Source organism: Psittacula echo (assembly GCF_963264785.1).
Source record: "Psittacula echo genome assembly, chromosome: 23".
In the NCBI taxonomy this organism is placed as follows: Eukaryota; Metazoa; Chordata; class Aves; order Psittaciformes; family Psittacidae; genus Psittacula; species Psittacula echo.
In genome coordinates, this window is record NC_137748.1 from 2,186,324 (window position 1) to 2,257,086 (window position 70,763).

Here is a 70,763-nt window from a genome sequence, read left to right on the forward strand (position 1 = left end):
ATGCGGATGGCACCGTTGCAAAGCTGACTTTCTGCAGAAGAGGCACAGCTTAAGTTTTTTGCCCTCACTCTTCGGCTGTGGGAGCAGAGGCCAACCGTTCGTGCTCTACTCCCTGGGAGGCTGGGCAGCCGAGCACGGGTGCCAAAGAGGTTCCATTGTAATGGACTTTGAGTTGGGAAATCGAGGAGCGACATCAATGCGGATGGCACCGTTACAAAGCTGCCTTTCTGCAGAAGAGGCACAGCTCAAGTTTTTTGCCCTGGCTCTTCGGCTGTGGCAGCAGAGGCCAACCGTTCGTGCTCTACTCCCTGGGATGCTGGGCAGCCGAGCACGGGTGCCAAAGAGGTTCCATTGTAATGGACTTTGAGTTGGGAAATGGAGGAGCGACAGCAATGCGGAAGGCACCGTTGCCAAGCTGACTTTCTGCAGAAGAGGCACAGCTCAAGTTTTTTGCCCTGGCTCTTCGGCTGTGGCAGCAGAGGCCAATCGTTCGTGCTCTACTCCCTGGGATGCTGGGCAGCCGAGCACGGGTGCCAAAGAGGTTCCATTGTAATGGACTTTGAGTTGGGAAATGGAGGAGCGACAGCCATGCGGATGGCACCGTTGCAAAGCTGACTTTCTGCAGAAGAGGCACAGCTCAAGTTTTTTGCCCTGGCTCTTCGGCTGTGGGAGCAGAGGCCAACCGTTCCTGCTCTACTCCCTGGGATGCTGGGCAGCCGAGCACGGGTGCCAAAGAGGTTCCATTGTAATGGACTTTGAGTTGGGAAATGGAGGAGCGACAGCAATGCGGATGGCACCGTTGCCAAGCTGACTTTCTGCAGAAGAGGCACAGCTCAAGTTTTTTGCCCTGGCTCTTCGGCTGTGGGAGCAGAGGCCAACCGTTCGTGCTCTACTCCCTGGGATGCTGGGCAGCCGAGCACGGGTGCCAAAGAGGTTCCATTGTAATGGACTTTGAGTTGGGAAATGGAGGAGCGACAGCAATGCGGATGGCACCGTTGCCAAGCTGCCTTTCTGCAGAAGAGGCACAGCTCAAGTTTTTTGCCCTGGCTCTTCGGCTGTGGGAGCAGAGGCCAACCGTTCGTGCTCTACTCCCTGGGATGCTGGGCAGCCGAGCACGGGTGCCAAAGAGGTTCCATTGTAATGGACTTTGAGTTGGGAAATGGAGGAGCGACAGCAATGCGGATGGCACCGTTGCCAAGCTGACTTTCTGCAGAAGAGGCACAGTTCAAGTTTTTTGCCCTGGCTCTTCGGCTGTGGGAGCAGAGGCCAACCATTCATGCTCTACTCCCTGGGATGCTGGGCAGCCGGGAAGGAGTGCGCTATAGGTTCCATTGTAATGGACTTTGAGTTGGGAAATGGAGGAGCGACCGCAATGCTGATGGCACCGTTGCAAAGCTGACTCTCTGCAGAAGAGGCACAGATCAAGTTTTTTGCCCTGGCTCTTCGGCTGTGGGAGCAGAGGCCAACCGTTCGTGCTCTACTCCCTGGGATGCTGGGCAGCCGAGCACGGCTGCCAAAGAGGTTCCATTGTAATGGACTTTGAGTTGGGAAATGGAGGAGTGACAGCAATGCGGATGGCACCGTTGCAAAGCTGACTTTCTGCAGAAGAGGCACAGCTCAAGTTTTTTGCCCTCACTCTTCGGCTGTGGCAGCAGAGGCCAACCGTTCGTGCTCTACTCCCTGGGATGCTGGGCAGCCGAGCACGGGTGCCAAAGAGGTTCCATTGTAATGGACTTTGAGTTGGGAAATGGAGGAGCGACAGCAATGCGGATGGCACCGTTGCAAAGCTGACTTTCTGCAGAAGAGGCACAGTTCAAGTTTTTTGCCCTGGCTCTTCGGCTGTGGGAGCAGAGGCCAACCATTCATGCTCTACTCCCTGGGATGCTGGGCAGCCGGGAAGGAGTACCAAAGAGGTTCCATTGTAATGGACTTTGAGTTGGGAAATGGAGGAGCGACCGCAATTCTGATGGCACCGTTGCAAAGCTGACTCTCTGCAGAAGAGGCACAGCTCAAGTTTTTTGCCCTGGCTCTTCGGCTGTGGGAGCAGAGGCCAACCGTTCGTGCTCTACTCCCTGGGATGCTGGGCAGCCGAGCACGGGTGCCAAAGAGGTTCCATTGTAATGGACTTTGAGTTGGGAAATGGAGGAGTGACAGCAATGCGGATGGCACCGTTGCAAAGCTGACTTTCTGCAGAAGAGGCACAGCTCAAGTTTTTTGCCCTGGCTCTTTGGCTGTGGGAGCAGAGGCCAACCATTCGTGCTCTACTCCCTGAGATGCTGGGCAGCCGAGCAGCACTGCCAAAGATGTTCCATTGTAATGGACTTTGAGTTGGGAAATCGAGGAGTGACAGCAATGCGGATGGCACCGTTGCAAAGCTGACTTTCTGCAGAAGAGGCACAGCTCAAGTTTTTTGCCCTCACTCTTCGGCTGTGGGAGCAGAGGCCAACCGTTCGTGCTCTACTCCCTGGGAGGCTGGGCAGCCGAGCACGGGTGCCAAAGAGGTTCCATTGTAATGGACTTTGAGTTGGGAAATCGAGGAGCGACATCAATGCGGATGGCACCGTTACAAAGCTGCCTTTCTGCAGAAGAGGCACAGCTCAAGTTTTTTGCCCTGGCTCTTCGGCTGTGGCAGCAGAGGCCAACCGTTCGTGCTCTACTCCCTGGGATGCTGGGCAGCCGAGCACGGGTGCCAAAGAGGTTCCATTGTAATGGACTTTGAGTTGGGAAATGGAGGAGCGACAGCAATGCGGAAGGCACCGTTGCCAAGCTGACTTTCTGCAGAAGAGGCACAGCTCAAGTTTTTTGCCCTGGCTCTTCGGCTGTGGCAGCAGAGGCCAATCGTTCGTGCTCTACTCCCTGGGATGCTGGGCAGCCGAGCACGGGTGCCAAAGAGGTTCCATTGTAATGGACTTTGAGTTGGGAAATGGAGGAGCGACAGCCATGCGGATGGCACCGTTGCCAAGCTGACTTTCTGCAGAAGAGGCACAGCTCAAGTTTTTTGCCCTGGCTCTTCGGCTGTGGGAGCAGAGGCCAACCGTTCGTGCTCTACTCCCTGGGATGCTGGGCAGCCGAGCACGGGTGCCAAAGAGGTTCCATTGTAATGGACTTTGAGTTGGGAAATGGAGGAGCGACCGCAATGCGGATGGCACCGTTGCCAAGCTGACTTTCTGCAGAAGAGGCACAGCTCAAGTTTTTTGCCCTCGCTCTTCGGCTGTGGGAGCAGAGGCCAACCGTTCGTGCTCTACTCCCTGGGATGCTGGGCAGCCGAGCACGGGTGCCAAAGAGGTTCCATTGTAATGGACTTGGAGTTGGGAAATGGAGGAGCGACAGCAATGCGGATGGCACCGTTGCAAAGCTGACGTTCTGCAGAAGAGGCACAGCTCAAGTTTTTTGCCCTGGCTCTTCGGCTGTGGGAGCAGAGGCCAACCGTTCGTGCTCTACTCCCTGGGATGCTGGGCAGCCGAGCACAGGTGCCAAAGAGGTTCCATTGTAATGGACTTTGAGTTGGGAAATGGAGGAGCGACAGCAATGCGGATGGCACCGTTGCCAAGCTGACGTTCTGCAGAAGAGGCACAGCTCAAGTTTTTTGCCCTGGCTCTTCGGCTGTGGGAGCAGAGGCCAACCGTTCGTGCTCTACTCCCTGGGATGCTGGGCAGCCGAGCACGGGTGCCAAAGAGGTTCCATTTTAATGGACTTTGAGTTGGGAAATGGAGGAGCGACAGCAATGCGGATGGCACCGTTACAAAGCTGACTTTCTGCAGAAGAGGCACAGCTCAAGTTTTTTGCCCTGGGTCTTCGGCTGTGGGAGCAGAGGCCAACCATTCATGCTCTACTCCCTGGGATGCTGGGCAGCCGGGAAGGAGTACCAAAGAGGTTCCATTGTAATGGACTTTGAGTTGGGAAATGGAGGAGCGACCGCAATGCTGATGGCACCGTTGCAAAGCTGACTCTCTGCAGAAGAGGCACAGCTCAAGTTTTTTGCCCTGGCTCTTCGGCTGTGGGAGCAGAGGCCAACCGTTCGTGCTCTACTCCCTGGGATGCTGGGCAGCCGAGCACGGGTGCAAAGAGTTTCCATTGTAATGGACTTTGAGTTGGGAAATGGAGGAGTGACAGCAATGCGGATGGCACCGTTGCAAAGCTGACTTTCTGCAGAAGAGGCACAGCTCAACTTTTTTGCCCTGGCTCTTTGGCTGTGGGAGCAGAGGCCAACCATTCGTGCTGTACTCCCTGGGATGCTGGGCAGCCGAGCAGCACTGCCAAAGAGGTTCCATTGTAATGGACTTTGAGTTCGGAAATCGAGGAGCGACAGCCATGCGGATGGCACCGTTGCAAAGCTGACTTTCTGCAGAAGAGGCACAGCTCAAGTTTTTTGCCCTCACTCTTCGGCTGTGGGAGCAGAGGCCAACCGTTCGTGCTCTACTCCCTGGGAGGCTGGGCAGCCGAGCACGGGTGCCAAAGAGGTTCCATTGTAATGGACTTTGAGTTGGGAAATCGAGGAGCGACATCAATGCGGATGGCACCGTTACAAAACTGCCTTTCTGCAGAAGAGGCACAGCTCAAGTTTTTTGCCCTGGCTCTTCGGCTGTGGGAGCAGAGGCCAACCGTTCGTGCTCTACTCCCTGGGATGCTGGGCAGCCGAGCACGGGTGCCAAAGAGGTTCCATTGTAATGGACTTTGAGTTGGGAAATGGAGGAGCGACAGCAATGCGGATGGCACCGTTGCAAAGCTGCCTTTCTGCAGAAGAGGCACAGCTCAACTTTTTTGCCCTGGCTCTTCGGCTGTGGGAGCAGAGGCCAACCGTTCATGCTCTACTCCCTGGGATGCTGGGCAGCCGAACACGGGTGGCCAAAGAGGTTCCATTTTAATGGACTTTGAGTTGGGAAATGGAGGAGCGACAGCAATGCTGATGGCACCGTTGCCAAGCTGCCTTTCTGCAGAAGAGGCACAGCTCAAGTTTTTTGCCCTGGCTCTTTGGCTGTGGGAGCAGAGGCCAACCATTCGTGCTCTACTCCCTGGGATGCTGGGCAGCCGAGCACGGGTGCCAAAGAGGTTCCATTGTAATGGACTTTGAGTTGGGAAATGGAGGACCGACAGCAATGCGGATGGCACCGTTGCAAAGCTGACTTTCTGCAGAAGAGGCACAGCTCAAGTTTTTTGCCCTGGCTCTTCGTCTGTGGGAGCAGAGGCCAACCGTTCGTGCTGTACTCCCTGGGATGCTGGGCAGCCGAGCACGGGTGGCCAAGAGGTTCCATTTTAATGGACTTTGACGTGGGAAATGGAGGAGCGACAGCAATGCTGATGGCACCGTTGCCAAGCTGCCTTTCTGCAGAAGAGGCACAGCTCAAGTTTTTTGCCCTCGCTCATCGGCTGTGGGAGCAGAGGCCAACCATTCGTGCTCTACTCCCTGGGATGCTGGGCAGCCGGGAAGGAGTGAAAAATAGGTTCCATTGTAATGGATTTTGAGTTGGGAAATCGAGGTGCGACCGCAATGCTGATGGCACCGTTGCAAAGCTGACTTTCTGCAGAAGAGGCACAGCTCAAGTTTTTTGCCCTGGCTCTTCGGCTGTGGGAGCAGAGACCAACCGTTCGTGCTCTACTCCCTGGGATGCTGGGCAGCCGAGCACGGGTGCCAAAGAGGTTCCATTGTAATGGACTTTGAGTTGGGAATTTGAGGAGTGACAGCAATGCGGATGGCACCGTTGCAAAGCTGACTTTCTGCAGAAGAGGCACAGCTCAAGTTTTTTGCCCTGGCTCTTCGGCTGTGGGAGCAGAGACCAACCGTTCGTGCTCTACTCCCTGGGATGCTGGGCAGCCGAGCACGGGTGCCAAAGTGGTTCCATTGTAATGGACTTTGAGTTGGGAAATGGAGGAGCGACAGCAATGCGGATGGCACCGTTGCCAAGCTGACTTTCTGCAGAAGAGGCACAGCTCAGGTTTTTTGCCCTGGCTCTTCGGCTGTGGGAGCAGAGGCCAACCGTTCGTGCTCTACTCCCTGGGAGGCTGGGCAGCCGAGCACGGGTGCCAAAGAGGTTCCATTGTAATGGACTTTGAGTTGGGAAATGGAGGAGCGACAGCAATGCGGATGGCACCGTTGCAAAGCTGACTTTCTGCAGAAGAGGCACAGCTCAAGTTTTTTGCCCTGGCTCTTCGGCTGTGGGAGCAGAGACCAACCGTTCGTGCTCTACTCCCTGGGATGCTGGGCAGCCGAGCACGGGTGCCAAAGAGGTTCCATTGTAATGGACTTTGAGTTGGGAAATGGAGGAGCAACAGCAATGCGGATGGCACCGTTGCAAAGCTGACTTTGTGCAGAAGAGGCACAGCTCAACTTTTTTGCCTTGGCTCTTCGGCTGTGGGAGCAGAGGCCAACCATTCGTGCTCTACTCCCTGGGATGCTGGGCAGCCGAGCACGGGTGCCAAAGAGGTTCCATAGTAATGGACTTTGAGTTCGGAAATCGAGGAGCGACAGCCATGCGGATGGCACAGTTGGAAAGCTGACTTTCTGCAGAAGAGGCACAGCTCAAGTTTTTTGCCCTCACTCTTCGGCTGTGGGAGCAGAGGCCAACCGTTCGTGCTCTACTCCCTGGGATGCTGGGCAGCCGAGCACGGGTGCCAAAGACGTTCCATTGTAATGGACTTTGAGTTGGGAAATCGAGGAGCGACATCAATGCGGATGGCACCGTTACAAAGCTGCCTTTCTGCAGAAGAGGCACAGCTCAAGTTTTTTGCCCTCACTCTTCGGCTGTGGGAGCAGAGGCCAAACGTTCGTGCTCTACTCCCTGGGAGGCTGGGCAGCCGAGCACGGGTGCCAAAGAGGTTCCATTGTAATGGACTTTGAGTTGGGAAATCGAGGAGCGACATCAATGCGGATGGCACCGTTACAAAGCTGCCTTTCTGCAGAAGAGGCACAGCTCAAGTTTTTTGCCCTGGCTCTTTAGCTGTGGGAGCAGAGGCCAACCGTTCGTGCTCTACTCCCTGGGATGCTGGGCAGCCGGGAAGTAGTGCCAAATAGGTTCCATTGTAATGGATTTTGAGTTGGGAAATGGAGGAGCGACCGCAATGCTGATGGCATCGTTGCCAAGCTGACTTTCTGCAGAAGAGGCACAGCTCAAGTTTTTTGCCCTGGCTCTTCGGCTGTGGCAGCAGAGGCCAACCGTTCGTGCTCTACTCCCTGGGATGCTGGGCAGCCGAGCACGGGTGCCAAAGAGGTTCCATTTTAATGGACTTTGAGTTGGGAAATGGAGGAGCGACAGCAATGCGGATGGCACCGTTGCAAAGCTGACTTTCTGCAGAAGAGGCACAGCTCAAGTTTTTTGCCCTGGCTCTTCGGCTGTGGGAGCAGAGGCCAACCATTCATGCTCTACTCCCTGGGATGCTGGGCAGCCGGGAAGGAGTGCCAAAGAGGTTCCATTGTAATGGACTTTGAGTTGGGAAATGGAGGAGCGACCGCAATGCTGATGGCACCGTTGCAAAGCTGACTTTCTGCAGAAGAGGCACAGCTCAAGTTTTTTGCCCTGGCTCTTCGGCTGTGGGAGCAGAGGCCAACCGTTCGTGCTCTACTCCCTGGGATGCTGGGCAGCCGAGCACAGGTGCCAAAGAGGTTCCATTGTAATGGACTTTGAGTTGGGAAATGGAGGAGCGACAGCAATGCGGATGGCACCGTTGCCAAGCTGACTTTCTGCAGAAGAGGCACAGCTCAAGTTTTTTGCCCTGGCTCTTCGGCTGTGGGAGCAGAGGCCAACCGTTCGTGCTCTACTCCCTGGGATGCTGGGCAGCCGAGCAGCGGTGCCAAAGAGGTTCCATTGTAATGGACTTTGAGTTGGGAAATGGAGGAGCGACAGCCATGCGGATGGCACTGTTGCAAAGCTGACTTTCTGCAGAAGAGGCACAGCTCAAGTTTTTTGCCCTGGCTCTTCGGCTGTGGGAGCAGAGGCCAACCATTCATGCTCTACTCCCTGGGATGCTGGGCAGCCGGGAAGGAGTGCCAAAGAGGTTCCATTGTAATGGATTTTGAGTTGGGAAATCGAGGTGCGACCGCAATGCTGATGGCACCGTTGCAAAGCTGACTTTCTGCAGAAGAGGCACAGCTCAAGTTTTTTGCCCTGGCTCTTCGGCTGTGGGAGCAGAGGCCAAGCGTTCGTGCTCTACTCCCTGGGATGCTGGGCAGCCGAGCACGGGTGCCAAAGAGGTTCCATTTTAATGGACTTTGAGTTGGGAAATGGAGGAGTGACAGCCATGCGGATGGCACCGTTGCAAAGCTGCCTTTCTGCAGAAGAGGCACAGCTCAAGTTTTTTGCCCTGGCTCTTCGGCTGTGGGAGCAGAGGCCAAGCATTTGTGCTCTACTCCCTGGGATGCTGGGCAGCCGAGCACGGGTGCCAAAGAGGTTCCATTGTAATGGACTTTGAGTTGGGAAATGGAGGAGCGACAGCAATGCAGATGGCACCGTTGCCAAGCTGATTTTCTGCAGAAGAGGCACAGCTCAAGTTTTTTGCCCTGGCTCTTCGGCTGTGGGATCAGAGGCCAACCATTCATGCTCTACTCCCTGGGATGCTGGGCAGCCGGGAAGGAGTGCCAAATAGGTTCCATTGTAATGGATTTTGAGTTGGGAAATGGAGGAGCGACAGCAATGCTGATGGCAGCGTTGCAAAGCTGACTTTCTGCAGAAGAGGCACAGCTCAAGTTTTTTGCCCTGGCTCTTCGGCTGTGGGAGCAGAGACCAACCGTTCGTGCTCTACTCCCTGGGATGCTGGGCAGCCGAGCACGGGTGCCAAAGAGGTTCCATTGTAATGGACTTTGAGTTGGGAAATGGAGGAGCGACAGCAATGCGGATGGCACCGTTGCCAAGCTGACTTTCTGCAGAAGAGGCACAGCTCAAGTTTTTTGCCCTGGCTCTTCGGCTGTGGGAGCAGAGGCCAACCGTTCGTGCTCTACTCCCTGGGATACTGGGCAGCCGAGCACGGGTGCCAAAGTGGTTCCATTGTAATGGACTTTGATTTGGGAAATGGAGGAGCGACAGCAATGCAGATGGTACCGTTGCAAAGCTGACTTTCTGCAGAAGAGGCACAGCTCAAGTTTTTTGCCCTGGCTCTTCGGCTGTGGGAGCAGAGCCCAACCGTTCGTGCTCTACTCCCTGGGATGCTGGGCAGCCGAGCACGGGTGCCAAAGATGTTCCATTGTAATGGACTTAGAGTTGGGAAATCGAGGAGTGACAGCAATGCTGATGGCACCGTTGCCAAGCTGACTTTCTGCAGAAGAGGCACAGCTCAAGTTTTTTGCCCTCGCTCTTCGGCTGTGGGAGCAGAGGCCAACCGTTCGTGCTCTACTCCCTGGGATGCTGGGCAGCCGAGCACGAGTGCCAAAGAGGTTCCATTTTAATGGACTTTGAGTTGGGAAATGGAGGAGCGACAGCAATGCGGATGGCACCGTTGCCAAGCTGACTTTCTGCAGAAGAGGCACAGCTCAAGTTTTTTGCCCTGGCTCTTCGGCTGTGGGAGCAGAGGCCAACCGTTCGTGCTCTACTCCCTGGGATGCTGGGCAGCCGAGCACGGGTGCCAAAGATGATCCATTGTAATGGACTTTGAGTTGGGAAATGGAGGAGCGACAGCAATGCGGATGGCACCGTTGCAAAGCTGCCTTTCTGCAGAAGAGGCACAGCTCAAGTTTTTTGCCCTGGCTCTTCGGCTGTGGGAGCAGAGGCCAACCGTTCGTGCTCTACTCCCTGGGATGCTGGGCAGCCGAGCACGGGTGCCAAAGAGGTTCCATTGTAATGGACTTTGAGTTGGGAAATGGAGGAGCGACTGCAATGCGGATGGCACCGTTGCAAAGCTGACTTTCTGCAGAAGAGGCACAGCTCAAGTTTTTTGCCCTGGCTCTTCGGCTGTGGGAGCAGAGGCCAACCATTCGTGCTCTACTCCCTGGGATGCTGGGCAGCCGAGCACGGGTGCCAAAGAGGTTCCATAGTAATGGACTTTGAGTTCGGAAATCGAGGAGCGACAGCCATGCGGATGGCACAGTTGGAAAGCTGACTTTCTGCAGAAGAGGCACAGATCAAGTTTTTTGCCCTCACTCTTCGGCTGTGGGAACAGAGGCCAACCGTTCGTGCTCTACTCCCTGGGATGCTGGGCAGCCGAGCACGGGTGCCAAAGAGGTTCCATTGTAATGGACTTTGAGTTGGGAAATCGAGGAGCGACATCAATGCGGATGGCACCGTTTCAAAGCTGCCTTTCTGCAGAAGAGGTACAGCTCAAGTTTTTTGCCCTCACTCTTCGGCTGTGGGAGGAGAGGCCAAACGTTCGTGCTCTACTCCCTGGGAGGCTGGGCAGCCGAGCACGGGTGCCAAAGAGGTTCCATTGTAATGGACTTTGAGTTGGGAAATCGAGGAGCGACATCAATGCGGATGGCACCGTTACAAAGCTGCCTTTCTGTAGAAGAGGCACAGCTCAAGTTTTTTGCCCTGGCTCTTTAGCTGTGGGAGCAGAGGCCAACCATTCGTGCTCTACTCCCTGGGATGCTGGGCAGCCGGGAAGTAGTGCCAAATAGGTTCCATTGTAATGGATTTTGAGTTGGGAAATGGAGGAGCGACCGCAATGCTGATGGCATCGTTGCCAAGCTGACTTTCTGCAGAAGAGGCACAGCTCAAGTTTTTTGCCCTGGCTCTTCGGCTGTGGCAGCAGAGGCCAACCGTTCGTGCTCTACTCCCTGGGATGCTGGGCAGCCGAGCACGGGTGCCAAAGAGGTTCCATTTTAATGGACTTTGAGTTGGGAAATGGAGGAGCGACAGCAATGCGGATGGCACCGTTGCAAAGCTGACTTTCTGCAGAAGAGGCACAGCTCAAGTTTTTTGCCCTGGCTCTTCGGCTGTGGGAGCAGAGGCCAACCATTCATGCTCTACTCCCTGGGATGCTGGGCAGCCGGGAAGGAGTGCCAAAGAGGTTCCATTGTAATGGACTTTGAGTTGGGAAATGGAGGAGCGACCGCAATGCGGATGGCACCGTTGCAAAGCTGACTTTCTGCAGAAGAGGCACAGCTCAAGTTTTTTGCCCTGGCTCTTTAGCTGTGGGAGCAGAGGCCAACCGTTCGTGCTCTACTCCCTGGGATGCTGGGCAGCCGAGCACGGGTGCCAAAGAGGTTCCATTGTAATGGACTTTGAGTTGGGAAATCGAGGAGCGACATCAATGCGGATGGCACCGTTACAAAGCTGCCTTTCTGCAGAAGAGGCACAGCTCAAGTTTTTTGCCCTCACTCTTCGGCTGTGGGAGCAGAGGCCAAACGTTCGTGCTCTACTCCCTGGGATGCTGGGCAGCCGAGCACGGGTGCCAAAGAGGTTCCATTGTAATGGACTTTGAGTTGGGAAATGGAGGAGCGACATCAATGCGGATGGCACCGTTGCAAAGCTGCCTTTCTGCAGAAGAGGCACAGCTCAAGTTTTTTGCCCTGGCTCTTTAGCTGTGGGAGCAGAGGCCAACCGTTCGTGCTCTACTCCCTGGGATGCTGGGCAGCCGGGAAGTAGTGCCAAATAGGTTCCATTGTAATGGACTTTGAGTTGGGAAATGGAGGAGCGACCGCAATGCGGATGGCACCGTTGCAAAGCTGACTTTCTGCAGAAGAGGCACAGCTCAAGTTTTTTGCCCTGGCTCTTCGGCTGTGGGAGCAGAGGCCAACCGTTCGTGCTCTACTCCCTGGGATGCTGGGCAGCCGAGCACAGGTGCCAAAGAGGTTCCATTGTAATGGACTTTGAGTTGGGAAATCGAGGAGCGACAGCAATGCGGATGGCACCGTTGCCAAGCTGACTTTCTGCAGAAGAGGCACAGCTCAAGTTTTTTGCCCTGGCTCTTCGGCTGTGGGAGCAGAGGCCAACCATTCGTGCTCTACTCCCTGGGATGCTGGGCAGCCGAGCACGGGTGCCAAAGAGGTTCCATAGTAATGGACTTTGAGTTCGGAAATCGAGGAGCGACAGCCATGCGGATGGCACAGTTGGAAAGCTGACTTTCTGCAGAAGAGGCACAGCTCAAGTTTTTTGCCCTCACTCTTCGGCTGTGGGAACAGAGGCCAACCGTTCGTGCTCTACTCCCTGGGATGCTGGGCAGCCGAGCACGGGTGCCAAAGAGGTTCCATTGTAATGGACTTTGAGTTGGGAAATGGAGGAGCGACAGCAATGCGGATGGCACTGTTGCAAAGCTGACTTTCTGCAGAAGAGGCACAGCTCAAGTTTTTTGCCCTGGCTCTTCGGCTGTGGCAGCAGAGGCCAACCATTCATGCTCTACTCCCTGGGATGCTGGGCAGCCGGGAAGGAGTGCCAAAGAGGTTCCATTGTAATGGATTTTGAGTTGGGAAATCGAGGTGCGACCGCAATGCTGATGGCACCGTTGCCAAGCTGACTTTCTGCAGAAGAGGCACAGCTCAAGTTTTTTGCCCTGGCTCTTCGGCTGTGGGAGCAGAGGCCAACCGTTCGTGCTCTACTCCCTGGGATGCTGGGCAGCCGAGCACGGGTGCCAAAGAGGTTCCATTGTAATGGACTTTGAGTTGGGAAATGGAGGAGCGACAGCCATGCGGATGGCACCGTTGCAAAGCTGCCTTTCTGCAGAAGAGGCACAGCTCAAGTTTTTTGCCCTGGCTCTTCGGCTGTGGGAGCAGAGGCCAAGCATTTGTGCTCTACTCCCTGGGATGCTGGGCAGCCGAGCACGGGTGCCAAAGAGGTTCCATTGTAATGGACTTTGAGTTGGGAAATGGAGGAGCGACAGCAATGCAGATGGCACCGTTGCCAAGCTGATTTTCTGCAGAAGAGGCACAGCTCAAGTTTTTTGCCCTGGCTCTTCGGCTGTGGGAGCAGAGGCCAACCATTCATGCTCTACTCCCTGGGATGCTGGGCAGCCGGGAAGGAGTGCCAAATAGGTTCCATTGTAATGGATTTTGAGTTGGGAAATGGAGGAGCGACAGCAATGCTGATGGCACCGTTGCAAAGCTGACTTTCTGCAGAAGAGGCACAGCTCAAGTTTTTTGCCCTGGCTCTTCGGCTGTGGGAGCAGAGACCAACCGTTCGTGCTCTACTCCCTGGGATGCTGGGCAGCCGAGCACGGGTGCCAAAGTGGTTCCATTGTAATGGACTTTGATTTGGGAAATGGAGGAGCGACAGCAATGCAGATGGTACCGTTGCAAAGCTGACTTTCTGCAGAAGAGGCACAGCTCAAGTTTTTTGCCCTGGCTCTTCGGCTGTGGGAGCAGAGCCCAACCGTTCGTGCTCTACTCCCTGGGATGCTGGGCAGCCGAGCACGGGTGCCAAAGATGTTCCATTGTAATGGACTTTGAGTTGGGAAATCGAGGAGTGACAGCAATGTGGATGGCACCGTTGCAAAGCTGACTTTCTGCAGAAGAGGCACAGCTCAAGTTTTTTGCCCTCGCTCTTCGGCTGTGGGAGCAGAGGCCAACCGTTCGTGCTCTACTCCCTGGGATGCTGGGCAGCCGAGCACGAGTGCCAAAGAGGTTCCATTTTAATGGACTTTGAGTTGGGAAATGGAGGAGCGACAGCAATGCGGATGGCACCGTTGCCAAGCTGACTTTCTGCAGAAGAGGCACAGCTCAAGTTTTTTGCCCTTGCTCTTCGGCTGTGGGAGCAGAGGCCAACCGTTCGTGCTCTACTCCCTGGGATGCTGGGCAGCCGAGCACGGGTGCCAAAGATGATCCATTGTAATGGACTTTGAGTTGGGAAATGGAGGAGCGACAGCAATGCGGATGGCACCGTTGCAAAGCTGCCTTTCTGCAGAAGAGGCACAGCTCAAGTTTTTTGCCCTGGCTCTTCGGCTGTGGGAGCAGAGGCCAACCGTTCGTGCTCTACTCCCTGGGATGCTGGGCAGCCGAGCACGGGTGCCAAAGAGGTTCCATTGTAATGGACTTTGAGTTGGGAAATGGAGGAGCGACTGCAATGCGGATGGCACCGTTGCAAAGCTGACTTTCTGCAGAAGAGGCACAGCTCAAGTTTTTTGCCCTGGCTCTTCGGCTGTGGGAGCAGAGGCCAACCGTTCGTGCTCTACTCCCTGGGATGCTGGGCAGCCGAGCACGGGTGCCAAAGAGGTTCCATAGTAATGGACTTTGAGTTCGGAAATGGAGGAGCGACAGCAATGCGGATGGCACCGTTGCAAAGCTGACTTTCTGCAGAAGAGGCACAGCTCAAGTTTTTTGCCCTGGCTCTTCGGCTGTGGCAGCAGAGGCCAACCGTTCGTGCTCTACTCCCTGGGATGCTGGGCAGCCGAGCACGGGTGCCAAAGAGGTTCCATTGTAATGGACTTTGAGTTGGGAAATGGAGGAGCGACAGCAATGCTGATGGCACCGTTGCAAAGCTGACTTTGTGCAGAAGAGGCACAGCTCAAGTTTTTTGCCCTGGCTCTTCGGCTGTGGGAGCAGAGGCCAACCGTTCGTGCTCTACTCCCTGGGATGCTGGGCAGCCGAGCACGGGTGCCAAAGAGGTTCCATTGTAATGGACTTTGAGTTGGGAAATGGAGGAGCGACAGCCATGCGGATGGCACTGTTGCAAAGCTGCCTTTCTGCAAAAGAGGCACAGCTCAAGTTTTTTGCCCTGGCTCTTCGGCTGTGGGAGCAGAGGCCAAGCATTTGTGCTCTACTCCCTGGGATGCTGGGCAGCCGAGCACGGGTGCCAAAGAGGTTCCATTGTAATGGACTTTGAGTTGGGAAATGGAGGAGCGACAGCAATGCGGATGGCACCGTTGCCAAGCTGATTTTCTGCAGAAGAGGCACAGCTCAAGTTTTTTGCCCTGGCTCTTCGGCTGTGGGAGCAGAGGCCAAACATTCATGCTCTACTCCCTGGGATGCTGGGCAGCCGGGAAGGAGTGCCAAAGAGGTTCCATTGTAATGGATTTTGAGTTGGGAAATCGAGGTGCGACCGCAATGCTGATGGCACCGTTGCAAAGCTGACTTTCTGCAGAAGAGGCACAGCTCAAGTTTTTTGCCCTGGCTCTTCGGCTGTGGGAGCAGAGACCAACCGTTCGTGCTCTACTCCCTGGGATGCTGGGCAGCCGAGCACGGGTGCCAAAGAGGTTCCATTGTAATGGACTTTGAGTTGGGAAATGGAGGAGCGACAGCAATGCGGATGGCACCGTTGCAAAGCTGACTTTCTGCAGAAGAGGCACAGCTCAAGTTTTTTGCCCTGGCTCTTCGGCTGTGGGAGCAGAGCCCAGCCGTTCGTGCTCTACTCCCTGGGATGCTGGGCAGCCGAGCACGGGTGCCAAAGAGGTTCCATTGTAATGGACTTAGAGTTGGGAAATCGAGGAGTGACAGCAATGTGGATGGCACCGTTGCCAAGCTGACTTTCTGCAGAAGAGGCACAGCTCAAGTTTTTTGCCCTGGCTCTTCGGCTGTGGGAGCAGAGCCCAGCCGTTCGTGCTCTACTCCCTGGGATGCTGGGCAGCCGAGCACGGGTGCCAAAGAGGTTCCATTGTAATGGACTTAGAGTTGGGAAATCGAGGAGTGACAGCAATGTGGATGGCACCGTTGCCAAGCTGACTTTCTGCAGAAGAGGCACAGCTCAAGTTTTTTGCCCTGGCTCTTCGGCTGTGGGAGCAGAGGCCAACCGTTCGTGCTCTACTCCCTGGGATGCTGGGCAGCCGAGCACGGGTGCCAAAGAGGTTCCATTGTAATGGACTTTGAGTTGGGAAATGGAGGAGCGACAGCAATGCGGATGGCACCGTTGCCAAGCTGACTTTCTGCAGAAGAGGCACAGCTCAAGTTTTTTGCCCTGGCTCTTCGGCTGTGGGAGCAGAGGCCAACCGTTCGTGCTCTACTCCCTGGGATGCTGGGCAGCCGAGCACGGGTGCCAAAGATGTTCCATTGTAATGGACTTAGAGTTGGGAAATCGAGGAGTGACAGCAATGCGGATGGCACCGTTGCAAAGCTGACTTTCTGCAGAAGAGGCACAGCTCAAGTTTTTTGCCCTGGCTCTTCGGCTGTGGCAGCAGAGGCCAACCGTTCGTGCTCTACTCCCTGGGATGCTGGGCAGCCGAGCACAGGTGCCAAAGAGGTTCCATTGTAATGGACTTTGAGTTGGGAAATGGAGGAGCGACTGCAATGCGGATGGCACCGTTGCAAAGCTGCCTTTCTGCAGAAGAGGCACAGCTCAAGTTTTTTGCCCTGGCTCTTCGGCTGTGGCAGCAGAGGCCAACCGTTCGTGCTCTACTCCCTGGGATGCTGGACAGCTGAGCACGGGTGCCAAAGAGGTTCCATTGTAATGGACTTTGAGTTGGGAAATGGAGGAGCGACTGCAATGCGGATGGCACCGTTGCAAAGCTGCCTTTCTGCAGAAGAGGCACAGCTCAAGTTTTTTGCCCTGGCTCTTCGGCTGTGGCAGCAGAGGCCAACCGTTCCTGCTCTACTCCCTGGGATGCTGGGCAGCCGAGCACGGGTGCCAAAGTGGTTCCATTGTAATGGACTTTGAGTTGGGAAATGGAGGAGCGACAGCAATGCGGATGGCACCGTTGCAAAGCTGACTTTCTGCAGAAGAGGCACAGCTCAAGTTTTTTGCCCTGGCTCTTCGGCTGTGGCAGCAGAGGCCAACCGTTCGTGCTCTACTCCCTGGGATGCTGGGCAGCCGAGCACGGGTGCCAAAGAGGTTCCATTGTAATGGACTTTGAGTTGGGAAATGGAGGAGCGACAGCAATGCGGATGGCACCGTTGCAAAGCTGACTTTCTGCAGAAGAGGCACAGCTCAAGTTTTTTGCCCTGGCTCTTCGGCTGTGGGAGCAGAGGCCAACCGTTCGTGCTCTACTCCCTGGGATGCTGGGCAGCCGAGCACGGGTGCCAAAGAGGTTCCATTGTAATGGACTTTGAGTTGGGAAATGGAGGAGCGACAGCAATGCGGATGGCACCGTTGCAAAGCTGACTTTCTGCAGAAGAGGCACAGCTCAAGTTTTTTGCCCTGGCTCTTCGGCTGTGGGAGCAGAGGCCAACCATTGGTGCTCTACTGCCTGTGTGGTGTGCAGCCGAGAAGTTGTTCCAAAGAGGTTCCATTGTAATGGACTTAGAGTTGGGAAATCGAGGAGTGACAGCAATGTGGATGGCACCGTTGCCAAGCTGACTTTCTGCAGAAGAGGCACAGCTCAAGTTTTTTGCCCTGGCTCTTCGGCTGTGGGAGCAGAGGCCAACCGTTCGTGCTCTACTCCCTGGGATGCTGGGCAGCCGAGCACGGGTGCCAAAGAGGTTCCATTGTAATGGACTTTGAGTTGGGAAATGGAGGAGCGACAGCAATGCGGATGGCACCGTTGCCAAGCTGACTTTCTGCAGAAGAGGCACAGCTCAAGTTTTTTGCCCTGGCTCTTCGGCTGTGGGAGCAGAGGCCAACCGTTCGTGCTCTACTCCCTGGGATGCTGGGCAGCCGAGCACGGGTGCCAAAGATGATCCATTGTAATGGACTTTGAGTTGGGAAATGGAGGAGCGACAGCAATGCGGATGGCACCGTTGCAAAGCTGACTTTCTGCAGAAGAGGCACAGCTCAAGTTTTTTGCCCTGGCTCTTCGGCTGTGGCAGCAGAGGCCAACCGTTCGTGCTCTACTCCCTGGGATGCTGGGCAGCCGAGCACGGGTGCCAAAGAGGTTCCATTGTAATGGACTTTGAGTTGGGAAATGGAGGAGCGACTGCAATGCGGATGGCACCGTTGCAAAGCTGCCTTTCTGCAGAAGAGGCACAGCTCAAGTTTTTTGCCCTGGCTCTTCGGCTGTGGCAGCAGAGGCCAACCGTTCGTGCTCTACTCCCTGGGATGCTGGACAGCTGAGCACGGGTGCCAAAGAGGTTCCATTGTAATGGACTTTGAGTTGGGAAATGGAGGAGCGACTGCAATGCGGATGGCACCGTTGCAAAGCTGACTTTCTGCAGAAGAGGCACAGCTCAAGTTTTTTGCGCTCGCTCTTCGGCTGTGGGAGCAGAGGCCAACCGTTCCTGCTCTACTCCCTGGGATGCTGGGCAGCCGAGCACGGGTGCCAAAGTGGTTCCATTGTAATGGACTTTGAGTTGGGAAATGGAGGAGCGACAGCAATGCGGATGGCACCGTTGCAAAGCTGACTTTCTGCAGAAGAGGCACAGCTCAAGTTTTTTGCCCTGGCTCTTCGGCTGTGGCAGCAGAGGCCAACCGTTCGTGCTCTACTCCCTGGGATGCTGGGCAGCCGAGCACGGGTGCCAAAGAGGTTCCATTGTAATGGACTTTGAGTTGGGAAATGGAGGAGCGACAGCAATGCGGATGGCACCGTTGCAAAGCTGACTTTCTGCAGAAGAGGCACAGCTCAAGTTTTTTGCCCTGGCTCTTCGGCTGTGGCAGCAGAGGCCAACCGTTCGTGCTCTACTCCCTGGGATGCTGGGCAGCCGAGCACGGGTGCCAAAGAGGTTCCATTGTAATGGACTTTGAGTTGGGAAATGGAGGAGCGACAGCAATGCGGATGGCACCGTTGCAAAGCTGACTTTCTGCAGAAGAGGCACAGCTCAAGTTTTTTGCCCTGGCTCTTCGGCTGTGGGAGCAGAGGCCAACCATTGGTGCTCTACTGCCTGTGTGGTGTGCAGCCGAGAAGTTGTTCCAAAGAGGTTCCATTGTAATGGACTTTGAGTTGGGAAATGGAGGAGCGACAGCAAAGCGGATGGCACCGTTGCCAAGCTGATTTTCTGCAGAAGAGGCACAGCTCAAGTCTTTTGCCCTGGCTCTTCGGCTGTGGGAGCAGAGGCCAACCGTTCGTGCTCTACTCCCTGGGATGCTGGGCAGCCGAGCACGGGTGCCAAAGAGGTTCCATTGTAATGGACTTTGAGTTGGGAAATGGAGGAGCGACAGCAATGCGGATGGCACCGTTGCAAAGCTGACTTTCTGCAGAAGAGGCACAGCTCAAGTCTTTTGCCATGGCTCTTCGGCTGTGGGAGCAGAGGCCAACCGTTCGTGCTCTACTCCCTGGGATGCTGGGCAGCCGAGCACGGGTGCCAAAGAGGTTCCATTGTAATGGACTTTGAGTTGGGAAATGGAGGAGCGACAGCAATGCGGATGGCACCGTTGCAAAGCTGACTTTCTGCAGAAGAGGCACAGCTCAAGTTTTTTGCCCTGGCTCTTCAGCTGTGGGAGCAGAGGCCAACCGTTCGTGCTCTACTCCCTGGTATGATGGGCAGCCGAGCACGGGTGCCAAAGAGGTTCCATTGTAATGGACTTTGAGTTGGGAAATGGAGGAGCGACAGCAATGCAGATGGCACCGTTGCAAAGCTGACTTTCTGCAGAAGAGGCACAGCTCAAGTTTTTTGCCCTGGCTCTTCGGCTGTGGGAGCAGAGGCCAACCGTTCGTGCTCTACTCCCTGGGATGCTGGGCAGCCGAGCACGAGTGCCAAAGAGGTTCCATTGTAATGGACTTCGAGTTGGGAAATGGAGGAGCGACAGCAATGCGGATGGCACCGTTGCAAAGCTGCCTTTCTGCAGAAGAGGCACAGCTCAAGTTTTTTGCCCTGGCTCTTCGGCTGTGGGAACAGAGGCCAACCGTTCGTGCTCTACTCCCTGGGATGCTGGGCAGCCGAGCACGGGTGCCAAAGAGGTTCCATTGTAATGGACTTTGAGTTGGGAAATGGAGGAGCGACTGCAATGCGGATGGCACCGTTGCAAAGCTGACTTTCTGCAGAAGAGGCACAGCTCAACTTTTTTGCCCTGGCTCTTCGGCTGTGGGAACAGAGGCCAACCGTTCGTGCTCTACTCCCTGGGATGCTGGGCAGCCGAGCACGGGTGCCAAAGAGGTTCCATTGTAATGGACTTTGAGTTGGGAAATGGAGGAGCGACAGCAATGCGGATGGCACCGTTGCCAAGCTGACTTTCTGCAGAAGAGGCACAGCTCAAGTTTTTTGCCCTGGCTCTTCGGCTGTGGGAGCAGAGGCCAACCGTTCGTGCTCTACTCCCTGGGATGCTGGGCAGCCGAGCAGCGGTGCCAAAGAGGTTCCATTGTAATGGATTTTGAGTTGGGTAATCGAGGAGCGAGAGCCATGCGGATGGCACCGTTGCAAAGCTGACTTTCTGCAGAAGAGGCACAGCTCAAGTTTTTTGCCATGGCTCTTTGGCTGTTGGATTAGAGGCCAAACATTCGTGCTCTTCTCACAGGTATGCTGGAAATTCGCGTGCGTGCCCCGCAAAATTTTAACTTAAATGAAATTTGATATGTATAAGCGAGGAGCGACAACAATGCAGGTGACACCGTTGCAAAGCTGACTGTCTGCTGAATAGTCACAGCTCAAATTTTTTTCCTTGCTCCTTGGCTTTGGCACCAGAGGCGAAACATTTGTGCTCTACTCACTCGGATGATGGTCAGCCGAGAGTAGAAGGTGCAGATGTTTGGAATCAAATGATTTTTCATTTGGGAAACTGAGACCTCTTCCAGCATCTATTACCTCACCAGCACTCCTGGAGCTGCAAGCATAGGATAAGAGGCCCTCCTTGTTTCAGCATGGGTGGATCATCTGCTCTCCTGAAGGCTTGGTTTCATCCCAAGCAAAGCTGAAGCCATTCTGGAAGCCAAGAGATGCATTCGGAGACAACCCTTTGGGACCAAGCCACAAGCCCTGACACCTGGGTAGGTCAGGATGGGGTATGTCCCACTGAGGTTATTTCCTTTGGGGCAGAGGAGGCTGCTGATAAGGGTCCTGAGCCCCTTATCACACTGATGTCTCCTGAAGCAGGTCTCAGATCTGGAAGACTGAAGCTAGATGCAGAGGTGTCTTGCAGAATGGTGCTCAGCAGGCAAAGCCCATACAACACAGTGCAAACCCATGCCTCAGTTTCTCCAGGAGGCTCAGCAGGAGACTTGAGCAGCCTAAAAGCAGAAGTTTCCCAAGGAAGCTTTTTGCCTGGCAGGGAAGCTCAGCCATGGTTTCCGCAGGTGCTCTGCTGGTGCTGTGATGGGAGCAGGCTCTTGGGGACTGCAAGGTGCCAAACCATTTCCAAAGAAACCTGGAAAACCTGTACAACCCTTGGTGCACATCCCTATGGGAGCATCTCTGAGCTGGGAGGTGACTCTTGGCCATGCGACCGACCCATCACCGCTCCTTGCAGATGCCCATATCTGCATCACAGTGTGATGCACACACTTCTGATGCCTTCAGCTCCGCTCCCCAGGGAGCAGCCAAAGAAGCCTTTTCTCCAGGGCTGAGCAGATAGGTCTCTGATGGGACCTGTCAGAGCCGTGCTTGTACTTCTGATCTATAGATCTCCTCCAAACGGGAGACATCCAGCCCTTTGAAAATGTCATTAGAGTGGCCGGGAGCTTCCTGTCTCCTGCTGCCAGGAGAGGAGAAAAGCCATTTAACTGTACCTGCAGCGACAAACATCAGCAGGAGGGAGCAGCATGAGAGACGGCATTGGAATTATGGGATGCTGTAGTTATCTGCAGGTTTGGAAGTGCTGGAATGGCAACACATCACAAACAAGAGGCATCTTGCAGAAAGCTACCAATGAGCCCATTGGCCTGTAAGCCACCCCAAGATTTCCTCTCCCTTCCCACCTCCTACCCCTTCCAGGAACGTTGCCAGCCTAGGAAGGTATAGACAGGGTTAAACATACAGGAATGGTCCAAAGCTGTGGGCAGAAATGATGTGTCTGAGCCAGGATGGAGGAAAGAGAATGATGGCCCAGCTTGGCTTTAAAGCTATAAACCCTCCATCTGATGGACAGTGCATTGTGCTTGTGGCAGTGGAGCAGGTCCTGGCTCTGGCAGTGGGGATGTTTGCCCAGGACAGCCTGGCTGGGAGGTGGGATGAAAGCTCACATCCTCCATAAAGAATCAGATCATGAGTTTTCCTCTCCCTCCATTCAGTCTCTGGATGGCAGGTTTGCTCCTTTGGTGGCTCTTGGTTTGCTGGGGATATAGCACAGGGCAGTCAGGACCCCCAAGCTTTGACCCTGGATGATAGGACTGAAGTTGGAGAGCAGCTCCATGGTGGGTTTCATGTGTTAATCAAATAGAGGAGCTAAATCAGATTCCAGCTGTGTGTGCTGGAGAGGCTCTTGTGAGCCTGCCCCAGTCCCAGCCTGGGATACAAGGTCCCACTTTGCCTCTCCCAACCCCATTAACATCAAGGGTTAACGCAGGTTATCTGAAGCACCTACAACCTCATCAAGAGCACAGGCTCTGTAGGTCATTAATTTTGGAATTACTTGATAACTTTAAATACAATCAAGTAACCAGCAGGAACCTGTAATTATTATTTATGTGCATGGTGCTTACCAAATTACAGCGCTCTCCAAGGCTCTGTGTGATGAACAAATTAATTCTGCAGCGGAAGAGCTTGACCAGAAAGATGTTTGTGTCTGAATTTCCTTCTTAAACATTGCTGGATGAAGTGAAAGTCGAGTTTAATTGGCCCTCCCTCCTGCTGGGAAGCACATTACAGCTTTATTCTGCCTTCCCTCAGCTGGCGAGAGGGAGCATCACAAGCAACAGAGGAGTTTCTCTAGCCGTGATGGTACTTGAATGGGAGACCCACACAGGGTGCTCCTCACTCCCCTTTAGATGAGATGGTGTTGGTACCCTCATCCTATCAAGCTGTGGGCATGTGGACTTGGGGTAGAGAGGAGACAAAAAGCCACTAGCTGCCCCCAGTGCCTCTGGCCAGTAGGATGCTGATCCCACTGCAGTGTGGAGATGCTTCCATGGGAAGCGGAAGCTTCCCATGCTGGGGTTGTGTTTTCCAAACGATAAACGTGCCCCAAAAGCCCTTGTGAGAGGAATCAAAGTAATTTTAATCAAACCAGGCTGCGAATACACACACTTCTCCAGGTACACAAAGCAAAGTCATGTCAGTCAGAAAAGACCACCAACAGAAGGAAAAACCAGGGAAGTGAACACAGATGCTTCTGGTTGAAATTCTTTCTTTGGTTTTGCAATTTCCATCTTCTTTTCCACCCAAAACGACCCCGCTTTAGGAAAATCCAAATTGGAAGTGAAGCACATTGCTTTTTTGGTAACATCACTTGTATAGATGATGAAAACAGGCTCCCTGGGGCAATTCCCCTCCTCTGTAGCCAGCAGATCTTTATTAATCAAACTGGCCCATAGTGGGAACACACAAATCTACACCTTGTAGAGCATCAGCTGTGGGAGCTCCCAGTTTTCCCATTGAATAACTCTGGAGGTCTTTTTCTCACCCATATATTGAATAAGGGGCAGTTTATGGGACTGTTGGTGATGGATGAGCTGGTACAAGGATGAAAACCTGCCCCATGTGCAGCGGATGGTCCTCATTGTGGTCACTGTGTCATAGCTGTTGCAGCTCTCGGCATGTTACCAGAGGCAATGGTTCTGGTTTTGCCTGCACCATTGACATGCAAGGAGGAAATCCCAATGGGAGGGAAATGGGAGGAATTTGCTATGAACTATTGAGCTTCTGAAGTGCTTGAAGAGAGAATCGGAGGTTTTTGCCTATGCCTTCTATAAAAAAAGGAAGATTTTATTCCTTTCTGGTGGTGCCTCCTGAGGAAATCTCAGACCATGACAATTCCCAAATGCTCAACTCTCCCTAGGGCAGGAAACACTTATATCTGTTCTTTATAGCAGGGAAACTGAGGCACAGGAACATGAAGGGATTTGTACCAGACCCAGTGGCAACATCCCTGGGATGCAGAGAGCAGACTTGATCCATAACCCCTCTGGCACCTTCTTCCTGCCCGACATCCCCAGACCTCACGTGGCTCCACCTCGCATGGACCTCTCTGCTCAGCTGCTTTGGGTGATCACATGAAACAGGACATCAGGGACTTGGCAGCAGCACGGGAGACGCGGTGATGTCCCCAGCACGGGGAGGGAGGCTGCTGCTCCTCCAAGGCACTTAACCCTGCACAGGAATGATTTGGCCCCATTCCCTGTGTGAGAGCAAGGAGCAGCTTTGGCACTGAGCATGGGTGAGAGCAGGGCAGGGAGGAGGGGAGCAAAGCCATGTCCCTACTGTAGCTGCCTTTGGGGAGCTCAGGCACCTTTTCGCTGCTGTTCTTCCTCATTTTTCCACCCTCCAGACAGGGACACAGGGTCAGGGGCTTTGCAAAGACCTACAGATCCATTTAGGCTAGGCTGGGCCAAAGGATAACCTAAACCTCATGCCTCCCTTCAGACTTAGCCGCCTCCATGTGGTTGTTCAGAGCCCCTAGCATCCATCCCTGCACCCTGCATTATTCCCTCCCCTCTCCCACCCCGCTGCTCTGCCTCAGATCCTTGGTGTTGAGATGAGAAATGACCTGGTCAGACCAAACAGCAGTTACAGGACATCCTGGGGATGTAGCAATGAGCTGGAGAAGGGCTCAAATAACCCCAGTAGTACAAAACCACAGCCACATAAAGCAATCCATCCACGGCTCTCCATCCATCCCATGTCAGCCCGGAGGGCTTTGAACTCTCCACAGAGGGTTATGCCCCTTCCCAACAGCCTCCCACTGGAAGGCTGACCCAGCTTCCCAAGGGGTCAGCCCCATAAGCTGTCCCAGCAGGGTCCTGGTGTCCTGTCACCTCAAAGCTGTGACAATGATGGGACACGGGGCAGTGCACCCAGGGTGGCTGCTGCAACCTCTCCAGGCTTCTCTGGCTCCTTCTGCCACCCAGCAGGTCACACCACTGCCAGGGAGGTGACAAAGCAGCCTCTCAGCTGTCCTATTCTACAGGTCTGACCCAGTGAATAGGGCAGGAGCCTCTAGGGTTTCCCATAGAAAGTTAATGCACCCTCTGCTGCAGCGGGTGCAGCAGGACCCAGCTCCTGTGCTGTGCCATGTCAGGGTCCCTCGCAGCGTGGACACCAGCTCCCCATCCTGTCCGGAACCTCGCTCCAGGCTCAGACAGCCGTGGACTGCTTGATGCTGTGGAAGCTGACGCGGGTTGGGGAGGTGGGGATGGACATGGCCCGAGCCACACGGGCACGGATGGAGTGCTTGTCCTGCCACCGGTGCCATCGCTTCCGTACAGCCGATCGGACCTGCGGGTACAAGACACAGGAGGGGACAGTCAATCACTGCACAGCTCTCAGAAGTTGCACAAGGGCACCTGCCAACCTCAGTCTTTCAACTGAAGTCTGATGAGGAATGGCTGAAGGACCTGAGGGGGTTCAGTTTGGAGAAGAGAAGGCTCAGGGGGGACCTATAACTACTTAAAAGGAGGATGGAGCCAGGAGGGTCTGGGCTCTGCTCCCAAGGAACAAAGGATGGGACAAGAGGAAACGGCCTCAAGCTGAACCAGGGCAGGTTTAGATGGAGCTGAGGAACAATTCCTTCCCCAAACGGTGCTCAGGCATTGGAACCAGCTGCCCAGGGCAGGGCTGCAGTCACTGTCCCTTCAAGTGTTCACACACCATGGAGACGAGGCCTCAGTGCCATGGGTTAGTGGTGGCCTTGGCAGTGCTTGGGAACGGTTGCTCTGGATGAGCTGAAAGGTCTTTTCCAACCCAGCTGATTCCATGATTCTACTAAAAAATGCTACCGAAACCTGGCTCCTAGAGGCAGGGAGGGCCATGGGAGTCCCTGTCACCTCCCAGGGCACACAGCCTTGTTTGATGTGATGCTGGTGAAAAGCAGCCCTTGCAGCTGCGAAGGGAGATGAACCTGAACAAAGGTGCCTCTGAGCTCAAAACTGAAACAAGAGAGAGAAATGAATCTGAGCAGGGGCTCTGCAGCTTCTTACGTGCTGCATTGGATGCTGCAAGGGGCTGGGAGAGATGCGAGCAGCAGTCACCTGATAGCCCTGGTCCTGTCCCTTCTTCTCCTGCATCAATTATACATGGTTTGGTAACAAAGCAAGCTTGTCTGGAGCAAACTCTCCTGAACCAGCAAGCTTACAAGAGCATTTGGGAGGAGGCAGAGGAGAAAGCTCAGGATCAGCCTCAGGATCAACCTCTACCCTCACCTCCTGCTTTCTGCTGTCTGTGTTTTGGGTCAGAGCCTGGGAAGTGCTGCTGTCCATGTGCCAGGTACCCATGTGTGCCTGCTTGCAAGGAGCAGCGTGGACCCCCCTGAACACCCCCAGCCCCTGGTGCTCACCTCGCTGTTCAGGAAGCAGTAGAAGACAGAGACGAAGAAGCCCTGGAAGGAGACAAGCAACAGAGTCACTGTGGAGCTGTGGCCAGTGGGCACCCCCAGGCTCAGGAGCTTTGGAGCAGCCCTGGGGTTTGCGGGTGTCTGGTTCTGGGAGGAGCGGGGTGAGGCATCAGCAAGGATGGGCTCCTCCACATCCCTTGGTAGGGGACGGGGATGGAAGCTTGTGCTGAGGACCATACCTGGAAGGACTCCAGAAAGGAGTTGAAGTAGATGAAGACAATCCTGGAGATCTCGTCCTCCCCCGGGTTGACAAAGAAGAGCATGTAGGTGATCCCCAGCAAGGGCAGCAGCACCAGCGTGGCCTTGACTGCTTTCCTGGGGGGAAAACATGGACCTGAGCTGCTGCAATGCAGCCCTAGGAATAAAGACTCTCAGCACCAGCATGGCTGGGACTGGTCTGGCTGGGTCTGGAGAGGATGGAGCAGCATTGAGCTGTTTTCTAATGTGATCCCCAAGTGACTTAGGCTGGTTTGAGCACTGGGCACCTTCTGTGGTTGCTCCATCCAGAAAAAGGCAGTGCAGAGTGGAGGCCTGACCTTGAGCTGGCATGAAATGGCTGCTTGGCTGCTCTGAGGCTCGATTAAAAAGGAATTAAAGAGGGTAAAATAATTCACACACTTCAACATGGGTTTATGAGAAACGGAGCTAATTAATTTGATATCTTTTCTTGATGAGATTACAAGTGTGGTTTCTGAAAAGCCATGGTGCTGATACAGGAGAGCGTGGGATGGATCAGGGCTTGGCATCTCATCCACTTGGATTAGGGAACAAGAAAATGCTGAGTCAAGCTTTTGCTTAAAGATTCTGTGAATGGATAGATTCCAACATTAGCTGAATGCAGGAAAGTCATCCCTGGTAGGGGTGGGCAGGGACAAGGCCTGGGGCCCGTGTTGCATCGCTGATCTGGAGGAAAGCCACAGGGCATGAGCATCTTCAGGATGGCAAAGTATGGGACAGCACAAGCACCGGTGTAGCTTCTCCAAGGCAGCAGCCATGGTAGCAGGGGATCTATCACTTTTAACCAGAAGCCATCATCTAAGGTGAGCACAAGTCCCCCAAGGGCTGTCCCTTGCCTCACTCAAGCAGGTCTGCACACTCGATAACTGACTTGAAAACCCAGAAGTCTCTCAAGACTCCAAGGCCAACCAGCCTCTTTCAATAACCTTTATCTTTGTTGAATCATTCATCCCAGCTCAGCACCCCGTGATGAGGAAAGCTGGCTTTTCCCTAGTGACTGCATCTGAATTTTTCCATTCTCAGCTGAAAAAGCCACCTTCCACCAGACACCTGCTTCTCTTGACCCAGCACACAGTGAGATTCCCTGATTGCTGCCCCCAAAATGAAATGAAATGGAGAGAAGCACTGATGAAGACCAAAGTGTCTTCTCCAGGTTTGGGTACTCCGGAGAGCTGCTCTGACCAGGCATCTCCCAAATATTCCAGAGCAGGGAAGGGTTAAATATTACTGCCTGGTGCTGCCAAGTGTGCTGCCTTCTCCTCACTGCTTCGTGAGGAGGTGTTCGGGCTGACATCGATTCATTGCTTCTTCCTCCATCTTTGCTTTGCTGTCAAGCAGAGATTTAATTCTCACCTTTGCGCCAGGATTTGCAGCTCTGAACCCGGTGACCTGATGGGGTCCCACCAGAACAGGGTTTTGCACAGAACCTCCACTCCCAACAGCTCCAGATACAGCCATCCATGTTCTCCATCACTGGCCAGGGTTTCTGAACAACCCCAGATACAATGGCCACGTGCCTCCAAAAAGCATTTGAGGAGCTCTTAGATGTCTCTGCGTGCTCCCATTCCCTTGATATTTGATGAGGCTGTTCCTGTCCCTCCCAGTCATGCTAATGCATGGGTCTGTTTTCTGCAGGGTCACTAATGCTTTTACCTGTACTGGATGGTCTCTGACGTGGTTGAAGCTCGGAGCTTTGTCATGAGGATTCGGACGATGTTGAAGAGAAAGATGAAGTTGATCTGGAAGGAAAAGGGCTCCTGGTTAGTGTCTGCTCTCCCAGGGTTCCCTCCCAATTCCTCAGCAGAGGCTGTGCCAGGGGAAATGGGAATGTTTCCTGTTGAATCTCATCTATGGCCTTCCGCGCACTGGAACAAGACCTTGGATGTTTTTAGAACACCTTAGCGCTAGGGTTTAGGGGTTTGATGAAGGCCAAGGGCACACCAGGAGGCTGAAGAGGAAGGATAAGTGTTAGAGAAAGGGCTGAAGGTGAAAACATGTGGAGGAGGAATATCTGCAGCTGAAGGGGTTTTGGGAGAGTGGCTGCTGTCACAGCAAGCTTGGATGCTCTCCTGGCTGCCGACCTGATAAATGAGGGCATGGGAACGTGGCATCGGGAGCTGAGCTCAATTGCCACCAATTAGAAGTGGCCTGGCTACCTGATGGGCTGGGAAATGAGGAGCAGGCTCAATTATTCACTGAGGCTGCTTGGTGCTGCTGATTAACACTCCCTTGGGGTTTCTCAGCATTGGGCAAGGAGAGAGGAAAAATCATGAGGCTTGCCTCCTGCAAGCGCATGTTGGATGCCTGGCACTGCTGCTTGTGACTTGCCACCAGTGCTCTTCTTTGTCCCTTCCCAAAGGGGCAAAGCCCCAGCAGATGATGCTCCATCTGAGCGCTGGTTCAAGCACCGCTGCTCAGCCAAGGGCCAGGAGAAAAGTGATGTGGATCAAGGAATGAAGTGCCCAGGCTTCTGCAAATGCCTGGTAAAGCACCCACCTGCACCCAAATAGTGCCAGGGCAGGGATGCTGCCAGGAGGGACTTAGTGATGCATGTGGAGGTCTGCTGATAGGAGCACCCTTATCAGGGTGATGTCTCCCTTTCAAACCCACCCCAAGCGAGCAGGATTCATGCATGCTATTTCTTATTGTGGGTTAGGTGCTCAAATTTGCTTAAGATGCAGTTTGGGTGAGGAGAGCTGGGCTTGTAGGTCCAGCTGCAGGAGGACCCTACTCAGGAACAGCCTTATCCCATGTACAGATGGGAAGGACCCTTTATTTAGCAAGCAAGGCCACTTTGCTCTTACCAGAAGCACCAGAATCATGGGGCCTTGATAAATGTAGTCCGTATAAACTCCTGCTCTCTTCCCAAACCAGCACCTGCAAGGCAAGGACAAGCAGTGCTGGGGACAAGCCAGCAGCGTGAGTGACCTGGATTTGCACAATCTCTGTGAGTCACTATAGGGTGAATGCACAATGTGAACTGCTGTAGACACTGTGGAATAGGTTCCCCCCCAAAGGTAGGGGTACAGGGGGCTTGTAAGGGTGGTTTTGGGCCCCATATGGGTGTGGGAACTGGCTATTGTAAGAGAAGCAGGGACAACCTCACACATGCACATGTCCAGGTTGGCTCTGTCCCCAGCAACCCCTGGGGAAGCTCCTGGGAGCACCTTGTTGGGTTTTGTTAAATCACTGCTGTGCCTGTACGTGTAGCACAAGGCTCTGGAAGTCAGGGGTAAAACCAGCACTGACAAACAAGGCAAGTTGCTATTCATCTCCATGGGCTCCTTTTAGTTTAAACCCAGTGATGAACTCTCAGGTGCCTGTTAAGACTTCCATTAACAAGTCTCTGAGAAAATGGCTCGGGTGGTGGTAGTTTCTATCTCTGCTGGTAGATTAAATCCCAGCTCCATTTAGCAAATACATTGTAGGAGCTCTGGCTTAATCTTGCCTTCCCCCCCCTTCAAAATCTCATTTGTCCTTTGAAGGGTACAATGCAGCACTAGGCAGCTGCAGGCAGGGCTCATGTGGCACAGAGCCTGAAGGTGTGATGAAAGAAAGGAGAACATTATCCTTTTTATCCTCCCACCCTTTCCATGTATTCTGCCTCATCTCAGCCCTTCCAGGCAGGATCCATGCCTGCCACTGCAACTGGGATAGAAAAGAGAATGGGGAATGAGAGCAGTCAGGCTCACTTCTCATTGTCGTAGTACAGCTTCCCGATGGCCCAGGCGACGATGATGGGGAAGGGGATACCTGCAGAGGAACACATAGAGGAACATTCAGGGGTGCAGCGTTGCCACAAACCCCTGCTGTAACAGGGATGTTCTCACACAGGGTGAGATGTTGTGGCCATGCAAATCTCATCCTCCTGCTCCTGGCAGCTTTTTTGCAGCTCTTTGGGAGGAAGGAGAGGTGGAGGATAGAGGTGGCATCACTGGGGGTGAATCCTGGTACTTACACCAGCCGATGCAGATGAACATCCATTTGCGGAGCTTGTCCGTGGAGTAGGTGAGCACAATGGCTGTGTGCAGGTAGCAGCCCTCGCCGAACATCCAGAAGAAGTTGGTGACATGGAAGTAATTGTAGGCAGCAGTGACCAAGCGGCACCAGACCTGCCAAGGCGGGTTAGGAGGAGACAGGGAGGGTAAAGAGCAGAGTTCTGTGTTATAGTGATAAAACTGATAACAGAGCAAGGCAGAGCACAGCAGAGCAATTGAATCCTTGTGTATCATAAGCCTGGGCTGTCCTCCAGCCATCAGCAGCTATTTAGACCCTCAATCTTTAGGATGCTTAAGCTCCACACACACTCCAGCTGCAAAGGGCTGGGATCAAACTGGCTGCACCACTGAGCTGCACCTACCACATTGCTCTCGTGCACCTCTGGGTTCATCGTGAGCTGCACCACGAACCACGTTGCGTTGCGTAGGATGAAGGCTGTGATGAGGTTCCAGTGGATGATGTTCCTCAGGCACCGGATGCTCCTGGGGAAGGGGGGATATTAGAATGCAGTGGGTGTTGGGGGGTCAGGGCTGTTTGTGGAGCTGAATGTCTTTGTTGGGAGACCAAGGATGAGCTGCTGGGACCATGCTTTGGGTGAGGTGGGCAGGACCAAGGTCCAGAGGTGGAAGGCACCAGAGATGCCTCCATAACCAAGTGCTTTAAAGGCAGCAGGGGGGAAATAACCCTGGGATAGGCATCATCTCTCCAGACTGGATAGCAATGGCTATGGGAGAGGACATGGTAAAATGCAGGGGATGGATCCATCCTCAACCCAAGGCTGTGAGGTGGGCTCGTCCCCCCATCAGGGACATGGCAGCAGGTGAGGCCACTCACCTCAGGCGCATGAAGAGGACGAAGGCCACGAGGAGGGCCCCCAGCGAGACACAGTGCCCCAGGTAGTTGATGATGACAGCGATGTGGTAGTGCAGCTTGCTCTTTTTCTGGTGGGGGGAGATGAGGAGGGGGTCAGCAGCACATGGGTACCAGCACAAAGCCACCTCCTCCAACACATCACCTCTGAGAACTGCACCACACATTTTGAGTCCTTTCCAGAAAGCATCTGGAGCCAAGTGCATGCAGGACAGTGGGGAAGGGATCGGTTGGATGGGGCTAACATGGACAGGAGAGGCACCGACCTGGCCCTGCAAAGGACTCCATGCCAGGGAAGATCATGGTTGCTGCCTCTACATTCCCCCTGCTCGGTGCTGGGACATCCCCAACCCATCATCTGGGGAAATCCTGCTGTAATTCAGGCGAGCTCAGCAGCAATGTGACATCTGATGTCTCAGTTCATTCCCCATTGCCCTGGGGGTATGAGAGGCTGGCATGAATTTGGGCAGAGGGAGCAGGAAGGTGTGAGTGATAATTAGATTAATGGATTGCTCCCACTGTTAGGCACTCATCCAACCTGGGAATTAGCAATTAACTCGGTGAGAAAACCATTCCTGGCAAGAGTTATCAGCATCTTAAGTACCAGAGATGGGATCAACTGCAAATGAACAGCCTGTATCTCTTCTCCTTTGCTCTGAGGGGTAGCTTGACCTACTCAGGAGCATGCAATTCTTGCTCATCACCTATTTTATCCCTTTCAGCTTCCTAAACATCTTTACTTCACTGCCAGCAGGGAGGGATGGGGTTGCAACCTTATATGTGGGATGCTGCTGCACACCCAGCCCACATCTCCCTTGGGCTGTTCCTGATGTGGATGCTGTTACCTTTCAAAACCCCATTGTCTGTTCCTCACCCTCCTGCTGAGAGCCCAGCCAAGGGACTACCAAGGTCCTACCTCTTCACTGAGGATCTCCTGGCACTGGGAATAGTTGACCCGTGCCGCCCAGCTCCCATTAGCGAGGCATTCCCTGTAGCCATTGTCTGAAAGAGAGGGTGCACATTGAAGGGTTAACAATGAGTGGGAATGGGTACAAAGATGTGACCTGATGATTGTCACTGATGCAGGGGTCGCTGGCACCAAGTCCCCTGGCTTTGACGCCAGCTCAGATGCTGCCTTGGTTGCAAGTCTGATTAGCATCAGCAGTGGGGTGCTGCCAGCAGTGCATTAACAGGAGAGATCCTGAGCCTCATCGGGACAATGGGATGGGATAGGGATAGGAATGGCTGAAGACCTCTGTGCCATCTCCAACAGCAGGGCAAGCTCACTCCTCTTCCCCTTGGCCCAAGGAAGCTGTGGCTGCCCCATCCTTGGCAGTGTTCAAGGCCAGGTTGGTCACGGGGGCTTGGAGCAACCACCTGTAGTGGAAGGTGTCCCTTCCTGTGGCCGGGGGGTTGGAACTGGATGATCTTAAGGCCCCTCCCAACCCAAACCAGTCTGGGATTCTATTATTCTATGTCCCCAAGATGGAGCCAGCATTCTCCCCCTTCACAGGAGCATGTCTGGGAGGACCTGCTTATAAAGCTGCTGCTGTACAACCACCCTCCCTGGAATTAGGATATGAGGGCGCTTTTATGATGGATCCCACAGAGACCCAGTGAGCTCTGTACCCAGAGATGTAGTGCCTCTCGTGCCCCACAGCCCTGATGCATGAGGTTCTCTAAACTCCCCCATCCCTCATCTACCACCAGCGCTGCTCATCTTACTCGTGGTGTTATACCGCACGCCATAGAAGTATTCAGGGCAGGGTCGAGCCACCAACTGTCCCACCGCGCTCCGGGGCCAACACGTGCCGATGAGGTCTACCGAGGCATTGCACTGGGGACCTGTGGGAAAAGTGGGTTATTAGAGGTCTGTGGGTCACTGTGGGCCACCTCCAGGCTGTTGAAGGGTCAAGGTTTGCCTGGAGAGCTGGGGCTGCAGTTCTGGTTGAGCTGACGGGTCCCTGCAAGCTCAGCGTCCAGAAAAGCTTCATGATAGACACTGAATGGGGGCTGTGCCAGGGCTCCCCAAGGGCTGATTGGTCCATCCTGGCCACAGCTATTGCCCTGGTCCTGTTTGAGCACCTGGGTTAAGCCCAATTCTAGTACAAGGTGGTTTTCTAACCTGGTTTCCTGAGTCAGCTTGGGGCTCCCTGGCTCTGGTCTTCCAGCCCTGCTCCTTTCTTCAGCCACGACTTTTGGCATCCAGACCCACAACAGCCAACAACAAGTCAGGTTTTATTCTTACCTAGCGATGCCACCTAATGCCCAGCCTGGTCCTGGTGGGAAGCTCCTCAGAGCCCCTCCAACCCTTTTACACCTCCTGGCTGCAAGCTCTCCTTCCTCACTGTTCCCGTTGGTCTCTTCCAGCCTTTCCCAGGAAGAATACTCCAAATCTGCTGCTGCTATTTCAGTTTTCAAGCAGGACTTGTGTGCTTTTTCCAGCTACACCAGTGTGCTAATGTAGGCATTAGGTAGGCCAGATTGCAGGCTTTTTTATGTCTGATTTGTGTATATTTAGACCAACACGTTCTGTAGCTAAATACATCCTAGCTTCATCTCAAAGTGAGGTAGGTAGTGCAACGGCTGTAATATCTATAGAATACAACCCTTGGCAGGCAGCAGATGGATGGGCAGCACACCCTGGAAGGGGCAGAGATCAGTGCAAACCACTGAACCAAAGGTGTTTGTGCTGCTGTCATTTCCTAAGACAAAACCCTCCCAATTCACAGCTCTCAGGGTGTGAGAACACAGCGTTTCCCCTCCACCCGGAGTCTTAGGTGCTATTTGGATGCCTTTCCTCAAACTTCCTATGGAGAGAGCTGACAAAAGGGTGACTGAACAGAAAAATACTGTTATTAATATGATGGGTTTCATTAATTACCTGCAAATTTGGTTTCTTGGGCTGTTCTCAAATCAAATTTCCAGTGCAGAGAAAAAGAGGGATTTCTTTAAACACCTTTGCAATGGAAAACAACTCCAGAGCTGGGGAAGCATCTGAGCTTGGTGAGCGCTGCCTCCTGCTTTCCATAGCTTGTAGTAAGAAATTAATTTTAACTATGACCTTTGCTTTTAGCTTTGTTAATGTGGAGGGTTGCTGCAGCAACCTTCACTTTAACTGTTTTAAGCCTGTATTTCTTAGGGAACAAGGTGCATTTAATCATGCGTAGGGTGCGTGTTTGAGCCTATCTGCATCCATTAGCATTTGTTAAGCTCTTCAGTTGTTTTGACCCAAATCTGATGGAGAAATAGAGGGTCACAGAGAATGAAGTCTCTGTTTAAAATTTTATGTCTTTATTAATATTAATACAAATATTAAATTATTTTATTATAACATTCATCCAGGTTGAGAGAAGACAACGGGTAATTGCTTCAGCTAAGTACAAAGTTAAATTGCCAGTGCTCTCCCTATTAACCACTTGAGAACCCACCCAGGTGAGAATCTTGCTGGAATAGGAAAAGCTCCACTTGGAATAACCCAGCACAGAAAAAGGAGGCTTGCACGGGGCTAATGCTCAGAGGAGTCATCAAAAGCCCGGCCTGTGAGTGGTGAGGCTGAGAAAAAACTCCATCTTTAACCCATCCCGTCATGCCTCCGTTTCCCTCTTGCATTCCAGGGGCTGTGCTGGGGCCCAGATGCAGATTGCTCAGGGAGGGCAAGAAGGAAGCCTCAGTAATGAAAAGTGAGCAGAACCAGAGTGGCAACAGCAGTTCTCTGCAATATTAAAACCAAGCCACCGCAATGCCATTAATAACCAAACCCAAGACAGATTCATGGAGATGCTGTGGTCACACAAAGGAAGCATTGTTCTGTTACACATCTGCTCAAGTCTGGATTTAATATCTCCACATTTCTCCAAGGCACTTGGTTAAATGTTGCTTGACATTCCCATTAAAGCACTATGGACACCCATCAGATGACAAACCAAGTGGATGGGTCTTGCAATCCCACCATGGCAAGGACATCGGGTGAAGGTGGAGCAGCACCCCCAGGAGCTCGGTCCCCTCCATGTCCCATGGGTTGGGGCTGTGGTGTGGGGTGATGCTCAGGCTTGGGGGATGCAGTTGGATGTAGGAGGCTCCTAGGACTTTACATTGCACAGGGGGCTTTGGTCCAGCACTGCCGTAGGCAGCATTTTGAGGTCTATCCCACTGGTTTGTAACCTGTGGGTGGCTGGGAGATGTTTCCCTGGCTTACCCTGAGAAATACTTGATGAAGAAAAGCAGATGCTGCTCTTTCTGCTCTCTCCAGCATATAGGGAAGCAAAAACCCCCTCCTGCTGGGGAAGGGTTAAGTAAAACAGCGAAGGCAAAGAGTGCCGGGAGAGCTTCCATGTCCCAGTTGCCCAACACAACCCTCTGCTCCAGCTGCTCCCCAGTGGCACATGGCTCCCAGCACTGTTTAGCATGGAAATGATATGTATCAGTGCTAAATGCTTTCATATCTGCTTTGCGGCCCACCCGTATTTACAGGGGGATTATTCTCTCAGGTTCTGCAGATGTCTGCTCCAGCCTTCTCAGCACCGTTGGCTGCACAGCTTTACAGCAAGAAAGGTCAATGTATTTCCTATGTGCAACTAATCCCCATGATTTGGCTCCCTCCTGCATGGAAACATGACATTTGGGGTAGGAAGGAGCTGGCCCTGCTTTAAGACGGGGAGTGTGGCACTTGGGAAGTCACTCAAATCCCTTCTCACCCTGTTTCCTTTGGGTTGTGCTGCTTTGAAGCAACATAAAGCATTTCCTTTCTTCTGAAGATGAAAAGTGCCTATCCAGGGACTGAGACAACCGTATGACAGTAACTGTCTTGGGATAACTATAGCAATATCCCTCCTGTTTATATAGAACATCTTGCTCCAGCCTGCTTCCACCACTCACAAGGGCCACGGAAATGGCTCCAAGCTGAAGCCGTGCAGCCGTGTGAACCTGGCAGGGTAAAGCTCTTCAGTCCCAGCTAATCTGCCAAAGGATTTTGAGCAAATTTAAAGAGGATGGAGCATGTTTATCCTGGGCCAGTGCCACCCAGTGCTCTTGAGCTGGTGCCAGGAGGTCTGAGGTGTTAATGCACCATCAAACCATTGCTAGGATGGTATGAAGAGGACTAAATCCAAGGTTGTGCTGATATAACCATGCTGGTAAACATGTCCTCACCTCACAATGGGCACAGCTATGCAGCAGTGCAGCATTCTAGTTGCTGTGCCTCCAGCAACACTGCAGCTGCTTGAAGAGTGATGTCCTTATTCCCACATGCAATGCAAAGGGGCCAGGATTGATGATGGAAATCTGAATCACAGGCTTGTTCCCGTGGTTGGGACTGATGGGGTTATGTATTGAAGGTGTCTTGGGAGGCTGTTAGCTCATATCCCTCCCTGTCCTGAGCTCTTACTCAACCACAATCATTTCTGGCCAGCCTTGAAGTCCTCAGTGACTGCATTGCTGCTGCCTCTTGAGCAGGCTGAAGCCTGGGGCTCCTTCAGGAGCTGCTGCAGCACTTGCATTTGGTAATCAGGGCTTCACCCCCACATCTAATCAACATGTACTCACTGTAGCCAGCCTGCAAAAGGTCATCTGTCCCTTCTGGGCAGCTCCACCACACTGGTGGAGCACAAAGAGCTGTTTCACACCTTATTGCCCCAAATCAGGGGTTTTTTGGGGGGATGCTTTTATTTTAAGGCCAAGGAGAGGTGGCTCAATCCCAGGCGCAGAGATACTCAGGTAATAAATGCTTCAGTAACACCTTGAAGCATTGAGGGAAACGGTATTGGGGGACAATTTGTGTTAACATGGGGTTGAAATTGGGGTGGTGGAGCTGCTTGTTCTGAGTCAGGATGGGCACTCAATGGGAGAAACTGTGGTTGTGTCTACATAGATCCTTGTTCACATCCTACATTCAGCACTGCTCTCAGTGACACTGGATGTTTCTATTTCTCCTTGTAAGAGTCCAGTCCTTAAAAAATCCCAAGCAATCATTCCCAAGCATTCAAGTTCCATGATTGCCAATGCAAAATAATTACATGGGCTAATTAAGCATTATGATGGCAAAGTGTCTTTGTAATGAATTTTCAGCTTGTGCTATTCACGAGCATTGGCTGTCCCCTTGGGTCTTTGCTGCTGTTGTGGAGAAGAATAAATAAGAGGCATCAAACCTAGCTTCTGCAATGGGTTTCTGATGCATTTGCTCAGTGTTGTCACTTAAGACTGATCAATGCTTCTGTTGAGCATGTATTTACTGAATATCTAATGTAGTGGGATGGATTTGGGGCATATCTGGAGCTCCTGGAAAGAGTGTTTGGAGTTGTTATTACCAAAGGCTGCAGCAAGAGTTTTATTCCCTGATATCTGCTGGACTTTGCTGGTGGGTAAGCAAAGAAGCATAATCCTTCACTGGCAGAGATTTCCTAGCAAAGACTTCTAGCTTGGCTACAGATGAACAAAGTGACTGGCAGTGATTTTACTGCAGCCTCCAAAGTCCAGTTCAACTGCTGTAGCTGCTGCTAACACTGAGGTGTGCCAGGACACTGGTTTCAACCAGAAAACCTCGTCACCTCCTCCACGACAATAAAATCTATGAATATAAGCAAGTTTCTATTGACATCCGTGTTTCCTAGATGATGGAGCTGGATGGTTTTATCAATGCGAGTATACATTTAAACCACTACGATTTTCCATATAGGTGAACTCACATTTTTTGGTTCCCAAACCTCATTGTCACTGCTTTTAGTGCAAAGTCACTGCCAGGACTCATTGCTGCCCCTTTAGCCCCTGCTCACCCTTTATTACTATTTCTGCCACGTTGGAAAAGATGCCAACAGGCTGAAGGGAAAAGAGATGCTGATGCTGTTGCCTCTTGGTCAAACTGTCACCCGCTGTGAAATGTGTTCCCAAACCTGGCTGATGAAGTGCCTGTGAAGGAAATGCTCTCGGCGCTTGCTGTGCTTCTCAGCCACAGGCTTTTACTATACTCGGACCAATTTGATTTGCTTTATTTAAACACAAAGCTACGCTTCCATCCCCTCCTTGAAATAAAACCTGCAGTTAACAAAAGAAAGATCTTTCTATTCAGTTCTGCCCAGCTTTTGTGTCATTTCACTTTGCTTAGGTGAGCTTGCAGTGGCGGGAAACTTTTCTTTCCTGGGAAGGAATCGGCTGTGCTCTCTCCTCAGCACACACACAAGGTTAAGGATAACCATTTATTGTGATAACACTTTAACAGCTTAAAGAGTGAATCGTGCAGCCAGGACCAGCCGGGGCTATTGGCAATTGGGTGCCAACTCCTTGGCTGGTGGTTGAATGCTACAAAAGGCAAAACAATCCCGTGAGCACTCCCAGCTCGCTCCGCTTGACTGCTTTCCGCTGGGCTGCTTTGGAAAATGTTAATTAGGAAGAGGCTTTTCATCTGCTCAGATTCCCCCTTTCTTCCCCAGGGAAGTGCCACGATGGGAAGCAGTCCTGCAGCTGCACAGGGATGCTTTGTCCTGATGGGTGAAGTGACCTTGTACCTCCTTGATGGGCTTTGCAGCAGGGTGAGGTGAGAAGCAGCTGTGCATGGACCCTGAGGAGCTGAAATCATCAGGAAGATAAACTCATGGCCTAAGGGAATCTGGGAACCCTTGAGATGCGCACCTATCAGCACAAGGGATGCTGATCCTCGCTGCATTGCTTTCAAGCCTAACCTGGGAATTTCTGGCTTCCAGATGTTTGGGGGTGCAGCTGACCTGGCTTTCCTGATGCACCACCTGGACCTCAAGTCCAGCCTGATATGATTTCTGCCTGGAGGAGAAAACATTCCCTGCTCCTAAAGAAGGCAGCCTTTCTGATGGAGTGGCCGACAGTGTGTGGATGCCCATGTGTCCCAGAACTGACCAGAATCAGGGATTTGTGAGGCAAGGATTGGTTTCTCCTATCAAGGAACAAGTGATGGGACAAGAGGAAACGGCCTCAAGCTGCATCAAGGGAGGTTTAGATGGAGCTGAGGAACAATTCCATCCCCAAAGGATGCTCAGGCATTGAAACAGGCTGCCCAGGGCAGTGGGGAATCACTGTCCCTGGAAGTGTTCACAACCCATTTAAGTAAGGCCCTCAGTGCCATGGATTAGTGGTGGCTTTGGCAGTGCTGGGGAATGGTTGGACTGGATGTTCATGGTCTTTTCCAACCCAGTTGATTCTACGATTCACTGAGAGGTATTTTTGATGCACACTTAAAATAGGAGGTTCGACCACCAATGCCAAAGGACATTGCCCTGCACTGAGGACAGTGTAATGAGAGGAAGATGGATAAATCGATGATAAGAGGACAAGACAAAGGAGCTCTGTGGGGCTCAGCTGCTCCTCTTCCTGGATGAGGGTTTGCTTGATATCCCTGTCCATGCATCCTCATTAAACAATGTGAGGTTAAATAATGAAGGTGACCCAAGAGAGGAGGAGAGCTCACACTGGGCTGTCATCTGGAGGAGGGATGCTGCACACAGGCCTCCTTGGTCCATCCCACTGATGCCCAGCCGAGGGACATGCTGGAGAAGCACGGGGCTCGTGTTGTCAGCATGTGCCACATCCCAAGGGTTGTGCAGAAATCAACAAATGAAGTCTCATGGCCCCGCTGCAATTCTCATTAGCATCCTCCTAACGGCTCCCCATGTTAAATAGCCTTGAAACCAACTTTCCAGTTTTGTAAATATCCCTCCCTAGGAACCACTGCATGAGTCAGGCAGGGCTTAAACGGACCCCAAGGACTAAGGCTGGTGCTGAGCTGCACTTACCAAGCAGCAGACATAAGACAATTAGTTTCATCTTTGCCTCATGATCAAGGCCCCTACCTCGAGCTGGAAGTGGCTCTCACATGTGCCAGCCCTACCCCAACGGAATGAGTTAGGAATGACAGGTCAGATGCATTGAGGCACTGGAAATATGAAGCCTGACATGTTGCAGGCTGTCCCGGGTGATGGGCACTGCACTAAATCCTGCTTGGATTCATGCTAATAAATCCCTACTGAGCAAAGGCAAACCCTTGCAGGAAGCAGTACCCGGTGCTTGAACATGGCAGCAATTGCAGGGTATATCCATCAGCAAAGCCAAGGCAGAAATTCTCCTCCCTTGCATCACAAGGTGCTTCTGAGGCTCCAAGTCCACACAGCTGGCCACATGTTGCACCAGGGAGGTGAGTAAGAAGGAAACAAATACCATTTATCACAGCTTAACATGGCCAGGGACAACCACCCTGCCAAGCAGAGTGATGAAACCTTCAGGGAGCAAAGCACATGAGTGATGACCACGTTTCCCTTCTGCACCATGCCAGAGACACATTTCCACTGGCCTTGCTCTCACTTGGCTTTCTGCCTCCATTTCTTGGGCTGGGGATGCTCTTTGCAGGGCCATGGTGGCCTGGGCTTGGCCAAGCATTGAACCAGTTGGTGCCAAGCTGTGATTTTTGAAGAAGGGGTTTTTAATGCTGCTGTTAATGGGAGCTGGGTGGCGGGCAGCTATCTGTCAGTGCCGGGCCTCCGTGGCCATCCATCACCCTGATGGAGAGAGCTGCTCTATGCAGCAGGGACCAGAGTGAGCTGGGCAATTACTTGGTGCCTGCTCTGTGCTTCATTCAATCTTGGGAAAATGAACTCTGCAGCAGCCCTGAGCTGGGGGGAACTTCTTTGTTTGTCCTCTGCTCTCCCTTAACCACCTTTCCTTCCCAAAACCCTGTCACTAAACCAGACCTCTCACTGCTGAGACGATCCAGGGCTTGAATATAGGCCAAAAGCCAGTTTTGGCACAAAACTTGGGTCTGATCCAGCTGGATGCAAACCCATGTATGGGTGTGGAATAGGAGTGAGCTGCCTATGACCCTGCTCGTCTCACCTAACTTGGCTGAGCTGACCGGGCCATGGCCACATCCCCAGATGCTCCATAGACACCCCTACACCCTCTTGTACCCACCCCTGCCACTGGGGTCCCCCAGGGATGCCTGGGGTGGGCTGGGGCGCAGGGCACTCACCCGTGTGGTTGGTGACAGGCGTCAGGCTCTCGCAGTACTGCTCTTGGATGGAGGCTGCAACTGGGCTACCCCAGAGGAGAAATGCCTGCATGGGAAGAGAGCAGATGACAGCGAAGGTTATATGTGGAATATGCCACTTCCCCAGCCCACAATCCCCCCTTGGACACGGCAGGGTTTGAGCTTGTCCATGTCTTGATGGATGTTGGCCTGCAAAGCTGAATGATGGACACTTTTGCAGGCTGGGTTATTCAGCCTGGGGCCATGGGGCTGATGCTCTCTGCTCTGTTTTCCACTCACAAATCCTCTCATGTCCCAAATATCCCCCTCAGCAAAGCACAGTTCAGCCCTGCACAGCCCCTGCTGGGTTGTGGAGCTTCTGCTCTTTAGCAATTTAATCAACACTTTTAGCTTTAGCATCTTTGAATCCTGAGAGCAGACAGGAGAAACATGATGAGCCTGACACCATGCTCAGATTTTCAATACCTTATTAAAATCACAGCCTTGTAAGCTGTCAGTGGGGAGATGTTAATACACATCCTTAAGGAGATCTGATCCACAGACAACCGGCTCAGGCTAAAGCTTTTTCTCAGGGAAAACACTTGTCTGCAAACACTGACATCCCCGTTGCATTGGGAAGCACTGACCAGGATCTATTGAATTCCTCTTCCAGAGCAGCTCCTGGGTGGCTCTGCAGCTCCAACAACTCTGTCGCCTTGGGGAGCTATTTTGGAAAAGCTACTACTGAGGGATCTTATCTTTGCAAGAGCTTGGGGAAACTAAAGCTCAGGAAGGCAACGGCAAGTGGAAGGTGCAGAGGGATGGGGCTGTTAGACCCAAGGTGCACCAGGAAGGCAGATGGGGCAAGGAAGGGACCTGACGCTTTGTGGAACACAGTTTCTGCCCTCTTTCCCCTCCAGCTCAGAGATAGGTGATGGGGGTGAGTGCTGATGGTGGATGATGCTAAATCCACTTCTTTCACCCCAAACCTGCCCTACAAGGACTGACCAAGCCCCTTGGAAGAGCGCGGGCTGCCGATTCAACAGCAGAACCATGCCCCAGTATACAGCCGTATACAGATCCCTTGGGAAACTCAGACCCAAACCTGGAGGCAAGAAAGGCTGCAGCATCCTCCACTTGTGAGCAAGCTCCCAGCTCCCCAGGGTGATGGGCTCGAACGTCATCCTGTGCTAAGCCAATGCAATGGACAACAGCCTCCACCTTCCCCACTAGGCTGGTCCCTAGTGCCTGATCTCCCTTTCCAAGTGTCATTTACCTTCTAAACTGCTCTGGGTAGGGGGAAAATGGTCCTTCTCTTGCCCTTTAGCTGTTTCAACACTGGCTGATCTTACTGGCACATCTAGCAATCCCCTGTGCCTTACCAAAGCATTAGAAGGATTTATGCAGACACAGACAAGCTCAGCACCCACTTGCTCTTTTCCAAACAACTATTAACTGCCTTGGGAAGCTGGTTTTGACAGCAAGAGAGATGTCAGGCAGACATAGAAATGGAGCTGAGAATAGTTTCCTTGTTATGACTGCTCCAGATGGCACAGGGGATCTGGCAGAAAAACCCTGCCCCGAGTGCAGGCGCTGCCTTGAGCTCCTGTTCTGCTGGTCCTGCAGGAGATGGGCACCTCCTGCGTCTCTTTGCTAAGAGCTAAGGCCACCTAAACTCCATCCACGGGCTAAGTGAGGTGTAGCAGGGTCGGGTCCCCTCTGTGTTGATGCCTATTGATGGTGCCTGCTCAACCTACATGGACAAGAGTTCCCCCCAACAGGGGCTGTGGTGGTTTGCAGCCCTGAACAGGCTGTCAAGTGTTAACTGGATGTGCTCCTCCTAATCACAGCCTGCTCCAGCCTGGCAATGCCTGTTCTCCTTCCAGACACAGGGAGAGGTCTTGGCACTGAGCAAGCAACATGAACCAAGCTACAGCTAGAGGGGTGTATGGATGGAGTGCAGTCAGTCCCTCGCTGGAGCAGGCTTTGTAAATGAACTGAAACAGCTACAGAAGGAAGAAAGGAGGAAAAAAAATAGATACCCTAAACCAGAAAAAACCCAACAAACCCCAACAGCTTTTTGTTACCAGGCTTTGAGCCTTGTCTCACTGCAATGTGGCCAATGCTCTTGACAGGCAGAGGATCTTTCCTGCTCCCATCAGTCAGCTCGAGGGGGATAAGCTGGGGAGTATGGCAGCTGCATGTGCATTTGCACCAGCCGAAAGCACCCTGATCTGGTACCCTGACGAGGGGCTCCCATCTGTTTTGCCTTTTGTGGGTTGCTTCAACCCCTCCCAAAGCTTTGTGGAGAGAACAGGTCAAAGCTCCGTCCTTGAAGAGCTTCTCCTGCCCGAGCATTGCTGCCGTAAGATGCCACATGGTGCCCAGCAGGTCCCAGCAGAGCCAAACATGCCTCAACAGCCCCAGAACAGCAGTGGGTCATGCTCAGGCCAGAGAAGGGCCATGTCCTTCTGCCCTCCCAGCCCTGCTTTGACATAGGCTATGGCAAATCATGCTTGGCAGTGAAGAACACTTTTGTGACTGCCAGGATCCTGGAGAGCTTCAGCTGAGGGTTCAGCTGCACGGGGAAGGAAGCAATCTGCTTTTCTAGAAGCAAATGCTTTGCATAGGGGTCAGTTGCCCCTATGGGGATGACAGTTCTGCCGGGAGCTGCATGGGCCCCATAAGGCCCCACACTGGCAGCAGCTTCTCCTCCATCAGGAGCCACCAATGACTCCACTGCTGTTTCCTCAGCTCCCTTCCAGGCTCTGCTAACATCTGTGTTTTACACACAGGGAGGCACCACATCAGATGTTGATGGTGCTGGATCAACCCTGGAGCACACTGACCTTCACTCCACGGCTCAAGGCACCAAAACCTGATGCTGACCCACTGCTTACTGCATCCTCCCCACAGCAAACACCAGCTGCAGTCAGTGTCGCACCACCCAGCAAATCAAGGCTGTCCCAGAAGGGAAACTGAGGCACCGAGTACCACTTGTCCAAGGTCACTCAGGCTGTGCTGCACCATGTGGGGCAGGTTGCTTCCATCTGCACCCACTACCTGTGTCCTGATGCAATGTGACTGGGTTTTCTGGAGCCATTCCCTGTGCCCATGAGATCCCCTGGACCAGGAGATGCAGCACAGCAGGCTCAGACAGTGTCTTTAGCATAAGGAGGCTGAGGCTCTCACTGCTGGTATGAGTGTAAGCAGCTAAATCACACACACACAGTCAGTCTCTGTGACCTGCCACTGACCCAGCAGCAAGATTCAATTAATAACCATTAGGAATTAATGTCCCCCTGCAGTGCTTTCCCTCTCCAAAGCAATCCATAGATATTAATTAATATATTCACATCCGAGCCAACCATCAACCCCCCTCGCCGCACTACCCAGAGACAGCCTTCTCCCCCCGTGGTTATCTTAGTGCCTCAAACAAGATCGGATCTGCATGGCAGGAAGGGCTGACAGCTCTGAGCGGGGAGATAGATGGCTCATAGCCTAATTAGCAGCCTAAGATGGGGCTTGGGTTTCCCATTGCTGAGCAGGCTGTAATTGGAGAGCAGGATTAGGATGGGATTAGCGGGATGAAGCGGTGCGAGGCACAAAAGCCGGAGAAGTCAGCGGAAGTGATGGGTGGTGGTGGCCACTGAGACCTCCCTGGGAGGGTGATCAACACCAGCCACCCTGGAGTCACCCTGACCGGCAGGACCTGTCTCCCCATCAGTTCTATTCCCCAGCTTGGCTGGAAGGAAAAAGACCTCCTGGCATACACAGGCTGAACACAATCTCTGCCCTTGACTTTTGCTGCCATTCCCTGGGGATGTTAAGCTGGGATGGAGCCTGCTCTTGGCCCTAAGCCTGCAGGAAAAGGTCTCAGACTTTGGGTGTTAAATACAGTGAATGCTGGAAGAGCTGGATGCCAGCCCGTGATGGCAGAGCAACATCAGCAGCACAGGGCAGGGAGCAGCACATCTTGCCAACACCGCAGCCAGAGGCTGGAGGTGGCCTCGAAAAGCCTCATGGAGTTGTCCCCTCAAATGTGTTTGGAGGAGGCCAGGGAGCCTCCAGCCCTCCCTGTCTCCTGCCTTCACTCTGCTCTGATGGATCCCTTTGTCCTTGTCTCCTCCAATTCCCAGGCACGATCTCCTGCAGCTGATGAGCTTTTCACCTCCACCTCCAGGGCTTTCACTTGGATAAGTCCCATCCCATGTCCAGGCCACAAATGAAACCCCCAGGGATCATCTGGCCCATGAAGGACCCACTCCACAACCCCTCAGCCCTGACAGTGACCTGCTTTGCCATGCCCTAAGCTCCCGGTTTCTCTGAGACCCCTGCTTTACTAACAAGCATCTCGTTGCTCCTTCACTTGCTCTCGTGCAAAGCCACATCTGAAGCCCTGCCTAGCATCAAAGCATCAAGGCAAAGCACAGGCAGCAGAATAAGACTCAAAGCAAGAACCATGGGGGGGATTTTCTGGCTGATGCTCCTCAAGGGGAAGAGCAGGCAGTGAGAACTTCACCCTGTTAGAGGGTCAACCCCGTTGTGTGTAGACAGGGGCTCTGGTGTATTTATTCTCTTTGGAGTCTCTCTCTGAGTGTTTTGGATGCAGACCCTAACACAAGAATATCTGTGAGGGCTAAATGAATGCCCTGTAAAACCTGATTGAGGAGCAATGAAAGGTTCTCCTGGATTAAGCTCTCATCTCTTTCACTTGCCATAAATAATTCTGGTTTCATTTCTCTACCAGAAGGGGCACGGATTTTTGGGGACAGGTGAACAGAAGAATAATGGCATTTTGATATTGAAAGCTAAAGGCAGAAACAAGGGGAAGGGAATGGAAGCCAAGTGGCTCCTCTGCATCCAGAGCAAAGGCTGCTGAAGAGGAGCTGGGGAGATGGACACAAGCACAGCGGATGGCTGTTTTCTAAGGTGCTTGTATTTAACCACCCTGCAGCCTGTGCATGTGACACATTCACAGATACTTTCATTCTGGGCTTGCAGATTTGTTTCTTGCCTCCCAAGACCCACATCTCGGCTGCCCCAAGACCCCTCCTTTACCCATCACCTTTTTAGGGCCATATCCTGGGCTAAACATCCACTTGTTTAATTCACCTTTCCCTCAGTTGATCTGCATTCACAGCTAGGGAAAGCTTGGCTACGCCAAAGCTGCATCTGCCAATGCCTTTACAGGGTGAATAGTACAGGATTTGGTGGTGGAAGGGGAACTGTGGTCTGCAAAAAGCCAGCACCCTTTGCTTCTGCCATCTGAATGGAGGCGCTCGCTCTGGGTGAGTGAATCACAGCAGGACACTGCAGAGAAGGAGGGTCTCTTCTATTAGCCCAAAATACAGCTAGGGGAAGAGGAAAAACAACAGATGGGCCTCTGGGCATGTTACACCATCTTCAGAAGGAGCCACCCGCTCATGAGTGACAGCTCTCAAGTGTTGGACAAGGGCTCCTGGGCTCTGTTTGTTGAGGGAACCCTATGCTAATGATTTGTGCTTCCCTTTGGGTCCAAATACTGTTCACCAGGATAAACCCAGAGATGCAGCCTCCGCAGACGCTGCAGGCTCAGAGCTCAGCTCGAGCTTGCTGCTCACAACAAAGTTATGGTGTGTGTGAGGGCAGGGTTGAGCTGGCTGTGCAGGCGACTCTCATCGTATCTCTGTGTATTCATCCTATGGTGATGGAGCAGCTATTCTGGGAACAGGCTGTGCCATTTCCATTCACTCCTTCATTGGAGATGTGAAACCAAGGGGGCGATTTCATACACACTGAACCAACTCCAGCTTTTAAGGAAAGTGAGGAGTGGAAGCAATCCCCAGGGTCAGCTCCTACTGCAGCTCCACATCTTATACAAGGACTTGAGCAGTGAAGGGGTAGTGGGCTCGTTTCGGGGCTTAATGCTGCTGAAGCTGATAAGGAAAAGAGAAAAATACCCCATCCCCAGCATCAAACTCCGCTTTCTACATAAAATGCTTTTGCAAACAGTTTTTAGCAGCCCCAGAAATGTCACCAGTTCCTGTCAAAGCTGCAGGTGAACTGTTTCCTCTCTGAGCACTTCTTCAGTTTCTTTAAATGACTTGCAGGGTGCCAGAGAGCATTTGGCAGCAAGTTTGGTTCCCTGCCTCCTGGTCTGCCTGCCCGACCCCTCGGGATGTCTACCCAGCAAGGCAAGATGGATAAATCAGTGCTAAACTGGAGCTGCTGGCCAGATGCATGGGGAACACCTTAGCTATGCCAGCCCAGGAAGCTGGAGACTGTAAAGTCTGCCCAAGAAGGGGAGCTTCACCTCTGCTAAGCTCATCCTTGGAGGTGCAGGGCTGCAGGCTGGATGCTGCTGTGGGTACCCCTGGCTGCAGGGATGTGCTCACTTAAGGCTGGAGTTTCATGGTCCTGAGGAAAGGGATGGGATTGTGCTGGAAAAGGTCTGAATTTGCACTGCAGGTATTTATAAGAAAAAGAAATAATGTATTTTTTTATATATATTTATAAGAATAAATATGTATTTTTATATATAAATTTTATAATTTGTATTGTTATATATATTTTTAAGAAAAAAACTGATAATTTGGCTGCAAAGGGATGCTTTGTAGATTAGGTCTTTCTGGAGCTGACTGGGAGAGATTTCTCTTTGCTTGAGCTGCTTTTGAGACCCCTTCCTGGTCCCAGCTCCAGTGCAGGAGTAGTTTTGCTCCGGAAACCCCATCTTCACAAGAAGACTGCCCTTGGGGAGCACCTGGGGATGGTAAGGAGACCCCCAAGCCTGAGGATGGAAGCCATGTCCCAGCATCTTTGGGCTTTAAAGAGCCCATTTTGCTCACAGAAATAGCTACTGGGAGCTGTCAGGCTCTCGTGGCTTTCCCAATCTCAGACCCTGCCCCTATTGCACCGGGTCTGCGGCTTTGCCAGCAGTGTCCCATATATTAGCCAAGGAGGAGCTGGGCTGGGGGGGATCCTGCCCTGTCTCATCTTTGTTTCTTACACTTGTGCCAAGAAATAACTCGAACCAGGAGCTATAACTGCTCAAGAGCTCCTGCACACCCCTAATCCTGTTTTATAGGAGCTGCTCAGAAGAGGAGCTTTTAAAAGCAGCACCAACTTGGCAAGGAGGTCGCCTGGCGCACATCGGCTCTTCTCATTGCTTAGGTGAGAACTTCCCTATCCCAAACGTGCAGGAAATCCTCCTCCCTGCTCTTCCTACCACGATGCACAGTGGGAAACCAGCCCGTGGGGTACAAACCCCAACGGAGGCAATGGAAAGGGCTGACCCTTTGCTGTTCTAACTCTGCAGTCACAACTGGGCCACTGAGACAGCATTTTGCAGGGAGCCAGAGAGACTTCTTTCTTTGACACAGCAGTTCAACCAAAAACCTGATCATTTTGCTGGTTTGTTCAAATAACATCCCAGATTTCACTTTAAACCTCTTTATCTCCTCATTTCCCCAGGGTTTAGGATTGGAACATGCTTTGGGCAGGGAACATTTCCTTTCTTGATGAGCCCTTGATGAGGAATATTGCTTCTGACAAAGCATTTGCATTTTGTGCAGAGCTGCAGAATTAGCAGTGGCTCCAGTTCCTCCGTACAGAGAGGGAAGTCTGGTGCTTTGAGGGTGGGGAGTGAAAGGAGAGGTGGCTTTAGAAAAGCAATTAAGGGGGTTACAATTAGGCACTGCTTTGTGTTGTCCTGATCCATCACTCCCCAGCAGCCTAAGGGGAACTGGTTTCACTGCGAGGTGCTGCTCTCGGGAGGATCTGGCTCCGAGTGTCCCCGCTGGTTTAGGGGCATTGTCAGCCCTTGCCAAGCTCCTGGACTGCAGGAATTCCCCCCAGGGCCCTTTGTGTGCCGGGTTCTCCTTTTACTTTTCCCTCCCTTCCAAGAAATGGAAAAGTCACTGCGGAGGAAGCGAGCGGTGCAGGCTGCAGCGGGGCGATGGGGAGGTAGAAGGTTCCGGGCTGGAAGATAAGGACTTAAAAGCATCTTACCTGCAAGAGGAGGAGGAGGAGGGCAGCACGCAGGCTGGGCACCATCCTTAGCTCCCTCTGAGCCCAGCTCCCAGGGGCATGGCTGGCAGCGGTCCCGCTCCCGTTCGGCTCCTTCTGCCGTCGGGGATAAAATCCTCGGGGCTCTGTGCAAAGAAGCGTGTCCGGGTCCCAGCGGGGCTGCTCGGGGGAGAGCGGGCATCAACCGCCCGCTCCTGCCTTTTATAACCTCCCTCGGAGCCGGTGATTTGGCTTCCCACCCTGCGGCTCGCCTGGCGATGGGCTACATCCCTCCCCGCTACATTCCACTCCCCCCCCTCCCTCCTCCTCTTCCTCCTCCCCTTTTCCTTCCTCCACCTCCCTAGTGCCTTCCAACTCAAGTCATTTCATTCTTTCCCCTTTCTCCATCCCTCCTCTCTCAGCATCTTTTGCAGCAGAAACTTCCCACCAGCCCAGGGACCCCTCTGGACCCGGCTCTGCTCTCTCTGCCCCCCACACTTCCATTCGAAGAGCTGCAGCTTGCAGGAGGGTTTGTGTGTTTGCAGATTTGGCTCCAAGGCTCTGGCAGGGGGATGGGGGGGAAGGAGAGGCCACCCTTTGCAAACTGGCTGGTGAAGGAGGAGGGAGGTGAAAGGCCCTTTCCCCTTAATAGAGGGATGGAGTAGAAGGGGCCTCAGAGCTTCATTGTGAGCAACATACTCCTGAGACAAAGAGGGGATGTGGGGCAGGTGGACGTTGGTCCTTCCATGCAGTGGGGCCATGCTGGGGGCACTTGGTCATAACAGGGGGAAACTGAGTCACGGAGGAGGTGGGGGTCCAGCTGGGATGGTGGTGGAAGGGGCAGAGGTGATGGAGCAGAGTAGGGGGCTTTGAACTGAGGGAGGAAGGGAGCACTGTTTTGGGGGATGTGTGTCCTGGGGAGAGTGGGATACAGCAACGGGTGGTGCAGTGGAGCCTGAATGATGCTCCTGGGCTAATGACATCCCCCCCAGCCTAATCCTCAGACCTCTCATGTCTCTCCCATCTCACCTCCTGCCACTCCCCGGCACCCTCCACCCTGGATGTTCCCAACATCCCCTGTCTCTTGGGGGATGCCGTGGCCAGGCTTGGGTCCACCTCTGAGCTCAGTGACTCAGGAGAACCAAGAAGCGGATGGCAGAAGACATTGCCATTGAGGTCACCAGCCCGGGGGGACCAAAGATGCTTCCACATTACAATCACAACCTCTGCCTCTGCAGATCATGGTGTATTGCAGACAGATAAACAGGAGGGCAGTGTCCCTTGATGGATTCACGGCCGAAGCCTCCATCCATCTTTACTGAGCTGTTTTCTGTCTCTCAAACATGGGAGAGGGCAGGAGGGGATTCAAGGTCCTTCCTGAATCTGCTGGACCAGGGCACAAGCAGCCAGGCAGGGCTGCACCCAGCACACAGGTGCAACCCATGCCCCATCTCAGATCCCAAAGGATAAATGCTCCCAGCTCAGTAATTAAAGTGAATAAACAACGCAGACATTAATCTTCCAGCATGAGCTGGATTTATTCCGTTGTGTCATTGATTTGGCAAAGAAATTTGAAAGTACGTAAAGCTTTGCTAAATTCAGGTAAGTTTTTGTTGCTTAGATCTCTGAACATCCCTACCCCGACAAGTGACAGGATGAGACGCGCTCCAGAGCCACTTTTGCGTTACCATTCACGTCAGTAAGCCCGTTGAAAATGCAAGATTGTCTTCAAAGGGCTTGAGAAAGCTCCCTCACCCTTGGGCAGCCTGGATCCGGCCCCTTCACTGAGGGCATCATGGGTCTAGGGCACAGCTCCACACTCAGGTTTTAGGGGGCTGCTCAGGGCTTTGTGCACCCCAAAGGAGTGGGGAGCACCGAAGACCCTGTTTCCACACCGAGACCTGGGGGATTGTCCTTTGCCATCTCAGCCTGCCAATGGCCACCATGTACCATAGCCACACTCTTCCAAGACGCCCAAAGTGTGAGGTGATGGGAAAAGAGCAAAAGTGAGCATCAACTATTTTTAGTCAAGGAATTGGTTGCCAGGGACATGAAGATATTCCTTCCCCATATATCAAGGCAATGGCTGCGGTGCTGTTTGAGAGGCCTAATTGAGGGGATTTATAGTAAAATGCAACTTGTCAGATGTGGCAAAGGCAAAATAAAACAGTCCCTGAGACGAGGAAATCAGTCCATTCGTCATGGTTAATCTGAAGCTCCTCTGTGCAGCACAGAGACAAATGTGGGAGATGGGTATTAGGGATGGGGAGGCTAAAGAGACGGATTGGATCTCCAGGAAGAAGGGAGAGGGGCGGTTTAGCCTGACTTCATCTGCCTTTGGTTTATTATTCTTATTTATGTCGCTGCACATGGTTTGATGCTCCTGTTTCTGAGCAGCTCCATGACAGGGGCCGTTTCTGTGACTTACACCACTGCAGTGCTCCTACATTGTCCCCTGCACTCATTCCCCTCCTTGGTGGGTAAAACATGCAGCTCCATGTGTCCAGGCTGCACAATGGGGACGAGATTATATCCAGTCCCTGCACCAAGGGAATGCAGCATGTGTGTCCCTGCTTCCCATATGGAGCATCAGTAGCACTGTGGGCCATGTTTTGCTTCCAAATGGGACATCTGTAGGAATAAGATACTCCTTGGTGTCATAGACATATAGATCAGGCTGATGGAAGAGTGGAGTCTGAAAACACAGCTGAGATCAGCAGCGTGCCTCAGTTTCCCTATCAGTGTCTTGGGACTGTTTCTTTCCTGCTTAAAGCGAGTGAAGCTTAGGATGCTTTTCAGTGTGGTGCTTGGTGGAGGAAGGACTCAGCCCATGAAGCTGCATTAGTAACTGCAGGCTGAGAAGAAACCCACCCCAACACAGCAGGTTTCTGACATGGGACTTGCTTTTCCCCCTGGTTTTAAAATCCAGGCTTGGGCTTTTGTGTCTGACCCTTTTCCCTCCTCCTAGACCTGCAGAGAGGGGAAGAACACGCTCTCAGACCCTGCCTGACAAAAGAAAGGGGCAGCTGGGACCATGTTTCCCTCATCTCAGGTCATCACGTCATATAATCATGCCCCAAATTCAGGTAGCCCTGTTGTATTTGACCATTCTATATAGTCTGCCTCATCCCTGCAAGCCTTATGGCTGCTCTGAAAGGGAGAGCAGGAAAGCTTAAACCGCAGACCCACTGAGTACATTGAAGGGAAGGAAGCCAAAGGCTTGTTACTCAATCAACAACCTCCTTTAACGGTTATTACCTTAGAGTTGTGCTGGCAAAAACGTTTCTTAGGTGGCTTCTGGACACTTCAGACTCCTCTGCATCCCATCAACCTCTGCTGCAGCTCATAGCATCCTAGACTGGTTTGGGTTGGAAAGGACTTTGATACCTAGTTCCCACCCCCTGCCATGGGCAGGGACACCTACCACTAGAATGGATGATGAATGGAGATGCAGAAGTTGTCCATGTGGTCATGCAAGGAGAGACACCAGTGGACATGCATGAGGCTGGGTTTTGCTCTGACTCACTGGCTCAGCGCAGCAAACGACTGATTCCTTCAGTATATGGATAATTCCCTTCTGCCTTTTCTTCTCCCCTCCCCCAGGCTGTGTACATCAACAGGAGATACCATGTTCACAAAATCACCCAATCTGCCAAATAAACCAAGCAAGCTGAAGGAACCCATACAAATCTGGGATTGAAGTGAACATCTCATTTGATTTCTGAGGGGCTTAAAATAGCTTGTCATATTTTTCAGATTTCTTTTGAAAGGAAGAGTCAATTTTGAGTAGAACAGAAACACAAAAGCTTTTGTTTTACAGCTAATGGAAACTCAAGGCAGAACGCTAAACTAATCACAATAATAGTCGTAATTACTGTTTTTCTCAATCAAAGTGCTTTAGAAAAGTCAACCACCATTTGCCCATCAGCTGATTGGCATCTGCATCAAACAGAACTCCATGGTTTTACTCTGGAGACTGATTCCGTCAAGCCACCAGCCAAAAGTGATCTGCTTTCATGGACCGTATAACAGAGACATGCATGACCCAGTCAGCACCAAGCCATCCTGTTGGTGGCTGTGTCTGCGTTAGCAACATGGGGACCCATCCTGCCTTGCAAGGTGCTGTTGCATTTTATATGATGCTGTTGCATGGACGTGCAAGAGTTGCATGGGTGTACATCACACTGCTGCATGGATGTACAGGAGTTGCATGGGAGTACATGATGCTGTTGCATGGACATACAAGGGTTCCATGGGTATACATGATGCTGTTGTATGGACATACAAGGGTTCCATGGGTATACATGATGCTGTTGCATGGATGTACAAGAGTTACATGGATGTACGTGATGCTGTTGCATGGATGTACAAGAGTTGCATGGGTGTACATGATGCTGTTGCATGGATGGTGGCCAGTGCAGCTCTGCTGACACAGGGACATGCCTGTGCCTCTCGGGATCTGCCAGCGGTATGGCCACATCCACAGGGTTGCACATATTGCAGCTGATGCACCCTTCCTTTGGGCATGACCACACAACATCAAGGGTGATAGAAATGTCCTGTAGACAAAGACTGTGGCTTCCTCAGAAACAGCTTGTGGCAAAAATACACCTGTTCTGTACATGCCAGTCAAAGCAGGAGAGATTCTGGATGCCTTTAAAATCTGGTTATTTATTCCCTGTACATTTGATGAAATATTAATCTCCTCATCTGCAAAAGGCAATCAAATAAAGCGCAGAAGGGATGACGCACAGGGCCTCGGAGGAGGGAGCAAAAAGCAGCAAAATAAAAGTACAAATCCAAACATAATGTAAAATTCTATAAGAGGCATCTCTGTGGTGGCACGAATGGCAGAGACAAAGCAACCTGGTGCCCTCAGGGCAGATGGGCTCAAGAGGCTGAGTAAGACCGTGCTGGGAAGAGGACTCAGATGAGGCAATTGCTTGGGCAGATCTTAAGCTTTCCTGTAAGGGCTGTTGGTGGGATTTCTTTGAAGGTTTCCCCTTCCTTCTCTTCTGCTTTAATTAGAGGGTGGGTTTGTGCCAAGACGCCAGCCAGCTTGGGCCATTGTGCTGGAGATGGGAGGAAGCCAGACGGTGGATGTGTTGGAGGTGGTGCCGTCTGTTACTCGTAGCTGTTTGGCATGATGGTGACTGGCAGTCTTGTGGGGAAAGAACTTTGATATGGGAGAGTCTCCCTTCAAAGCTCAAGGCTGATGCAAGGCCCTGTCTCTGTCTGATTTCAGGGTAAGGCAACCTGAAGATGGACTTGGCTGTTGTTTGGGGTGTTTTACATGACTACAGCCTCCAAAGCCCTTCTCCTCTGTCTTTCGACACCCAAGAACATAGAAACATTTGTGTTGAAAAAGACCTTCAAGATCATCAAGTCCAACCATAAATCATCTTGTAAACATGGCTCTTGGAATGCATTCATGGCGACTGTGGATGGTGTTGGACCAAAATTGTTTGCATGTGTAGTCAAAGTCTGGCAAAGGGTTGTTCAGGTTTGTATCTTCTCAGCCCGTTTTCTTGCTGTGTTTGGGGATGTTGGCACATCTTTACAGGAACCTCACAGACAATCTGATCTCTGATGAATCCAAACACTTCCCACCTGCTCTGTTTCTCCAGCTGTGTAGAGATGAGGTGGTTCTTGTGGGGAGGGATGCAGAAGGCTGCTGGCCTACCAGTTGCAGTGATAGAATAATTTGGCCACATAAGTGAAAACAAGGCTTCATTCCATAGAGTTTAAGGTCCTTGGCAGTTTGCTGACTGTATTTCTCATGTGTGTCTTACTCCAGCCAGGACTTTTCCTTCATGAGGAATAATTAACTGCTGAGTAAGGGTCAACCAAAGGACTGCAGTTTCTTGCAGGGATAAAGAAGAAATCAAAAAACTGGACTGAAGGGAAGGGAAGGGAAAGGAAGGGAAGGGAAGGGAAGGGAAGGGAAGGGAAGGGAAGGGAAGGGAAGGGAAGGGAAGGGAAGGGAAGGGAAGGGAAGGGAAGGGAAGGGAAGGGAAGGGAAGTCCACTTCCCTCGTGCATGTCCTTGGCTATATGGGATGGAGCCAGGTATGAAGAGTCCTCTTTCACATCTAGGATTCTGCATGCATTTTTGACCTCAGGGAATGCCTGCTGGCAGGAATGGTGCTCACTAGTGCAAAGGCAGCCTCAGTCAGGCTCCATCAGTGGTGATGCTGAGCTACAGAAAAGCCTCATCTGTCAATTCACTGTGCTCAGCCCCAGACTGTGGGAGGTCACCAGTCTGTGTCCTGGATGAGGTGTGTGCTAGGGAGATGCAGTCCTCCCTTGCCATATCCCAGCCACTTGGCATTGGGTGTGCTGAACCTCTCAGCACAGCAGTCCAGCAGCAGAGCCCTCATGGATGCACAGATGGGTGTCTGCTATAGCTTATTCCTATCTCCCCATCCATCTCCCCTGCTTTTTTCTGCCTGCTGCCCAGATGACATTCTCCAGGGTGCTGGGACCCTGCGGAAGGGCTGGGATGTGCAGCAGCAGCCTCAGCATCTAATTCAATTCTATAATCAATCTTGCTAGTTGTGTGTTGCCAGTTATCCAGAAACCAGCCACACAGACAGCTGCAGGTTCACATCTTCAGCACAGGGAGGAAATAGGCAGAGCCGGAGCTGCCTCTTTATGAGCCAGCCCAAGGTGCATTGGCAGCACTCTTGTGAGCAGGTGAAAGTCACACTGAGCTCTGCAAAGGCACAGTCCATCATCCCAGCTCCTGAGCCTTCCAGACAGGCAATGACATCCCCTCCAGTGCATGGACGTGGTCTCATGGGTTTTTTACTACTCGGGGTTTTGTTGCTACACAGGATGACTCAACATAGCTAAAGCAACATAGCTAAAGCCTCCACGTTCCCATTAACTTGAGCTGCTCCAAGCTACTTCCAGTTTCTAAGGTGTGCTCAGCGAGATGCACAGTGCCAAATTCACCTGGTTCAAGCTAAGTGAACTCCTGCCTCTGCCCTTAGAATCACAGAACTAATCTGGAAAAGACCTTTAAGATCACCAAATCCAGCCGTTCCCCAGCACTGCCAAAGCCACCACTAACCCATGGCACTGAGGGCATCATCTACATGGTTTGTGAACTCCATGTAGTTTGATTCCAGCACTGCCCTGGGGAGCCTGTTCCAATGCCTGAGCACCCTTTGGGGAAGGAATTGTTCCTCATCTCCATCTAAACCTGCCCTTTGAAAGCTTTGCTGCTGCTAAGAAAGATCATTGTGTCCATGCATTTCTTCCCCATGGGAAGGAACTGGCTCTGCTTTCAAGGTAGGGAGGTGTTTGTGCTGCTCAGGTCTATGGTGAGTCCCAAAATCCTGCTCTGTGTGCGGGCTCCAGCTCCTTGAACCTGCAGGAATGGTCAACTTCCATCCCAACAGGAAAATGATGAAATCTGGCTGGAAAACGTGATTCAAATAGGAGGGTGAGAACCCCAAAGTGGGATTTAGGCTTTTTAATAGCTGGGGCCTTCCAGTCAGTGGAGGTGATTCTCAGCATCAGCTCCCTTGAAGCTGAAGGTGCCAGAACAAGTCAAGGGAGGCACAAAAATGCCCTTCAAGGAGTTCTGGTCCAGGACATATTTTCCTGAGCACTTCCAAGGGCAGATTGCAGGAGCTACGGCTGCTCCAATGGAAGTTGTCTCTTCTGCTGACCTCAAAACCTTGTGAATATTTCCCTTTGGAAAGCCATAGGGAAGAGACTTGGTTCTTACAGAGTGGCTGGAGCGTATTAGAGTCTTGGCAACCAATAAAATGTCTTTAACCTAAAATTAGCCATGGGGCAGTGGGGACTGCTCACCCGGGTCTCCAGTAACATCATTTGTGGTTCTCCTCTGTTCCTGGGCTTTCTAGTGCTGGTTAATCTTTCTGACAGCTTATCCCAGTTCTCTTAGCATCACCTGCCCTGCCTCCTCAAGGTTAGCTTGCGCAGGTTCAGTAATGGTACGTGGTGGGTTTGCCAAGAGGCCTCTTTTCCTCCCCACAGATCCATTCTGCTCCTATGCACTGAACCATAATGCAGGGATCAACATAAAAGCCTCTCTGGGCTGCTGGGGAAGCACACTGAGCATTTACAGCTGAGGCTTTGCAGGAGGATGGGAGACTGGTCCAGCCTCAGAGGGATGCTCTGAGTCCTGGTGTCCTTAGATGCTCAATAACGAGGATCCAAGAAATGCCTTAGCAAGGCATTTGGAAGAGGAGGGATGTGTCCTTGTCCTTGGCCAAGTAGCTTCCACTGTGGCTGAATCTCCAGCTCCTATGTGCCACGAGGTCAGAACTAAATGAGTCTCCAATCTGTCACTGCCTCCAAGCAGAGACTGGACATTCATTATCCCGTGTAGTGCACCTGCAGGGATCGTGTGCCCTGCTCTCTCAGCAGCACAGGCAGGGGCAAGCAGTAGTGATTTGTGTCACATTCCAATGTGCTGAGCCAGTGCTGGAGCCTGCTGCACCCTGTCCCTTCCCAGGACACTGAACTGCCTCCCAAGCAAATCCACACGTGTGCTCTATAGGCAGCACATTGGAGACAACATCCTGCTCTGGAGTGAAGCGATGTAGGTCAGAGAGGTGCTTGTCTGAGACACCTCCATCCCTTTGACCTTCTCCAGTGAAGGAGAAGACAAATTCCAGCACTGCTTCCAGGTTTCTTCACTCTGTTTACTCCATCACGTTTGCTTTAGGGTCTACACTTGCCTGGCGTTTCCTCAGCATTTGCCTTCAAGAGGTGGGATTTCCCAGCAGTTCCCTTTTCCTCTTCCCGGTTTGGGCAAGAGCAAACAGGGACAGCTGCCAGCAGCCTGGCTGGGAGTACTCAAGGATCCTGGGATGTGCTGGCTCTGAGGAGGCACCTGAGGAATATGGGGAGATGGAGGAAAAGGAGGAGGGCTGGGAAGGAGGGAAGCAGTGGCAGCAGCAGACTGACAAGGCTGGAGGAGCAAACCACAGGTAGATGGGAACCTGCTGAAAATGGGGACAAACCAAACGGGAGCCCCAAAGGCCAACCCCTTCATCATGAGAGCATCACCCACTGCCGCTTCCTATGCCTGCATCCGCTGGAGAGCAGCAGCAGTTTGGGATATCAGGCCCTGTTCCGGTGTTTTTCAGCTTCACAAGCAATCTGCTTTGGCAAACCCAAGCTCCTCTGTGTTATCCTTTCCCATATTGTAAACTCAACTTAAAGCCCAGCTTCTAAAGGACATTATAGAGGAAAAGCAGAGTGGATCAATGATTATAACAGGATGAGTTTGAAGGGTAAAAGTGAGACAGCTTGTGGGCTGAGATAAAGACAGTTTAATAGGTAAAGCAAAGGCCCCGTATGCAAGCAAAGCAAGCAAGGAAGTCCTTCACCACTTCGCATCCCCAGGACAGCAGGGCTCCATCACACATAGCAGTGACTTGGGAAGACAAATGCCATCACTCCAAATGTTCTGCCCTTCCTTCTTCCCCTGTGGTCTGGAATATCCCCTGGATCAGTCCCAGCCAAAAACAGCACACAGCTTCAAGCCAGAAGAGCTGTGCTGAGGTTAAGAAAACGGGTATCCCCAGGGAAGTGTTGTTTGTGCCCAGCCGAGGGGTTTCGGAGCAGGATGCTGGTGCTGGGCAGCGCGGGGATGGTCACTGCACAGGCTGTAGATACCACCTAGAGGACACCCGCAAGATTCCAGCACCTTCTCCTTTGCAAAATAAATCCCAGAAGGACCAAATTCAGGGGCTCAAAGTCAACCACCACCAACAGCATGAGCTGGTCCATGAGTCTCCTGATGGGTTTTCTGTGCTTCAGGCTCTACCTGCCTCTAGGGAGGTTTTATCTGGGCTTCATTTCCTAGAAGGAATGGCACAGGCTGCCGTGATGGGGATGTCCTGCCACGTTCAGAGGGTGAAGAAGTACAGAGGGACAGATTAGCAAGTAGCTTTCATCTGCTTCTTATGGCTCTGATCTCTGTACACATCCTTTTTTAGCAAGGGAGGAAGAACAATAAGAAGGAACTGATGAGCGCAGCCAGTTCATGCTGCAATGAGATGGTATTGTTGGTACGATCCTGTCTAACCTGAGGCATCCAGGACCTCTGCCGTGCACCTGGGTGTCCAGAAGAAATGTGACTATTGTCAAACTCTACCTGGAACAGAGCTATCTTGATAAGATGTGGTTTTATTCCAGTCTTCAACATGTTCTTTTCCCTATTCTCACTCTGTTATCATCATTTATCACACCTGGTTAACCAGGGACCACAAGCACTTAGCTTAGCTTGGTGGTAAGAAGGAGGCTGTGCATCTTGGTTGAGATCAGCCCTTCTCTGTGATCTCATCAGATCCTGCGGATGCTCTGGTCCCTTTAAGATGCTTTTATTTCATGTGGATCTCTAAGAGCTTGGCTATGCCTTAGGTTGTATTTTAACATGAGCTTTACAGGGCTGCAGCTCCCATTAGGGGTCAGAATGGTGGCTGATGCAGACCAAGGGATACTGGGACTATGGCAGCAGCTGGACCATATTACCATCCCTAAACCCAGTGTCTGGAGGCTGAAATCATCCCATGTTTCCTAATAGCAGGGCTAGCCTAGAGCCTGGATCTCCTCCATGCTATGAAGCCCAGTGGCTTTCCTACTGTGCTCATACTGCTGTGATGAAGGTGCACTGGGAGTTTGAGCTGCAAAAGTAATAGTCACGAAATGAGTTGGTGTGATTAACCTCGTTATTCCAGGCAGAGGGCCTGGATCAGCCCCAGTCAGTTTAATGGCTGCTCTGTGGATATTACCCAGCCGATACATCTTCCATGTAATCACTGTGCTGTAAGGATGAGACAGTGATCTGTGAATGTTTGCCTGCCATTTAACCAGCCCTGTGATGGTGGCTGGGATTATTTAACACACAGTGATTCAGAGGCTGGGAAATGCCGGTCAGCGGGAATTGGTGGTCCCACTGGATTTGGGGGGTAAAAGGCCTAAAGGCATCTTGGTATTGAGCTTAGGAGAGATTTTTTTAAGGCACTGAAGTATTTTGTGAAGCCAAATCCCATCTTTCACCTTTGTTCTTTCAGTTCAGTTTGGTTTCACTTCTGTATTGCTTGGTGGGGAAAGGCTGTTATCTGTCACCCCAGTGTCTCCACAGTGGGGCTGCTCACCCTAAGCTCCTTTCTTCCTATCTACCTGCCTTAGGGCAGGTGAATCAAGCCCTCAGCAGGACAAAGATAGAAGAAGGAAAAGTCATTGGATATGAGGGAAAAAAACAGCTCGAGGAATGCATCAAAATGGGGCTTGGAGCAACCTGCTTTAGTGGAAGGTGTCCCTTCCCGTAGCAGGGGGTTGGAGCTGGAGGAGCTTTAAGATCCCTTCCAACCCGAACCAGTCTGGGATATTATGAAAAGCATTGAGTGAAGACTGTGTGCAAGCTCTGCAAAGCAAGTCAGAGCTATTTGCTGAGCCTTGTGTAACACATACGAAGATTTCCTAACATCTTCCTGGAAAATGAGATCTTGTTGAACTGATTGAAGGGAATTATCCAGAGATACCCTGCTAATATGTTGTGACAAGCTCCCTGCTGCAATGCATTAGGGCTCCACTTAAATGCAGCAGCATAGAGTGCGTGTGAAAAAGCCAGAGCTAAATAGAGGTTCCCTATGTTCAGCTGTGACACCCAGATACATCAGAGAGAGGGAATAAAGACAGCCGGAGGCAGTGACAGTGACCCAGGGCAGGATGTAGCCTGTCTGCCTCAGTGACTACTTTGGATCATCATTTGTTCTGAAACTGGGAGGTTGTGGGTAGGGAGGGTGGTTTCCAGCTTTGATGCTTCATTAATATTAAGGGTGAAGGAAACCAGTCAGGCAGGATCAAGCCCCTGGTCTGGGGGATGCTGGTGAGCTACAGCACATCACTGAGCTCTTCAGCATAACCTGGAAGCCAATCTTAGATCCTGCCAGCAGAAGAGCTGGTCCTTAAAAAGTGATTAGATGTCTTTCTGCCTGTATGTACCTCAGTATGTATGAACTTATTTTCCCAGCTCCACTATTTCAATAACAGCTTTTCCCTGGGGATGTAAGAGTTGGTACCAGCAGGAGAAAAAAGGCTCTCGCACTGCACAGCATGAGATGTGAACTGGAAAAAAGCAGGCTTTCATTCCACTGTGCTTTGCAGAGATTTGCTGTTTGATTTCGGGAGGGTTTGAAGGACCACGGTGTGTTCACAAGGAAGATGCTTTGCAAGCAGGAGGTCGCTGGAGCCAACAGAACAAGGAGGAGACATCTTGCATCCCCCTGAACTGAATGAATCACATGAAATGAAGACATGAGGAGTGACCTAGAGGGCCCAAGGGATGGCCAAATGCAGCTTCAGTTATGACAAGGCAGAGTCCAGCCCAACTCTTGAAAGCAGAGATGGGCAAAGCTGAGTTTGTCCCCTTCTACACTCCCAGCAGTGTTTCTGGTGGAGCAGGACAGGATGCGATAGGTGCCCAGTGCTGCATCTAAAGCCACAGCTGGCACAGCTGGACCCCACTTTTTTCCTTGCATGCAGTGGGCATTGCATGCTCTGACTGGGAACCAGCACATGCCACTGGATGCCAAACCTTCCCCTGATGGTGATGGGACCAGCTTCACCACCCAGGGCTGTCCCCCAGGAGGGACTGGGATGGAAAGACTTCTCCCAGGCAGCTCCAGTGTGCAGACCCGTTTGTCTGAGCCAGGCGGAGAGCACAGCAGCGGCTGCAGAGGGAATTGCCGGAGGCAAGGAGCGCATCCAAAGGATCAGATGGAAAACTCCGAGCGGTGCCAGATGCAGGCAGAGCGCCCGGGTCCAGCGCAGCGCTTGCAGAGCAGAGCCCTGGCTCTCTGAGACCAGCTGCGATAACTGCTCTGTTCCACAGGGTACTGCCTGAGGGCACCTTTGCTGCATCAGAAAGCGGAGTACTTCTGCACCTAATTGACTTGACAAAAGCATGCCATGCCGGAGGACATGAGGCAGTGCCAGGAGCAGGCTAAGCAAGTACTATCGCTCTTGCCCTGGCCGCTGAGGCTGCCCCAGACCTTGCTGTGAGCAGCCAAGTAATTTCTGATGGCCATATATGCATGAGCAGTCAGCGCCCACATCCTGTCTTCCCAATGCTCCCCTTTAGCTTCCCGAAAAGAAGCTTCAGAGCCTTGGACAACATGGTTTAATGTGAGGTGTCCCTGCCTATTGCAGCGGGGTTGGAACTCTCCTCTTCCTTCCTTTCCTCTCCTTTCTTCATTATAGCCCATCTTCATTCTCTTCAGCCAGGTCATTTGCTATTCACACGTGGCAAAGATTTAATCTCATTGTCTCCTGACAACATCATTGTCACTTGCAGGTACCCAGCACATTTCAGCTTAAGACCCATTCCTGAAACTGGAGGCACATGCCTGACTTTGCTGTACCTTGAAGAGTGTTTGCATACAAAATCAAGAAGGCTCATTTACAGGGAGAAGTGCCAAAGGGCAGCAACCGCTTAGGGCCACATCCTAAAAACTAGAAGCATGTGTGTTGGGAGGGAGAAAGAGAGCAAAAGGTGTGCTGGGCAGGGGGAATAGAGAGAAAATGAGCAATTAAGGGTGCAGTGGGGAAGGGCCATGGCTATTCTTGGTGGTGGTCTGCCTGTGCAATCTCTTGGCTTCGGGTAGCTCAAAGCACACAGCCCTGAGCGATCTGAGCTTGCCTCCAGCCCTGGAGGTTTAAATTTTACCATTTCCCTTGCACTGACTGCAAACTTAAGGCTTCCTATTTATTGTTCTTTTAAACATCATCTTCCAAATCAGAGTCTATTGCAATAAATTGAAAAGAAATGGAAATTCTGATAACCCTGATTGCACCATTCCTTGGGAGCTTCCTAAGCCTCTGTTCCCTGGAAGCCACCAGCCATAATTTGCTCTTTGGAGGGAGGCTCTGATCCCCCGTGGTCCAATGGCTGCGTGCAGGGCTGAGTGGCTTCTTGCTGCTTTTGTCTGCTCCACATTTCATGCTCTTTTCCAAAGCAAACTTGGTTTTTAGAGCATCTGCAAAATAGAAGGGGAAAAAATACCCCAAAACAACTAAACTGAAAGTACTGGAGTCAAAGCCCTACTGGGCTAAACATTGGAATTCATTCTAAACCTCGCACCTATGTGTGTACACGTGTCAGGCCTAGGATAGACTAGAAGGAGAGCAGAGTGAGATCCATCATCTGGATCTGGAAGTTTGACCACTAAAAGATAGGCTGTGAGCCATGAATCTTGTTGCCGTTGGCCGTGAACTCATCCCCTCTGGTCTCTTCCAGGCCTTCTCCAATATCCCCAGTTTTGAGGGTATCTCCCACACTGTGTTGTCCTGCTCAGTTCTCTACCCTTTATCTTTCTTTGCTAACTTCCCTCCTGCTTACAGCCCCCTGCTTTTCCATCTCCCCACTGCCATGGAGCTGAGCAGATGCCTAACCCTCTTTCCTTAACTCCCAGCTCCTCCTGAACGTATGAAGGTTTGCAGATGTCATTTGCAGAACAGATAAATACCCATAATATGTTCTAGCCAGAGCCTTTGGAATGATGCTACAGCCTCAGTGAAATCAGAGCAAGTTTCTGCACCTTTCCAAGCTGAGTGGCAGGCAAATAAAGGCATGTTCTTCCTTCTGATTCCTCCCAAGTGCCAGACTGAAGTTAGAACTGTGTCTCCTTCCCACAGGAATCTATTAACTCCTAATGTTATGAGCAATGTTCAGTTAATAATGTTCCTACTTTCTCAATATGCCATCTATGCATGGAGGGGAGAAAATGCCAAGCACAAAGCCTTTGTTAATGCCACAGGAATATATTGGATCCTTTCTTTTGTGAAAGTGTTCTGTGCTGTGTGTGTGAGAGCAGGAGTGCATGAGGATGCTCAAAGGGGGATGAGGAGAGAAGCCATAAGCTTTATCAGAGAGATTGTAATTGAGATTAAATTGCATTTGATGCACCATGATTAGCAATTCCAGCGTGAATGTGAGACAGGCAAAGCGATAGTCCTCATGTGAAATGCTTTGTTCAATCACTTCACATTATTAAAGTCATTTGGAAGCATCAGTCCTTGCCATTGGCACAGGCTTGCCTGACCCAGGAAATGTATGCTCTGAATAACATTATTCATGGGCCAAAAAGCTAAGTGATGGGAAACGCCTTGCTCTTTTCTATGCAGTTAGCCCGTCTCTTGCTGTGGGTGTGCTCTGAATCGAAAGCCTCTGTCTGCTGCTGGGTCAAGACCTACTAAAAGAGTCACAAAAAGGAACAGGAGAGGATTTTGGGATAGATTTTGCAAGATTGGGCTAACAGGGAGTAAATAAGTAAAGGTACAACTTAAGCTGTAACTATAGCAGCTTTGTCCCACATGGATGGGTCTGCTGCAGCTACTGCCTTCTAAATAGCTGAAATGCAACTGGAGATGCAGAAGAACCCGACATAGGAGTCCATTGGGGCAGTTTGGCAGAGGGTCTCCCATTTAACTGTGCAGTTATATCCTGCAAGTCCCCCAAGCTGCCTTTAGTGACCCATTTGGTCATGATGCGATGGTTATTTTCCATGGTGGCAGTGCCTAATTAAGTAGCTCCTGCCTCTTCCTCACCTTGTTCCTCACTCCTTATCCCATGTGAAGCTCTTGGTTGTGCTGGAGGTGCAATTTCTGGCTTTGCTTAGGCGAGTGGATGGGGGAACCAGCTGAAGCTTTCAGTTGCCCCCTTCTCCCATTTCATGTAGAAAAGAAGAAGGTGTCCCTCTGCCTTATCAGTTTCCAGGACCAGTGCAGGTTTCAGTGAAGGAAGTTGTCTGAATGCAGAGCAACAGCATCTCTTTGTTGGATTATTCTACGGACAAAGTTCTGTGGAGGCCAAAGGTTTTCACCACACTGAACTTGCAGTAATGCAGCACTAAAACAACCCCTTTGGATCCTGAGAGTATGAACTCTTAAATATTTCAGTCAGGGAGAAAAATGATCCCAGGATGTTTATGAGATGGATGAAGGGATTTTAATTACTCGGCAAGAATTCATTTAAGCTGCACGGCGCTCCAGAAGGGGGGAATATTAGCTCCTTTGTGAGGTTTTATGCTGTTTATAGCATCTAGCTGATGAACTTGATTTCACTGCAGGAGTGGTATACATCTTTTTTAATCATGTTAAGAGCCCCCAGGCTCTCAGGTGGTCCCTGGTGTGCAATGGGCAATGTTGGGGAAGTGATGGACCATTGTTTCCCTTTGAAATAGCAGGAGCCTGGTGCTGTCTGTACCAATCTGGATAGAGGCTGCAGGAATTTCTTACCCATCATGGATGCTACTTCCAAAAAAGTGGTGGGAAGTACCTTTGGAAGCAGCTAAACGCAGAGCTGCAACAGCCAGAACGGGCTAAATCAGTGTTTGAGTCAGCCCTGCCCAAGGGAGGCTTCAATTCCCAGGTATTTAAAACCTGGCCCAATTTTACTTTTCATTAAGGGATGAACAAGGTGAAGTTGTGTCTGTGCCATAGCAGCCACCAGTGCCAGGGATGGCGTAGTCCCTCCAGACCTGCAGACACCCCCATTCCTGCACTGTGAGTCATCCGCCCAATGCCATTTACTCAGCACATTCTCCCACTCAGCCTGAGTCACCCTCAGCTGCAGTGGATTCCCCACTAGGATGGCACTTGCAGGAGCTCACCTGATGTGTGTATTCTTTACTATAGATCTGGGAATAACCCCATGTTTCTGAAAGCTAAAGACAGGAGCTGGTCTCCTTCTGCTTTCTGCAGAGCTTTTTGGACGAGGTGGACACATCTGCATTTAGTTCCCCGGACCACTGAATCTAATGTGATGCTTCTGCTCACCCAGATGTAAAAACCCACAACCTTTTTGTATTTCATTTTGTTTTCTTTCCGTTTTCTGCAGAAAGCCTAAATTTGGATAAAAAGCATACATTGAAGACCCTGCTTTTCTGCTGGACAAACTCCAGCTCTGGGCTGCTCCCATCCTCATAGCTCAGCCTATGATTCCCAGCCCTGTTGGAGCCTGCTCCATGTAGATGAAACTGCAAAGTCACTGTTCAGTTTTCACATCACTAAGCTCTTGGGCCTGCTGGACATTTCTTTTGGACACAGCCTGTTTGCTGCAAAGGCATCCAGCTTTGCTCTGGAAACAACAGAAGCGTGGCTGGTGCCTTGTTGGATGGATTAGTCACGCTGATTGTGGAAATAACCCTCATGCCTCATTTCCAATGCAAAGCTGCCCTGGTTCAGACCCTCAACACTGATTCCTTCTTCTCCTCATTCATAAGCACTTCACTACCTTGTATTTTCTCTGTAGGGAGACACTTATTCCCTGTGATCAAATCACCTCTCAGTCTGGCTTCTTTCTGATCAGATAACCAGATTGAGCTCTTTATATCTCCCAGGGTATGGCATCTTCTTTAGGTCTCCAATCACACCTACTCCATGCTCTTGGTCCCTTCTGATTTTTCACCTTCTCTTAGAGACCACAAATGCTGGAGGCACCTGAGCTCTCCGTATAGGCAGAGCCAGGGGAGCCCAGATTAATTACTTATGTATTTCTGGCTCTAACACAGACACCTATTGCCTCCAGCCCATTCAGCAAGGCTGGTGTTTGATGCCAGCATGGCATGCTGTGGGATGGAATACCCCTTTGGCTGGTTTGGGTAAGGTGTCCTCCTATCTCTGCTTCCTCCTGGCTTCTTGTGCCCCTCCTCACTGCAGAGCATGAGACTGAAAAGTCCTTGATCAGGGTAAGCATTACTTAGCAACAACTAAATCATTGGTGTGTTATCAGTGCTGTTCTTAGGCTACAGTCCAAACACAGCACTGCACCAGCTACTAAGAAGGAGTAAAATAACTGTTACAGCTGAACCAGGACAGATGAAGACAAGGTATAAACAGATGGATCAGAACAGGCTTATGGTATTGGAGACTTCTAATCACTGGCATCTCTTCTATGCTAACCACCAATTTATCAAGCTTTGCACAGAACTTTTGCATGTGATTTTCTGTCTGCAGAGAAAGAAGCATTTGCTTGTGGTTCTGTATCACTCCACCAGAAACATCTTCCCCAAAGATGCTCTCCTCCTGGCAGCTCTTATTCATCTGCTTCATTAGCACTGCCAAGCCAGGCTTTGTCAGGAAAGGTGATAGCTTTCCTCAGTCCGGTTGGGCAGATAAAGTAGGTTTTGAGCTCAGTGCCAATCTTTTAGCCAGTATTAAACCAAAGGCCTTTCAGAAATCAAAAGCTACTGTCTCAGAGCAGGTACTTCTATCAACCATAAGTGTGAGGCTGAAAATCCACTTGACCAGAGACAACCTCCGTCCATCAATGGCTAGTTATTCTCAGCCTTTAGTTCTCAAATAACTCAGCCCCATGATGAACTTTGCCGTTATTTTGCCCTTGACTGGCTCCTGTGTTGTGGTGTGGAACATTCTGCTTGTCTTCTCTGGGCAACGCTCCCTCAACTTCTGCAGGTTCCCCTATAAGAAGGGTTTCTCACTCATTAGCATTTAGTATCAGTGTGCTGGAGAGCTCATTGACCAGCGTTTTAAAGACTGCTGAATAAAAATGATCTCAGATTGTCAAACTGAAATGATACAGTTTTGTTCCTACCAGGTTTTGCTTCACAAACTCCTTTGTCGCTAAGGGACTGAAAAGCCTCTTATTTCTCTCATTTTTCTGCTCCTTTACGAACATAAAAGATAAATATTATTGGAGATCTTTTCATGATTGCTGGTATCTGTTCCTTGGAGATGTACAGAGGAATGAAACCTCATCAAAGGACTGAGTCTGGAAATCACCCAGTTCATGTTCTTAGGGGGAAAATAATGACCAATGTCTTGGGAGAGAGAAAGCTGTTTCTTAAGAGACTTTAAAAGAAAAAACAAAGGCAACCTCTGACTCTTGTTCTGGAAATAATACAATTACATAGAGCCCACTAAAGCCCCACATGATCATTTATAGCACACAATGTAAGAAACTGAAGCCTTCAGGAAAAGCTAAATGAAAAGCAAGAAGGGAACAGGAGTGACTATCCCACTATTCACTCTTTTCTATTGGGGGACATTGCACATCTCAGGCACCTACCAGCTGCCCTTCCTCCCAGAAAGCAGCTAAGGTGGTGGAAGTGGGGAGTGTTCCCTATATCCAAGGCTACCGAAGTAATTCCTGTGCCCTGGGTAGTGAGATCTGCTTCATCTCTGAAACACCTTTCGGCAGAAAAGCTGCTTGAAATACGAATCTGAATTTCTGCAGACACCTCAGGGGTTTCCTTCCTGCCTCTGATGCTGACTAGAGTCAGATTTAAGGTCTAAGAGTGTGAGTACAGCTACACTTCTGGTGTCTCTAGGTGGTAGTGCTTTGCTGAGTGTTGGCAGAGCAGTGCGAAGGGGAGCTTGGTCTCCTGTGCTGTAGTGGATATGCAGCTGATTTAGTGGGAAAAACTTCCTTATCTTTCTACTGACAGGGTCTTTGTGGTCAACAAAGCAGAAATGTGCAGCAGAAAGTACAATCACATCCACCCCACCTTGCCCTTCTACTGCAGTTCTATCCCCTCTGCCGCCTTGCTGACACCCATCCCCATGTCCTCCCCTGTGAAGGGTCACCCTCCTCGTCCTCCCCACCACTCCATCCTGAGCCATCACTTCTGCAACAAGCACTTGCTTAGGAGCCCAGTTCAAAGAAGGGGGGATGAAGGATTTGTGAAGCTGGGTGGGAGACAGGGGCGAGCAGGGGTCCTCGCAGAGAGCATGGGTTCAGGTGCATTGAGGTTGGAAGGTGAGTGCTGTCTGGGCTGTAAGGAAGGGAATAGGGAAGATGTTGTGCCTGTTATTAATAACAAATGTACATATGGACATAGGAATAAACCAGCTCAAAACTAATCTTGAATTTTGCCCCCAAAAGTGCATTGTGAAGGTCAGAGGCAAATGGCTCAGGTGTCCCAGTCCAGCTCTGCAAGTTTAGACTGATTTCCAGATTTGAGGAAAAAATTACTTTCCTCTTCATGTCAACTGCCTGCACATGTACAGGAAGCAAAATGCTCTTTAGAAAGCCTGGGTGATGGGCATAGATGTGCCTTAGCCCTGCAGCTGGGAGCCCCAAGCCTCAAGTCCCTCTCTGCTATCCCTGCCTTGTCAGACTGCAGCACTGAGAACTGAATGAACAGCATGAAATCTGTGTTGCATTCATTCACGAATCTCAATGGTCCCATCAAAAACCAGTTGGAGGTGGTGCTGGAAATCCAGTATGGTTTGAAGGAGGAGGGGTTATAATTTGATCTTGCAGTATATTTTGAAATCTTCCCTTTTCCCTGCTTATGAAATCAAGAAGCAACTTGAAAAGACACCCAGAGTTGATTATAATTTCTTAAAATACTGTGACTTGAATCAGTCACCTCAATTAGACGGAAAAGGTGGAGTGGGGAAGGATGAATCCTGGTTTCCCAGTCTGATGGAGGAGGGGCCATCATGTGTTTAAGAAAGCCCAAATGCAACTAGGAGGAGGTTGCATCTTCACGAGGTGCCAAGCTCAGCCAATCTCCATGTGAGCCTCACACATACATAATCCTCATTACATATTCCACAAACAACTTCCACTCCACTTCCAGGCAGCCACCCACCAGCCATTGAGCATGATGATGCTCCTCGCATGACAACCACAAAGTTCAGCAGCTCAGAAGTCGTGAAGCGCAAACCGTGAGGGCAACCATCCCATCTGCCATATCCCGTGGTTATTGCTGTCTGAGGTGCTGCAAGCTATCTGTGAGGTTCCTGGGGCTGGAAAATATGATGTAGGAGCAGTGGGAATATTACAAACATCTGAAAAGACAGCCAAAGGTTGAGGAGTACCTTGTTGCATCTAACACAGAGCTAGACACCTCCATCTAGGCAACCACAACAAGCCCACGTCGCTGGTGAGATGCCTCACTCTTGCTCCATTGGCTTAGGCACCAATCCTGTGTACTGACACACATGCGGGCGTTTCACACCAGCGACTGGTGTTGAACCTGGGAGGGATTCTTCATCAGGGACTGTAGTGATAAGACAAAGAGTAATGGCTTAAACTTAAATAGGGGAAGTTCATATTAGGTATAAGGAAGTTCTTCCCTGTGAGGTGCTGGCACAGGTTGCCCAGAGGAGCTGTGGTTGTCCCATCCCTGGAAGGTTAAGGGATGATCTTAAGGTCGTTTCCAACGGAAAACATTCTATGATTCTATGATTCTATAATGACCACACATTCTGACATAGAAAAAAGTCATCAGGAATTTAGAGGAGAATCAAATGGACGTAATCCCTTGGCTTGTGTTTGGCAGCCAAGGTAAGGAGGATCACTCAGCCCCCCCTGCTTTCAAGTGACTGAATTGGTGACATGAGGCAAATGGGATGGGATGCAGGTCCTGTTCCTGAGTGCACTTCTTGTATTTATTCCAGTACCTGAAGGCAACTGAATGCTGCAGAGCTGCTGAAAACGGCACTGATTAATGTGCCGTGAATGTGAGTGAGGGTGGGTTTTGCAGTGGAATCAGTAGTATTTCAATAGCAGTTTCTCATCAGGGCTGTCACAGGTTTTTGCCAGCCTAATTGGGATGGGGGGTGCTTTCCTCCACTGATGTATTGTTCGAGCTGTGGTGG

General features: G+C 51.6%; 1 protein-coding gene across 1 annotated transcript; it reads right to left on the reverse strand.

Moving 5' to 3' along the window:
- Positions 1 to 24,814: 24,814 nt before the first annotated feature.
- Positions 24,815 to 49,191, reverse strand: CRHR1 (corticotropin releasing hormone receptor 1; the record flags this gene model as incomplete). The annotated part of the gene is made up of 13 exons (XM_080633348.1): positions 24,815 to 24,955; positions 26,013 to 26,054; positions 26,249 to 26,384; positions 27,960 to 28,045; positions 29,111 to 29,183; positions 29,999 to 30,059; positions 30,265 to 30,418; positions 30,667 to 30,787; positions 31,140 to 31,246; positions 32,092 to 32,177; positions 32,901 to 33,020; positions 41,161 to 41,245; positions 49,147 to 49,191. 13 exons carry the CDS (start codon positions 49,189 to 49,191, stop codon positions 24,815 to 24,817), a joined length of 1,257 nt encoding a protein of 418 aa, XP_080489474.1.
- Between the last annotated feature and the right edge of the window lie 21,572 nt (positions 49,192 to 70,763).